Source organism: Salvelinus namaycush, chromosome 23 (assembly GCF_016432855.1).
Source record: "Salvelinus namaycush isolate Seneca chromosome 23, SaNama_1.0, whole genome shotgun sequence".
In the NCBI taxonomy this organism is placed as follows: domain Eukaryota; kingdom Metazoa; phylum Chordata; class Actinopteri; order Salmoniformes; family Salmonidae; genus Salvelinus; species Salvelinus namaycush.
The window spans coordinates 15,855,642-15,927,730 of record NC_052329.1 but is presented as its reverse complement, the minus strand read 5'-3'; the positions used below and the strand labels follow the sequence as shown (position 1 = coordinate 15,927,730).

The window sequence follows — 72,089 nt, the reverse complement described above, 5'->3', positions numbered from 1 at the left end:
TTGTGACAACCTATTTGCAATGTGACGATGTGACAGCGTGATGTGGTAGCAGTTTGCTCCTATCACCAGCAGGGTAGAGGCCCATCATTGTACAAGGTACTACACTCTGTCCTCCATATGTCACTCTGCCCCAGCCTCCTTCCCCTCTTTCCCAGAATGGAGAGCTGCTCCTGGGCTGAGGCTGAAGCTGAGGCCTGGGCCTGGTTCGGCCAAAGTGGAGCAGGATGACCCAAAACTGGACACCAACCCTGAGTCAGAATCTGACACCGCCAGCTCCTCAAACTTCTGGATGACCATCCGTACAGATCGGAAGGGCATGTCTCTGCGCCAGCGACCCCCACCAGCTCCAGTAGGCCCTCTATAGTCGGATGCTCGGCTGAGAAAAACGTGGGGTGGAGGGGGTAGGCCACAGTGGAGCCTCAGCCTGCCCTGGCCCAGCCCCAGAGCGGGACGTACCCCAGCATGGCTGAAGCGAGTGGGTAGGGTGGCCAGGTGCTCCTGGGTCAGAGGGTTGTGGAAGCTCAGCGCCCCTCCACCCATGTTGAGGAACAGCCCTAGGGTCTTGATCTGGGGTGGCACGACACGTAAGGGCTCCCGACGGTTATCATACACAGTGGAGAAGGACAAGCCCCGCCTTTCCAGCCACCAGCCGCAAGCATCGTCCAATGAGCTCACTCCTGTATGGAAAATAGGAAAGGTGGTTGCTTTCTGTGTCACAAAGAAGACATCATGGGAAATTATGTCTTCAAATATTGTGCCAATAAACTTTGCAATGTCACCATGAAATAGGATAGTCTGTATGCCTGACTGTTTTTGCACTCAACAACGCTACTTAGTTGTTGCCTTAGTTGGCCTGAATAAAAACATGTTGATTGGAGTAGAGACAGACTGGCACCCACACACCCACAATGTTTCCCCAATATGTATTTATCAGCGGCGGTGCGTGGCCGCCACAATTCTTTTTTCTTCATATAGTTATATATACGCTACCATTCAAAAAATTTGGGGTTCTTAGAAATGTCCTTGTTTTTGAAAGAAAAACACATTTTTTGTCTATTAAAATAACATTGATCAGAAATACAGTGTAGACATTGTTAATGTTGTAAATGACTATTGTAGCTGGAAACGGCTGATTTTTAATGGAATATCTACATAGGCGTACAGAGGCCCATTATCAGCAACCATCAGTCCTGTGTTCCAATGGCATGTTGTGTTAGCTAATCCAAGTTTATCATTTTAAAAGGCTAATTGATCATTAGAAAACCCTTTTGAAATTATGTTAGCACAGATGAAAACTGTTGTTCTGATTAAAGAAGCAATAAAACTGGCCATCTTTAGACTAGTTGAGTATCTGGAGCATCAGCATTTGTGGGCTCAATTACAGGCTCAAAATGGCTAGAAACAAAGACCTTTCTTCTGAAACTCGTCAGTCTATTATTGTTCTGAGAAATGAAGGCTAGAAATGTCCAAGAAACTGAAGATTTCGTACAACGCTGTGTACTACTCCCTTCACAGAACAGAGCAAACTGGCCCTAACCAGAATAGAAAGAGTAGTAGGAGGCCAAGTACATTAGAGTGTCTAGTTTGAGAAACAGACGCCTCACAAGTCCTCAACTGGCAGCTTCATTAAATAGTACCCGCAAAACACCAGTCTCAACGTCAACAGTGAAGGGGCGACTCCGGGATGCTGGCCTTCTAAGCAGAGTTGCAAAGAAAAAGCCATATCTCAGACTGGCCAATAAAAATAAAATATTAAGATGGGCAAAAGAACACATACACTGGACAGAGGAACTCAGCCTAGAAGGCCAGCATCCCAGAGTCGCCTCTTCACAGTTGACGTTGAGACTGGTGTTTTGCGGGTACTATTTAATGAAGCTGCCAGTACGCCTATGTAGATATTCCATAAAAAATCTGCCGTTTCCAGTTACAATAGTCATTTACAACATTAACAATGTCTACACTGTATTTCTGATCAATTTGATGTTATTTTAATGGACAAAAAATGTGCCTTTATTTCAAAAACAAGGACATTTCTAAGTGACCCCGAACTTTTGAACGGTAGTGTATGTGTATGTTTTATTATAATGTATATAGGGCTCTCTGGTAAAATAGATGTTTCATCTCAATGGGATTCTCTGTTTAAATAAAGGTTAAATAATTACAAAAATATATATATTGTAGTGTTTTTGCAGACAGTATTGTAATAAAAGTCCGTTTTTGGTTTATTATCTTTGACATAGCAGTGGGGGCTTTGTCCTTGAGGAAATCTAAAGGACAAAATACTCAAAGAGCAAATTTTCCATAACCTGTAGGTAGGACTAAGGTCTGAACAGACAGTTCAGGGCTTCTGTAAGGAACACAATACATGGACTATAATTGGCATGTAGGTTTCTCACTTATGGGTGGAACATATTAGGATATGGGGGAGAGGAATGGGCAGGGCAAATTAAATACTGTAGTATATACACTATAGTAATTACTGTAGTGTTTTTGCAGACAGTAGTGTTTTTGCGAACATTACTGTAGTATTTAATGTAGTGTTTGTGGTCTGTAGTACACCGTAGTATTTACTATAGTATTTTACAGTATACTACACCATTCTGTAGTAAGTACTACACATAATAGAGATATACTACAGTGTGTAGTATAGTATTCTACAGTATAGTACAGTTTACTACTGAATTCTATAGAAAGTACTGTAGTATTCTATAGTAAACTGTAGTATTTTTCATGTGAGATAGGCATGAGTGAGCAATAATATGTGAAATACCAATGCGGTTCCCATCCCGTATTACCTCGCTAAGTATCCCTATTCCCTAAGTACAGCTCTGTCCACAGTGCCAGTCATCATGGTCAACAACCACTAATAGGTATTTGGCCTGACTCCCTACAGTTAATGATGAAGCTGCACATTTCTGTCATATTTAATGCAAATCAACAGATTGTTTATGGTTTGTTGCTGGGCTAAATTATTAAAGTTTTCTCTTGTTTACAGAGAGCAGATGTCCATATGCCTTGTAAGCCACAATTAAATTGTTCAATAAAAAATGCAATTGTTTAGTGGTTCAGCCAAGCGCTGGGATATCCCTGCTGACATCCTGTTCACCACTCGGTGGCACCACAGAGCAGAGTTGAAGGATGTGAATAAACTTTATGTAGGACAGAGCCTGTGTCCTGTGTGCGGGTGCATTTGCACAAGACTGCCTGTATGTATTCGTAGGCTACAACCGCCACATGATTGTGTAAGAAATGTAGCCCTTGGAAATTCATATTTATCTCCATCAGTAGGAATTTATCAGCATGCCAGAGGCTAAGAGTACTATTATCAATGCAGGGATTTGTACTTGTTCTGCCACTACCAGTAAATCATGGCCAGGTGAATTAGGGTGCACTTCCTCACCTATCCTGTAGAGGGTGCTGTTGCAGACATCCACCTCCCAGTAGAACTGACCCCTGACGATGACCACGTCCCCACACACCTGAGGGAGGGGCTGGGGGGCAGACTCCTGGGATTCAGTGCTCGTTACTGACCCTGTGACCCTGTTTCCATGATGGCGAGAGGGTAGTGGCGGAGGGCTTGGTCCGTGGAAGGTCACAGTGAGAGAAGAGGTGGAGAGATGGAGGGATGGAGCAGCAGCAGAGGGGTCCAGGGTGAATGTCAGACCTGGGAGGGGAGAGATGAAGACGAAAGAGCAGGTGAAACCTGATTTCCTCTAATCAGGGGCATTGCAATTAATAACGTTTGTATTTTTACTCTTCTTCTACACAGTATATCAAGACATCCTTGGATAAAGAGTCTTGCATTGGACTCACTGACCTGAGACAGACTGTTCCATCTCATCCTCTCGTAGGTCTATAGTACCCTCCAGTGGTGAGCCTGCATCCATGGATACGCAGAGAGAAAAGAGAAACAGACAACACAGTTGGCGCCATTTAAAGCCTTACTCAGTAAAGCATGTAGGGAAGTAAGCCTGCCAGATTCTCCTTAACCCACTTCATTCTCCCTTTCCCATGAGGCCTGCCAGTATTCAGAGGAACTAGAAGCCCAACACCGTGAAGAGTAACAGCAACAACAATAACTGCCTGGCATGTCTCCCAGTTTAAACCTTGAGCTCACAAAATGTGTCTAACCTAGACTAACTGTCAAGGTGCCATTTCACTCACCATATGCAGCAGTGATCTGGTCCGTGACATCCTCTTTGTCTCTGCCGAATGGATTCCTCTGCATGTGGGATTAGTGGAGGTGGGGTGGGAAGGAATGGGAAGGTGTGTTAGGGAGGCTTAAGTCACTGGGTCACTTGGAAGGTGTGACCTGTATGCATCCAAAGATTGAATAGGGCAATGGGAGAAGATTGTGCTTCCATAAGGCTTGTGTGCCTCTCACTTGTCTAAAACAAAGATGAAATAAGCCTACCTATCCAACATGAAAAGAAAAGAACAAGCTTAGTTACCTGTGAGAAGGCCTTCATCCCTCCTTCCGCCTTGTCCCCAGCACTACTGGCTGTCCACCCAGGGGTCAGGGTGGGGTCAGGGGGCAGGCAACAGGTGGCAGAAGCCCACTCCCAGCATGGCAGCTCCACAGGGTAGCGACAGCAAGGGCACAGCACGGCACACACAGGCGTACTGGTAGAGCGGTGGTGGGCAGAACAGGTGCCACCGCGGGAAGCATGGCACACACCGTCCCCTTCCTCATCCAGTACACATCGCCCTGCCCCCTCTACACATCGCCCTGCCCCCTCTACACATCGCCCTGCCCCCTCTACACATCGCCCTGCCCCTTCTCCACCTCCTACACAGCGCCCACACAGGGTATGGGAGCATGGCAGGAGAAGGGCAACGTCAAAACCACGCCTACAGGACGGGCATAGAGAAGATTTAGCCAAATCATGATGACCCTCCTCTTCTCCCTTCTCTTCCTCTTCCGCCTCTTTTTCCTCCTCTTCTTCCTCACCCTGCTGCTTGTCGTTCTTTTGTTGTGTTCCGTCAAGACGGGTTGGTGTCCTACGCATTATTGGCAGATGAAAAGTTGAGTTGAATGCATTTATAGCTCAATATCATATGACATTTGTCATATTTTTTTTGCCTTCGACAAAGCAAAGGTCAGCATAGTGAACCTGTATCTACAGTCGACATGTACTGTCGATAATTCAGTAGTAAGGGGGCCATCCCTGAATCAAGTCTTTAACCATTACAGTATTCCGAGAGCCTTGCCTTGGCCAACACGAAGGACACACGCTCTCCTATCCTCCTTAGAAATACACAATGAGGAGAGATCCCCCACTGTACAAAGATATCCTTTTCTAGTAGATTTCAAAAGAGATTTTTCCTCAACAGGTCACAAAGATATCCAACTCTGGTAAATCAAAGATCCTCTTCTTTGACAGATCAAAGATGTCCCCCAAACAGATGGATGATGGATGACACAGCAGGCTGCATTCACACGGAGTGAGATGTTAGAGCTAGACATATTTCTGTCCTTTTCTTCTGCCTCACTTTTGCTGTTCTATCTATCTCCCTATGCTGATGTTGAGCATGCTGTGCTACGTAGGTTGGCAAGACAGACAGAGGAAAATAAAATAAATAAAACAGAGAAAGAGAAAGGCAAATAGGAGAAAGAGAGAGAGAGAGCAACAGCCATAGAAGAGAGCAGGCTTTTATTAGACACTCATTGCTTGCCGTTGCCATGGTAATGGGCTTCCATAAAGACGTCAGTAAAGCCGGCCCACTGAATGAACACACACACACACACACACACACACACACACACACACACACACACACACACACACACACACACACACACACACACACACACACACACACACACACACACACACACACTAGTGATTCATGTAATGGTCACACGCAGACACTCATAGACACTAATTTGTCATGCAAACCTTTTCCTTTCTGTTTCCCTCTCTCCGTGTCTCCTCCTGTACTACGTGGATTCTCTGAAAGGGGTTTTGCTACATGATGTGAATTTAAAGATCTGACCCAGCTCTATCACCGTGGTTACACTTTCTGTCTGTCTCCATATGGGCTGGTGGGGTCATTGTTCCCCGGGCCACTCCACAACACTAGGACCAGGTTGGGGTCAGCTAAAAGTGGGCTTCTGGGGTGAAAGGGTGCAGGACGGAGGAGGGGTAGGAAGTAGGAGGAGGAAAGAGGGGAAGCAGGAGGATAAAGAGGGAGCTCAGTTGGTAGAGCATGGCGCTTGCAACACCAGTATAGTGGATTTGATTTCCGGGACCACCTGTAAGTAAAAATATATGCCCCTATTTGGGTAAAAGTGTTTACAAAATGGTATATATTATTATATATACTGTATATTATAGGAGGACTACTGCGGCTGGGCAGAGAGATAGGGGGCTTATCTCTCCACTGAACTATTTCTAGTGTCTTTCACTCTAAACGCCAAGCACTGATTCTAATCCAATCTTGATATCAGCATAATTCACAGTGTGTGTGGCAGGAGTTGGAGTAGATAATGTAGGTGGCATGAGAGTGCTCAGTGCTGACCAAACCTGCACGCAGTTGTCACGTTCGTCGTACAGAGCGGACCAAGGCGCAGCGTGAGCTGAGTTCCACATACTTTATTATATAGTGAAACTACCAAAACCATAAACAAACATAAAACGAACTTGAAAGCCGTAGTGCTAAACACACTAACACAAACAATATCCCACAACCCAGGTGGGAACAATGGAGAACTTAAGTATGATCCCCAATTAGAGACAACAAACATCAGCTGCCTCTAATTGGGAACCATACCAAGACCACCAACATAGAAGTGAAAAGACTAGAACACCCCCTAGTCACGCCCTGACCTACAACACCATAGAGAACCAAGGGCTCTCTATGGTCAGGGCGTGACAGCAGTATGCATGTCCAAAGGCCATTTCTTAGCAAGCAAAATCCAGTGTGGTAGATTAGGCTATAGCCTCGATACATTCAGATACATTATCAATATCCTAGGGATTAGATTATCTATTAACCCATGAAAGGGAATTGAGTTTGCCTAGGCCTACTCACAGGCATAATGACAATGTAGGAAATAGATGATCAAACGATAATCATATTATTTTATCTTTTTTGAGCTAAAAGAAAACCGGTTTGTCTTGTTCTATTCAGATTTGTTTTCCTGTGCACGTATCCCGTTTCATACCGCTTTTGGGAGAGTTCTCAGGGGGACATGTTCAATTGTTTCGCTTATGTGTGCACCGTAGACAGGGGGACGGCCAGCCGTGGAATATAAGAGACTTTAATGCCTTTATAACGGTGTCACAAACTCCTATGATTTCCCTCCTGGATTAAATGGAACATGGGGACGAGCACCATGGAATAAAAGGCTGCTATTGAGGGGCGTCATGCGCACAGGAGCGAGTTATGGCTTTAAGCAGTGGGTATCCAACTGCGCTTTGCAATAGGCCTATTATCATAAGATACTAATACACATGCAATGTGAATTATTTATGTTTTTGTTATCAGCGTGGTTTATTAGACCCCTCAAGTGATGATATATTAGTAGAATAAGTATATGCATGGTGAAAATTTGACCTTTACTGAAAATGTGACACACTAACATAACATGTGACATACAAAGGGGAATTGTGTGCATTATTCATTGACATGCATTTCTTTATTGGGATACACTACATTACCAAAAGTATGTGGACACTTGCTGGTCGAACGTCTCATTCCAAAATCATGGGCATTAATATGGAGTTTGCTGCTATAACAGCCTCCACTCTTCTGGGAAGGATTTCCACTAGATGTTGGAACATTGCTGCGGGGACTGGCTTCCATTCAGCCACAAGAGCATTAGTGAGGTCAGCACTGATGTTGGCCAATTAGGCCTGGCTTGCAGTCGGTGTTCCAATTCATCCCAAAGGTGTTCGATGGGGTTGTCAGGGCTCTGTGCAGGCCAGTCAAGTCCTTCCACACCGATCTCGACAAACCATTTCTGTATGGACCTTGCTTTGTGCACGGGGGTATTGTCATGCTGAAACAGGAAAGGGCCTTCCCCCAACTGTTGCCAAAGAATCGTGTAAAATGTCATTGTATGCTGTAGCGTTAAGATTTCCATTCACTGGAACTAAGGAGCTCGAACCATGAAAAACAGCCCCAGACCATTATTCTTCCTCCACCAATCTTTACAGTTGGCACTATGCATTCGGGCAGATAGCATTCTCCTGGCATCCACCAAACTCAGATTCGTGCTTCGGACTGCCAGATGGTGAAGCGTGATTTATCGCTCCATAGAACGTTTCCACTGCTCCAGAGTCCAATGGCGGTAAGCTTTACACCACTCCAGCTGACGCTTGGCATTGCGCATGATGATCTTAGGCTTGTGTGCGGCTGTTCGGCCATGGAAATCCATTTAATAATGCTCCTGATGGGGGATTGGAGGGACGCCATGTGCGACTGACGTGTTTTCCGTTTGCTCCCGTGGTATTTTTAAAGTTTATGTGAATTTTGCAGCAGAACCGTATTTATTTTCATATATTATTTTGGTGATCCCTTCCCGTAAAAACCAAGACTACTTTACTTCCAAATGTCAGCATGTCGACGAAACATAAGGCCAAAAGCATGACTTTGAGAAAACCCGGCCTACAAGACACACTCTCATCACCGCCCTCCCCTGAGCCTGACGGCCCGGGGACTGATACTTTACCCGGGGGGGCGGCTTGGCCTGGCGGCGCTGAAGTGAACATTCTCGAGGCCATCAAACTACTACGCTCTGAGATAGTTGAAATGAAAACGGAGGTGGTTGCTACGATTGAGGCCCGAATAAAGGAGGTTTCTGATACTTTAAAAGCAGATCTAACCATCCTGCGGAACGAGACGGTGCCAGCAATCACATCACTCAAAACAACAATGGCGTCGCACACTACAACGATTGCAGCACTGGAGACCTTCGCTACAAATGTCTCCGACTTAACTACATCCCTGGAGGCTGACGTGAAACGCCTAGCTGCGGATTTGAAAAAGGTGAAGGAGAGCTGTGTAAGTTTAGAGGGATTCTCTCACCGCAATAACCTGAGACTTGTATCAGTCCCAGAGTCAGCGGAAATGCCTCGCGCCACGGATTTCGTTTCTGGGCTGCTGAAGGATGTTCTTGCCTTAGATGAAAAGCCCCTGATTGATCGTGCCCACCGGTCGCTGCGCCCAAAGCCCCGGGATGGGGAGAGGCCCCGTGACATAATTCTTCGAGTGCACTTTTTCCATGAGAAGATGGAGATTCTCCGACGAGCCCGCAATACCACTCTGAGCTTTCAAGGACAGAGCTTCTCCATCTACCAGGACTACTCCCCCACTGTTTCCAGGCAGCGCGCAGCTTTCGGACATGCCAAACGACTACTTCGGGACCATCCAGGTGTGAAGTACGGACTGCGATTCCCGGCCCGTTTATGGCTATCTCATGATGGTAAAGACTACACATTTGAATCTCCGGATGAGGCTCTCTCTCACATTCAACGTCACATCAAGAAGTCTTGAACTTGCTCATAGTTCAGCAACTGTTGCTTGCGAACTGTGGATAGTAAGTAACCCACCTGTGGTACAATTATGTTTAGCTACAACATGCTAATTTTGTATAGTTGGGGAGTTGGCGAACCCATTCAGGCTTATTTGATGTGATCTAATGTTTTGATCATCTAGTGTGCTTGCCTTACAAGCATTCAGTCATTTTAATTTCATTGTATTGAGGTTTTACTATACTCCTGGGTTTTCTAGGCTGTCTTGCTCACCTATTCAGTTTGTTTACATAGTGTCTCAGTGACTCAAAATATTCTTGGTTATTTGCTTACTGCATCCGTTTGCATTGACCCAGTAAACAGTAAATGCTTCCCGAGGCGACACGTTTTTTGGGGTCTTCACTTAAATTTTAAAAGTTCTGAGCGTCATTTATGCCCAGCAAGCGTTCAACGTTGCGCACGCGTAGTTTTTTGGTCTTGGTTGTAAGCTGTCTTACTACGATTTCCTTACTTCAAATTAGGTTTTCGGCTGAGAGCCTTTATACATTTTATTTATTTTCTTTATTTTCTCTCTCAAATGCCTGTTATAAGACTGGGAATATAATTATATACATCTGCAAGTGGTGCTTTTGTAATTTCGTCTGCACAAGGGATTCACTTTTTTTTTTTTTTTTTTTTTAAATGATTATCTCTTTTTGCTGTTTGATCCACTAACAAAACGCGACTTTAAAGAGCGGGACTGTGGGTTTAGGTTTAAGACCGCACTCTCACAGACATACTGTGCGAAGAGAACATGTTCTATTTAGGCTTGTACCTCGTTTGGGGAGGTATTGTCTGGGATGGGGGGAGGGGGTGGGGGGAGGGGTTGAATTGTTCAGTTCTAATGTTGTCATTCTGTCTTTTTTGTTTTTTTTTCTGTACTTTTTCCAAACATCTACCACCGTATATTATTACTCTGAGACAAGTTATTCTGGGGTTTTTGGGCGCTCATTGCTTTTCCATTCTATGCTCTAATGACAGGGTTGTATAATGGGAATGCCCAGAGGGGCCGAAACAATGCGATCAAGTACATTTCGTGGAACACCAAAGGGGTTAATAACCCAGTGAAGCGTAAGAGGGTGTTGACACACTTAAAGGGTTTGAATGCAAATGTTGCATTTCTACAAGAGACTCACTTGAGGACTGGTGAGCACTTTAGGATGCGTAGGGACTGGGTTGGTCAAGTGTTCCACTCTAACTTTCATAGTAAATCAAGAGGGACTGCCATTTTGGTTGATAAAGCCACTCCCTTTGTAGCTTCTGAGGTTATCGCTGATCCTAAGGGACGATACGTCATAGTAACCGGTAAACTGTTTTCTACAGCTCATAGTAAGAACTATTTATGATGATAAATCGTTGTTCTGTTGAAAAATGTTAAACGCATATATCGCCATTTTCTTTTGTGTAGCTTCGCTTTGGCGCACCCTGTATTGCACAGTAAGGATAATTTTAGAAATGTAATTCAGCGATTGCATTAAGAACTAATTTGTCTTTCAATTGCTGTCCAACTTGTATTTTTTTAGTCAAGTTTATGAATAGTTTTCGATAAAAATAGGTGTCTTTCCAAGATGGCGCCGGGCAGATTGCTTGAGTAGTTGGACAGTATTTCCATTGTGTAAGCACGATTTGTGCCGCTAAATATGCACATTTTCGATCAAACTCTATATGGATTGTGTAATATGATGTTACAGGAGTGTCATCGGAAGAATTCTGAGAAGGTTAGTGAAAAAATTAATATATTTTGGTGATGATAACGCTATCGCTCTTTTTGCCTTGAATCAATGCTCGGGTAACGTTTGCACATGTGGTATGCTAATATAACGATTTATTGTGTTTTCGCTGTAAAACACTTAGAAAATCTGAAATATTGTCTGAATTCACAAGATCTGTGTCTTTCCATTGCTGTGCGCTGTGTATTTTTAAGAAATGTTTTATGATGAGTAAATTGGTAATACACGTTGCTCTCTGTATTTATTCTAGTCGAGTTGTCTTCACAACTCGACAGACAACATGAAAAACTACAAGTAATCTAGTAAAAACCATTGAATTCACAAGAGTATAACAATATCAAAAACAGCAAATTAAAAACATTGACAGGTCAGGGAATCAGCCTCAAAATCCTTCATCAGTGATTTAAAAACACCAATCGAGACAAGTTCTTCCAGTTTAAAATGATTTTGTAAGGTGTTCCAAGACGATGGCGCAGAGTACATAAAAGACCTTTTACCAAATTCAGTTCGGACATTTGGAACAGTTAGCAGGATAAAGTCTAGCGAACGAAGAGAGTACCCACCACATTTCTGAACAATAAAAATGCCCAAATAAAAAGGTAGTAAACCCAAAATGGCTTTGTAAATAAAAGTATACCAGTGACTGAGCCTACGAGTGACTAGAGAAGGCCAGCCAACCCTGGTATACAAAGTGCAGTGGTGCGTAAGGGTTTTGCAGTTTAAAATAAATCTCAAAGTGCCATGGTAAAGAGTGTCAATTGATCTCAAACACTGAGCGGAAGCATTCATATATAAAATATCCCCATAGTCTAGTAAAGGCATAAATGTAGCTGATACTAGCCTCCTTCTGGCTTCAAAAGAAAAACAGGCCTTATTCCTAAAATAAAATCCCAATTTCAGCTTCAATTCTTTTGTAAGTTGTTGAATATGCAATTTAAAAGAGAGGCTGTCATCAATTAGAATTCCAAGATATTTATATGAGGTTACAACCTCAATCTCCTTGCCCTGACAGATAGTAATAGGTGAAAGGTTCAGAGGTCTAATTCTTGCATTAGAAAACACCATTAGTTTAGTTTTGTCAGTATTAAGGATAAGCTTCAATTGACACAAGGTATGTTGAACAGTATAAAAAGCAGTTTGCAAGTTCTGGAAAGCTTTTGTAAGAGATGAGGCACAACAGTAAATAACAGTATCATCAGCATAAAAATGAAGTTGTGCATTTTGGACATTTTTGTCTAAATCATTTATATAAATAGTGAATAAGAGAGGACCAAGTACAGAGCCTTGGGGCACACCATTCAGGACAGACAATTTAACAGACATAAGCCCATCAAATTAAGTGCACTGAGTTCTATCAGACAGATAGTTAGCAAACCATGCAACTGCATGCTCCGAAAGACCTACACTCAACAATCTCTGCCTTAGTATAGCATGATCAACTGTATCAAAAGCCTTAGAGAGATCAATAAAAAGTGAGACACAGTGCTGTTTTTTGTCAAGGGCTTCAGTGATATAATTTAAAATCTTCATGGCTGCTGTAATTGTGCTATGCTTCTTCCTGAAGCCCGATTGGTACATTGATAAAATAGAGTTAGTAAATAAAAACTATTTTAGCTGTTCACTTACAAGGGTTTCAAGTATTTTCACCAGGGGTGACAGCTTTGAGATTGGCCTATAATTATTTAAAAGAGTTGGATCTCCCCCTTTTAAAAGTGGTAGGACAAATGCTGATTTCCAGATCTTTGGAATTTCATTACATTCCAGGGTTAGATTGAACAGATATGTAAGTGGTTCAGCTATGAAATCAGCTGCCAGATTTAAAAAGCAGGGATCCAAAAGATCAGGACCTGCAGGCTTTCTTTGATCTAAGGATTTCAGGGCTTTATGTACCACCTGCACTGAGAATGGCAAAAAGCTAAAAGTTTGACCAGTTCTCACTGGTTCATCCACACAGGGTTGTACAGAGACAGAGGACACTGAATCAAACAGCCTACCAGATGATACAAAGTGCTCATTGAAACAATTCAGCATTTCAGTTTTGTCATATATAGCAACAGAGTCCTTCAAAACACATGACGGTAATTCATTAACATTACTGTTACCAGACATAGACTTAATAGCATTCCAAAACTTTCTAGGGTCATTCAGGTTATCAGTGGTAACAGACATAAAATATTCAGACTTGGCCTTCCTGAGAAGAAAAGAACACTTGTTTCTTAACTGCCTAAAAATAAGCCAATCAGCATCAGAACAAGATTTCCTTGCTTTAGCCCAGGCTAGATTACGGTCGTGAATAATACAAGACAGCTCAGAAGAAAACCATGGATTATCCCGCCCTTTAACAGTCAGGAGGTGGGGGCACTCCAGAACAGTAGGTGGCGGTAATCAGTGGTGTAGTGGAGGGTATATACCCACTTTTTTTGTGGGAATTGCATATATTCACTTCTTAATCCTCACGATGCGTATCAAAGTAGTGTAGTGGAGGTATACACTGTGTCAACTAAGGCTGATGGAACAGATAAGAATGTTTAGCTTAAACTATTTCTTCACATTTTCACTGCAGCATTGTGCACATGGCGGTAAGCCTATGCGCAAATGTTCCAATTTGTGGGAAAACACCATTCTAAAATGTGCACCACACGTGAGTGGTTTCATGGACAGATATGGAAATATCTGTTTGAAATTTAGAAAGAGGGGAGATCTAAAGATGCAACAACTCATGGGTTGCAGATTCTATTTAACCTTTACTTTAACAGGGAAGACATATTGAGACCTAGGTCTCTTTTCAAATGTGCCCAGTATGATACAGCATAAATATACACATTATATACTATATATATACAGTGGGGAGAACAAGTATTTGAGACACTGCCGATTTTGCAGGTTTTCCTACTTACAAAGCATGTAGAGGTCTGTACTTTTTATCATAGGTACACTTCAACCGTGAGAGACGGAATCTAAAACAAAAATCCAGAAAATCACATTGTATGATTTTTAAGTAATTAATTTGCATTTTATTGCATGACATAAGTATTTGATACATCAGAAAAGCAGAACTTAATATTTGGTACAGAAACCTTTGTTTGCAATTACAGAGATCATACGTTTCCTGTAGTTCTTGACCAGGTTTGCACACACTGCAGCAGGGATTTTGGCCCACTCCTCCATACAGACCTTCTCCAGATCCTTCAGGTTTCGGGGCTGTCGCTGGGCAATACAGACTTTCAGCTCCCTCCAAAGATTTTCTATTGGGTTCAGGTCTGGAGACTGGCTAGGCCACTTCAGGACCTTGAGATGCTTCTTACGGAGCCACTCCTTAGTTGCCCTGGCTGTGTGTTTCGGGTCGTTGTCATGCTGGAAGACCTAGCCACGACCCATCTTCAATGCTCTTACTGAGGGAAGGAGGTTGTTGGCCAAGATCTCGCGATACATGGCCCCATCCATCCTCCCCTCAATATGGTGCAGTTGTCCTGTCCCCTTTGCAGAAAAGCATCCCCAAAGAATGATGTTTCCACCTCCATGCTTCACGGTTGGGATGGTGTTCTTGGGGTTGTACTCATCCTTCTTCTTCCTCCAAACACGGCGAGTGGAGTTTAGACCAAAAAGCTCTATTTTTGTCTCATTAGACCACATGACCTTCTCCCATTCCTCCTCTGGATCATCCAGATGGTCATTGGCAAACTTCAGACGGGCCTGGACATGCGCTGGCTTGAGCAGGGGGACCTTGCGTGCGCCGCAGGATTTTAATCCATGACGGCGTAGTGTGTTACTAATGGTTTTCTTTGAGACTGTGGTCTCAGCTCTCTTCAGGTCATTGACCAGGTCCTGCCGTGTAGTTCTGGGCTGATCCCTCACCTTCCTCATGATCATTGATGCCCCACGAGGTGAGATCTTACATGGAGCCCCAGACTGAGGGTGATTGACCGTCATCTTGAACTTCTTCCATTTTCTAATAATTGCGCCAACAGTTGTTGCCTTCTCACCAAGCTGCTTGCCTATTGTCCTGTAGCCCATCCCAGCCTTGTGCAGGTCTACAATTTTATCCCTGATGTCCTTACACAGCTCTCTGGTCTTGGCCATTGTGGAGAGGTTGGAGTCTGTTTGATTGAGTGTGTGGACAGGTGTCTTTTATACAGGTAACGAGTTCAAACAGGTGCAGTTAATACAGGTAATGAGTGGAGAACAGGAGGGCTTCTTAAAGAAAAACTAACAGGTCTGTGAGAGACGGAATTCTTACTGGTTGGTAGGTGATCAAATACTTATGTCATGCAATAAAATGCAAATTAATTACTTAAAAATCATACAATGTGATTTTCTGGATTTTTGGATTTTTGTTTTGTTTTAGATTCCACAGTTGAAGTGTACCTATGATAAAAATTACAGACCTCTACATGCTTTGTAAGTAGGAAAACCTGCAAAATCGGCAGTGTATCAAATACTCTCCCCACTGTATATAAACTCAGCAAAAAAAGAAACATCACTTTTTCAGGAACCTGTCTCAAAGATAATTCGTAAAAAGCCAAATAGCTTCACAGATCTTCATTGTAAAGGGTTTAAACACTGTTTCCGATGCTTGTTCAATGAACCATGAACAATTAATGAACATGCACCTGTGGAATGGTCGTTAAGACACTAACAGATTACAGTCGGTAGGCAATTAAGGTCACAGTTATGAAAACGTAGGACACTAAAGAGGCCTTTCTACTGACTCTGAAAAACACCAAAAGAAAGATGTCCAGGGTCCCTGCTCATCTGCGTGAACGTGCCTTAGGCCTGCTGCAAGGAGGCACGAGGACTGCAGATGTGGCTAGGGCAATAAATTGCAATGTCCGTACTGTGAGACGTCTAAAACAGTGCTACAGGGAGACAGGATGGACAGCTGATCGTCCTCGCAGTGGCAGACCACATGTAACAAATACAGGATGGCAACAACAACCTCCTGAGTTACTCCAGGAACGCACAATCCCTCCATCAGTGCTCAGACTGTCCGCAATAGGCTGAGAGAGGCTGGACTGAGGGCTTGTAGGCCTGTTGTAAGGCAGGTCCTCACCAGACATCACCGGCAAAAACGACGCCTATGGGCACAAACCAACCGTCGCTGGACCAGTCAGGACAGGCAAAAAGTGCTCTTCACTGACAAGTTGAGGTTTTGTCTCACCAGGGGTGATGGTCGGATTTGCGTTTATCGTCGAAGGAATGAGCGTTACATCGAGGCCTGTACTCTGGAGCGTGATCGATTTGGAGGTGGAGGGTCCGTCATGGTCTGGGGCGGTGTGTCACAGCATCATCGGCCTGAGCTTGTTGTTATTGCAGGCAATCTCAACGCTGTGCGTTACAGGGAAGACATCCTCCTCCCTCATGTGGTGCCCTTCCTGCAGGCTCATCCTGACATGACCCTCCAGCATGACAATGCCACCAGCCATACCGCTCGTGAATTCCTGCAAGTCAGGAATGTCAGTGTTCTGCCATGGCCAGCGAAGAGCCCGGATCTCAATCCCATTGAGCACGTCTGGGACCTGTTGGATCGGAGGGTGAGGGCTAGGGCCATTCCCCCCAGAAATGTCTGGGAACTTGCAGGTGCCTTGGTGGAAGAGTGGGGTAACATCTCACAGCAAGAACTGGCAAATCTGGTGCAGTCCATGAGGAGATGCGCTGCAGTACTTAATGCAGCTGGTGGCCACAGCAGATACTGACTGTTACTTTTGATTTTGACCCCCCGTTTGTTCAGGGACACATTATTCAATTTCTGTTCGTCACATGTCTGTGGAACTTGTTCAGTTCATGTCTCAGTTGTGGAATCTTGGTCTTACAAATATTTACACATGAAAATAAAAGCAGTTGACAGTGAGAGGACATTTCTTTTTTTGCTGAGTTTATATATATATATATATATATATATATATATATATATATATATATATATATATATATATATATATATATAATATATATATAATATATATACAGTACCGTTCAAAAGTTTGGGGTCACTTAGAAATGTCCTTGTTTTTGAAAGAAAATCACTTTTTTTGTGCATTAAAATAACATCAAATTGATCAGAAATACAGTGTCGACATTGTTCATTTTGTAAACGACTATTGTAGCTGGAAAAGGCTGATTTTTAATGGAATATCTACATAGGTGTACAGAGGCCCATTATCAGCAACCATCACTCCTGTGTTCCAATGGCACGTTGTGTTAGCTAATCCAAGTTTATAATTTTAAAAGGCTAATTGATCATTAGAAAACCCTTTTAAAGTTATGTTAGCACAGCTGAAAACTGTTGTTCTGATTATTATTATTATATATTTTTTTAATTTCACCTTTATTTAACCAGGTAAGCCAGTTAAGAACTAGTTCTCATTTACTACTGCGAACTGACCAAGATAAAGCAAAGCAGTGCGACAAAAACAACAACACAGAGTTACACATATACAAACGTACAGTCAATAACACAAAAGAAAAGGAAAATAGAAAAATCTATGTACAGTGTGTGCAAATGTAGAAGAGTAAGGAGGTAGGCAATAAATAGGCCATAGATGCGAAAATAATTACAATTTAGCATTAATACTGGAGTGATAGATGTGCAGATGATGATCTGCAAGTAGAGATACTGGGGTGCAAAAGAGCAAGAGGGTAAGTAATAATATGGGGATGAGGTAGTCGGGTGTGCTATTTACAGATTGGCTGTGTACAGGTACAGTGATCGGTAAGCTGCTCTGACAGCTGATGCTTAAAGTTAGAGAGGGAGATATAAGACTCCAGCTTCAGAGATTTTTGCAATTCGTTCCAGTCATTGGCAGCAAAGAACTGGAAGGAAAGGCGGCCAAAGGAAGTGTTGGCTTTGGGGATGACCAGTGCAATATACCTGCTGGAGCGCGTGCTATGGGTGGGTGTTGCTATGGTGACCAGTGAGCTGAGATAAGGCGGGGCTTTACCTAGCAAAGAATTATAGATGACCTGGAGCCAGTGGGTTTGGCGACGGATATGTAGTGAGGGCCAGCCAACGAGAGCATACAGGTTGCAGTGGTGGGAAGTATATGGGGCTTTGGTGAGAAAACGGATGGCACTGTGATAGACTACATCCAGTTTTCTGAGTAGAGTGTTGGGGGCTATTTTGTGAATGACATCGCTGAAGTCAAGGATCGGTAGGATAGTCAGTTATACAAGGGTATGTTTGGCGGCATGAGTGAAGTGGCGAAGTAGGAAGCCAATTCTAGATTTATTTTTGGATTGGAGATGCTTAATGTGAGTCTGGAAGGAGAGTTTACAGTCTAACCAGACACCTAGAAGCAATAAGAAGAAATAAGAAGCAATACAACTAGCCTTCTTTAGACAGTATCTGGAGCATCAGCATTTGTGTGTTCGAGTACAGGCTCAAAATGGCCCGAAACAAAGATCTTTCTTCTGAAACTCGTCAGTCTATTATTTTTCTGAGCAATGAAGGCTATTCCATGTGAGAAATTGCCAAGAATCTAACTAGAATAGAAAGAGGAGTGGGAGGCCCTGGTGCACAACTGAGCAAGAGAACAAGTACATTAGAGTGTCTAGTTTGAGAAACAGACGCCTCACAAGTCTGGCAGCTGGCAGCTAAACTGGCAGCTTCATTAAATAGTACCCGCAAAACACCAGCCTCAATGTCAACAGTGAAGAAGTGACTCCGGGATGCTGGCCTTCTAGGCAGAGTTGCAAAGAAAAAGTAATATCTCAGACTGGCCAATAAAAAGAAAAGATTAACCTCTCTAGGGTATGTGGTATGCGTCTCACTTCGTCAACAGCCATTGAAACTGCAGGGCGCCAAATTCAAAACAACAGAAATCCCATAATTAAAATTCCTCAAACATACAAGTATTTTACACCATTTTAAAGCTACACTTGTTGTAAATCCAGCCAAAGTGTCCGATTTCAAAAAGGTTTTACGACGAAAGCACACCAAACGATTATGTTAGGTCAGAGCCAAGTCACAGAAAAACACAGCCATTTTTCCAGCCAAAGAGAGGAGTCACAAAAAGCACAAAAAGAGATAAAATGAATCACTAACCTTTGATGATCTTCATCAGATGACACTCATAGGACTTCATGTTACACAATACATGTATGTTTTGTTCGGTAAAGTTCATATTTATATACAAAAATCTGAGTTTACATTGGCGCGTTATGTTCAGTAGTTCCAAAACATCCGGTGATTTTGCAGAGAGCCACATCAATTTACAGAAATACTCATAATAAACATTGCTAAAAGATACAACTGTTATGCATGGAATTTTAGATCCACTTCTCCTTAATGCAACCGCTGTGTCAGATTTTTTTTTTTAAATACGGAAAAAGCACACCATGCAATAATCTGAGTAATCTAAGGAAGTTTCTAGATTTTGCTCGCCTGAAGTAGAGTATATTGTGATAAATCGCAGGCCACACTACTTGTCTAGAGAATTTTCAGCTATACTTTTCGTGGCTATTTATTTACCACCACAGACAGATGCCAGAAGCCAGAAATAGCATTATAAATATCCACTTACCTTTGATGATCTTCATTAGAATGCACTCCCAGGAATCCCAGTCCCACAATAAATGTTTGTTTTGTTTGATGAAGTCCATCATTTATGTCCAAATAACTCCTTTTTGTTAGCGCGTTTAGCCCAGTAATCAAAATTCATGACGCGCGATCACTAGGTGCAGATGAAAAGTCAAAATGTTCCGTTACAGTCCGTAGAAACATGTCAAACGATGTATAGAATCAATCATTAGGATGTTTTTAACATAAATCTTCAATAATGTTCCAACCGGAGAATTCCTTTGTCTTCAGAAATGCAATGGAACGCAAGCTAACTCTCTCATGTGAACGCGCCTGGTCAGCTCGTGGCTCTCTGGCAGACCTCTGACTCATTCCCCTCTCATTCGCCCCCACTTCACAGTAGAAGCCTCAAACAAGGTTCTAAAAACTGTTGACATCTAGTGGAAGCCTTAGGAAGTGCAATAAGACCCCATTTCCACTGTATCTTGGATAAGCAAAGAGTTGAAAAACTACAAACCTCAGATTTCCCACTTCCTAGTTGGATTATTTCTCAGGTTTTTGCCTGCCATATGAGTTCTGTTATACGCACAGACATCATTCAAACAGTTTTAGAAACTTCAGGGTGTTTTCTATCCAAATCTACTAATAATATGCATATCCTAGCATCTGGGCCTGAGTAGCAGGCAGTTTACTCTGGGCACGCTTTTCATCCGGACGTGAAAATACTGCCCCCTACCCCAAAGAAGTTAAGATGGGCTAAAGAATACAGACACTGGACAGAGGACCTCTGCCTAGAAGGCTAGCATCCTGAAGTCGCCTCTTCTCTGTTGATGTTTAGACTGGTGTAATGTAGTGTTAAATGGCGCCGGAAGAAATGGCAGCAGTTTTACGGGCGCCTAACCAATTGTGCTATTATGTGGGGTTTTTTGCGTTATTTGTAACTTATTTTGTACATAATGTTTCTGCAACCGTATCTTACGGCAGAAAAGAGCTTCTGGATATCAGGACAGCGATCACTCACCTCGGATTAGACAAAGATTTTTCTACAACAAGCAAGACGCACAGGACATTTTCCAAACACCCAGCAGGGCCGACATCCCCGTTATTTGCAAGAGGAAGCGATGCAGGTACAGAGGACAAAGACCCGGATGCCTCGTCAGGACCCGCAGAAGGCGAGTGGGAAAGCTGCCGTTACCGTCAATACTGCTCACCAACGTGCAATCATTGGACAATAAATTAGACAAGGTACAATCACGAATATCCTACCAACGGGACATCAAAAACTGTAATATCCTATGTTTCACGGAATTGTGGCTGAATGACGACATGGATATTCAGCTAGCAGGATAAACGCTGCACCGGCAGGATAGAACAGCACACTCCGGTAAGACGAGGGGGGGCGGTCTGTGCATATTTGTAAACAACAGCTGGTGCATGAAATCTAAGGAAGTTTCTAGATTTTGCTCGCCTGAAGTAGAGTATATTGTGATAAATCGCAGGCCACACTACTTGCCGAGAGAATTTTCAGCTATACTTTTCGTGGCTATTTATTTACCACCACAGACAGATGCTGGCACTAAGACCGCACTCAGTCAGCTGGCCGGAGACTTTAATGCAGGGAAACTTAAATCAGTTCTACCAAATTTTATCAACATGTTAAATGTGCAACCAGAGGGAAAGAAATTCTAGATCACCTGTACTCCACACACAGAGACACGTACAAAGCTCTCCCTCGCCCTCCATTTGGTAAATCCGTACATGGAATTATATTTGTTTTTTTAAACAATTTAAAAAATAATCTTTCAAGAAAATGCCACGGGCACTGTCTGATGTGTGGAGACATTTCACTGCAGCTAATGTAGAAGGAAAAGCTGTGTACATTTGCAAATACTGTGCCATGATATGTGAAGAACACAACAAACATGCAGAATCATCTGGCCAAGTGCATAAAGTTCACTCAGCGCTCACAATAAGCAACCTCTACTTCTATTCGAGGTGAAAATTATGAATCAGATACCTTATCGATAGCAACATCTCATTGTCCTCCTGGAATCAGAATTTGTTTTGACTCATTGGAGGAACGTAGTCAGAGAAATGCTGATGAATGTCTTGCTTGAGCTGTGTATCCAACTGGTTCACCTCTGATACTCACAGGCAATGTGTGTTGAAAGAGATTTCTGAATGTTCTTCATCCAGCATACACCCCTCCAACCAGACATGCTTTATCTACTCATTTGCTGGATGCAGAGTTCAACAGAGTTCAAGTGACGGTCAAGCAAATCATAGAGAAAGCAGACTTCATTGCAATCATCTCTGATGGGTGGTCGAATGTTCGTGGGCAAGGAATAATTAACTACATCATCTCCACCCCTCAACCAGTATTCTACAAGAGCACAGACACAAGGGACAACATACACATCGGTCTCTACATTGCAGATGAGCTGAAGGCAGTCATCAATGACCTTGGACCACAGAAGGTATTTGCACTTGTGACAGAAAATGCTGCAAACATGAAGGCTGCTTGGTCTAAAGTGGAGGAGTCCTACCCTCACATCACACCCATTGGCTGTGCTGCTCATGCATTGAATCTGCTCCTCAAGGACATCATGACACTGAAAACAATGGATGCACTCTACAAGAGAGCCAAGGAAATGGGAGAGAGTGGTAAGCAGCCTGAAACTCCTGAAACCTATTGCAGTAGCCATTGCACGGATTGAGGGAGACGATGCCATCCTGTCTGATGTTCAGACTCTGCTTGTAGATGTAAGAGAAGAAATTCGTACTGCCCTGCCCACTTCACTGTTGCTCCAAGCAGAGGAAACTGCAGTTCTGAAATACATCAAAAAGCGTGAAGACTTCTGCCCGAAGTCCATAAACGCCGCAGCATACATGTTGGACCCCAAGTATGCTGGCAAGAGCATCCTGTCTGGTGCAGAGATCAACAAGGCCTATGGTGTCATCACTACAGTGTCTCGCCACCTTGGCCTGGATGAGGGCAAGGTTCTTGGTAGTCTGGCGAAGTACACTTCCAAGCAAGTGCTTTGGGATGGAGATGCAATATGGCAGTCGTGCCAACATATCTCATCAGCCACCTGGTGGAATGGACTTTGTGGATCTGAGGCTCTTTCCCCTATTACCTCCATCATCCTCCAAATCCCACCAACATCAACCGCCTCAGAGCGCAACTGGTCCTTGTTTGGGAACACACACATCAAAGAACACAACAGGCTGACCAATACTAGGGTTGAAAAATTGGTGGCCATACAGGCAAATTTGAGGCTTTTTGAGTCTGACAATGAGCCTTTCTCAACAAGGTTGGAAGTGACAGTGAAGATGAGGCCTCAGAGTCTGATGTTCAAGAGGTGGACATTGAGGAGGTCCAGGGACAAGACATGGAAGCCTGAGAGGAAGACAACTAAAGCTTTAGTTTCTAGACTATGATTTTACAGATCTATGTTGAAAACATTTTTGGGACCTGCGATGGATCATTGGGAATCATTCAATATTCCTTTTCTTTTGTTGTTCAGTAAAATCATCCCATGTGAAGAGTCAACTCATTTAATTAGTTCAATTCGTAACTAAATAGTTTTTTTTTCTATTGGAAGGATTTAATCATTTGCAATTTGTCTAATTATGATACAGTAAAAGGTTTATGTTTCTGTCTCCATATGATATGGTAAATATTTCCAATGCAAAAAAAATCTACATTTAAATGGTATTAATATTAATTTGCATATATTTCCGTTAATTCCCATATATTCCCGTTAATTCCCATGGAAAGTTTCCACCTCTGAATATTCCCCAAAATGTGCAACTCTAGCAATAACACAAGAATAACCCTGATAAAAATGTTTCAAGACAAAGTTTCATACTTCTAAATGTCTTGAAGGATGAAACTACATGAGTTTTCATAGCCTACTGTTAAATTACACAAAGACAAACCCAGTTTGTCAGATGATCATCATTTTTCTCTGGATGATGCAAAGCACACATTGAGCAGTCTTGCTTCGCATTGAAGACTGGAAAAAAAAGAGGACCACATTTTTATGCATTGTTGACACATTTAAAGACGCTTTCTGGAACCCATAATTCTAAAGGTTGTGCTTCAAAGATAAAATCTGTCCCTCACAGTTGCATACTACATTGTTCTCTCACTGTCTGTGCTTTACCCCCTTCCCACACCCTGTAGCAAAGGGTTCCCCAAAGCTCGTCTTTCTGCTTTACACGACCCATTGGAGACAAAAGTTTACCTCAAAAACACAGTCAACCTTGTTGTAAGCTACTGTAAGTCTGAGAATTTCCCAAATTCTTTCTGTATTTCCTGTTAGCCTAAAGCAGAATACAAATAACACCTCCCCCTAATGGCTAAGACATAAAAACAGCAAGGTTCCATGAGATCACCACGTGGGATTTAGAAATATATGTAACATGAATTACAAGAACTACAGTAGGTACATCAAACCGACATCAAAGTACATTAAACCTCCCAAAATGTATTTTCCAGTATCAGTATTTCCTTTTTCATGCTTTTTTCCTGAGGTAATAGATTCAACTGTTCAACACTTACAGCCAAATGTTTAATACCCCTGTTATTCCCAGAGCACATTCTGGAAAGTCTATAGATACAGTGGTCAGTTTATTAGGTACAACCCCCCTTGCATCTGGAACAGCGTGAATTCAAAAAAGTTGATGAAACTGGGAAAGGAGATGGACTGTTCAAGTTTTTAAGTCTAGTTGGAGTTTATTACAGTCAGTACAAGCTGAGTGTTGGAATGATTAAAAAAAACAGTTTTGGAATTTTTCTGAGTTACAAAAGACCATCACAGACTGTGCTGTCATTTTGCACATTCTAAATTTCAAACAAACAGTAACAGAATACCTGAATACTTCTCAGCATTCTTTAGTTTCTAGCAAGCCAAGACCACAGGACTTGGTGTATGTAGGAGCAATTTATTTTAGTGAATAAGGTGGTGAACCTAATAAAGTGGCAACTGAGTGTAGATATCACAAACAACTCCTTTTGAGCAGTGTCTGTCTGTTATACGTTTGATCAATGGGTATAATGGTAAATCTGATCCCCAAGATCCTCATAGGCTCACTTGGATATATTTATATATGAAATTAGGACATTAAAACACTGGAAGAATTCTTTCATCCACATCCATTCACATAAAATATGTATTTTAAAGTATAAATACCCTTCTAAGACCACTGTCTTTCTGGACGTTTTAAAAGGTTTGCAAATAGTTCTTTCTGCAAGGAATGTGAATTGAAAGGGATTTGGTAATACCTATGTACTGTAGGTGACGTAGTTTCAACACTGGTATAATGTGTGGTAGTTGCACACCTCCCTGCTGAATAATGTAGAGCTGATTTTGGCCAGTTGATATTTGTTTTCATGATCTTTTGTGAAACACATTTTCACATAGGCTTTGTGCTACCAGTTTAAGAGAGAAAAATAGCAAATAGCATAGGGACAGCCTTGTTGAAGTGTATTTCTATAAAATCTAAACTGAAATTTGGCCTCAAAACAAAGGTTGTAAAAGTATGCTAGCCATTTATAGAATAAATCATATCTAGTTTGATGATTCTGTGACAAACGATGAATTAGTTATTGATTTTTATATGGCTTTTGGTGAATGTCTGTTGAATGTCTGATGAATGTCTGTTGAATGTCCGAATGTGTGAATATAAAACCAACGTTTACCTCGGTCTGGTACCTTAACAGGGAGCCTTTCATCAGGCCACCTGTATTGCTGGCCTTCCCTGCTTGTTGGAAAGTCTGAGCCTTGGTCGAAAGGTGGGTACAGTGACATGAAGAACATCAATCGTTTAGCTAAACAGCAAAACAAAAGCAGGGAGCATATTAATGCCCACATCAGATTCAAGCTTCTGGGAAAAAGCTGCATCGATAGAGGACAGGACGAGAGGGAAAGTTCCCGCCAACAAGGGCATGCAGAGGTAATTGCACGTTACGGCGCTTTACTTGCTGAACATATCGAACTTTTCGGCCTCAGATCAAGTTAGACACCCCATTCCACCTCTCACTGCCTGTTGACATCTAGTGGAAGGCGTATGCAGTGCATGTAGATCCATAGATTTCAGGCAAATTAATAGGAAGGCCCTGGAACAGAGCCTCGATTTCAGATTTTTCACTTCCTGACAGGAAGTTTGCTGCAAAATGAGTTCTGTTTTACTCACAGATATAATTCAAACGGTTTTAGAAACTATCCAATAGTATCCAATAGTGTTTTCTATCCAATAGTAATATGCATATTGTAAGAGCAAGAATTGAGTACGAGGCAGTTTAATTTGGGCACGATTTTTTACAAAGTGAAAATAGCACCCCCCTATTGAGAAAATGTATTGGAGTGAGATCATTTCTTTCTTTTGGGATATGTATACCGAGTATGTCCACATCCCCGTCAGACCTTTTTATTGGTCAACTACAGAGTAATGTAAAAGTTGCATTTTTTAGTGATCCAATACATAATATAGTACACTTATCATAATTTGGTTTTAATCCAGAGAGGTTAGCAAAAGTATCTAGATCTTCTATGAGGCTGTGGAGGGATTCTAATTGTGGTTTTAAAAGAAAACATGAATCAGTGGAAACCCTGAATATCAAGTGTCGAAGATGGCGTGCTCGAGGGGAGGTGGGGGTGGTTTAAGAGGGTTTCTGTTTATGCTGGTATCAAACCTTGGGTTGAACTGGCCTATTGCAACTTTCTGCCCTGTTTCTATATTGTACATCCGACCGGTCTGGAGAGGGTGGGAGAACATGAAAGGCTGAGGGCTCTGAAAGGTCACCCACAGCAGTTCAACAACAGGAGGAAGATAATTTAGTACTGAGGGTAAAAATGTTTAACTTTAAAACATATGTTATATATTAAAATCATAATAAAACATCAAACTAGATCAATTAAATAAGTACATAATTACGAGGGGGGGGGGGGGGGGGGGGGGTGTTCATGCAGAAACCAATGGGATGCGTTCCTTCAGTTGCAGGAGTGCCCTGAATTGAGAGCCGCAGTCACAATATTGGCAGGTTTGCATGGGCGGGAGTTTCGGCGGTCCATGGTGACATCACCATGCTGCAAATTGGTTAATACACCAATAACAAAGAGAGTTCCAAACCACTGCCAATAACAGCTAGTTTTCCCTTCCCACTCAGACAGTTCAAGCAAAATTCTTGCTGTAAGTAAAAAAAAAAAGCTATTTTACACAATTTAATGGAACTATATTAAAGTAAAGTACTTAATTGTTACCTATGTTGGGTTCTGAGAATATGAAATATACTTATTCATGTCACTGAGGGAGAGAGGGTAATGTATAACATTTACATTATGTCAGGGATCCTATTGAAAGATTGAGTGCTTCGGGTTAGAGGGTCTACACCAGAAGTTAATGCTTATCTGTAGGAGGAAGGTATATAGTGTGTGCAATTAAGCTTGTAAGGTGCTGAGTGCAGGGAAGCGATCACATGAAGCAGGCATTGATAAGGGGAGAGCTAGGGATTAGTGATGAAGGGGGTCAAGGTCAGGTCACGTTAAGGGAGAAAGAAAAGTTTATGGCTGTATTACTTAGTTTCCTGTCTAGCAGTAAAGATACAATGTTTGTTCAGATGTGTAGGAGGAGACTCAGCCTAGGAGGAAGGGTTAAATATCAGTGCTTGTGTAAAAATGTTTTTGTCTGAATGCAGCTGTATTGATCCTCTGGGAGAATTATAAACTTGGTTAAGCTTTCATAGTGTCTGTCAAGTTTTTACTCTGAAAGTTAGAACCAAACACCTAGAAATGATTTGATATAAAAACACCTGCATTGGGCCTTTAATACAGTGTATGTGCATAATTCAACATACAGATGTTCTGTACACCTAGCCTGAATTTCTATTTATAGACTACATCAGATTGAAGAACACATTGGGAAGGATCTGAAGCCTTGTTCACACTGCAGGCCTTAATGCTCAAATCAGTTGTGTTTTTCAAATCCATTTTGCAATACTGACTGTCCAAACAGCAAGTTACAAGCACCCAAATTTGATTTGTGCGTGTTCAGATAGTCATTTTCTGATATGGCTATGCTAGTTGTCATAGTAACGACAGGTGTGTTCCCAGTGGTTTAGGGTGATTGGTGATGGTGCATCCTATCACTCAGAAGCTATGTAGCAAGCTAAGGTGACATCAATGCCTGCTATGGACATTTCCCAGTTGCTTTGAATGTTAAAAATCAGTTGAACGCTAAGCCTAAAATGATCCAACTTTCAAAACAAGTTTTTTGCTGGATAGCCACAGCAGTCAACTAGCTAGATGTTTAGCACATTCACTAATTTGTTTGCACAATTAACAAGCTAGTTAGCTTGACAAGTGTTAGCCGTTAGAGTAGCTAGCAAACAAGATATGCCAAATAAGTCCAGAAACTTCTGCCCTTATGGAATGCCTTAAATTCAAACCATAGGTTTTCAAGGGTATTCAAGTCTGGAGACGGCCATTGCAAAATGGTTGTCAATTAAACATTTGTGCATTTTGATTTGTGCTTACTGTCTTGCTGGAAGAGTCACTTGCAGCCATGTTTCAGCGTCCTGGCAGATGCAACCAGATTTTTGGCTAAAATGTCCTGGTACTGGGTAAAGATCATGATACCATTTACCTTAAGGGCCCCAGGACCAGTGGAAGCAAGACAGCCCCATAAAGATCCACCATATTTTACAGTAGGTATGGGGTTATTTTCTGTTTATGCATCCTTATTGCGACACTAAACCCTCCACTGGTTTGCGTGGCCAAAGAGCACCATTTCCATGTGATCTGATAGCATGGGTTTCAATCCAAGTGCGGTTTATCAAACTCCAGGTGTTTACATTTGTTGGATGACATGAAAATAGAGCTCTTCGGCCACTCCCACACAAGTGGTGGGGTTGGCATCGAAGTAAGGATGCATAAGCGTCGCTGCCGTACCCCTAATAATAAATGACAACATATACAATCGGGTTTCACCCAGCGTCACTGCTTGAACCCCTAATGATAAATTAATTCCAGAATTGTTTTACATTCCTTTTTATTACAATTTTGATAGTAGCTCAAATCACAGTACAGATGGTACATCAGAAACAGAGCTTATTAAGTCTGTTTCAGGTTTTTAAATAAACAGTGAGTGACACTTGAGTAAAATCATATCAGGATGGTCTTCAGAAAACAACAAACATGCTAAGTGTGAGTCCCATATACACACTACATAGTGCACTTCTTTTGACCAGGGCCCATAAGCACTATATAAAGGGAATAGGGTGCAACCTAATTCAGCATTCTGATTCCCAGACTTTCTAGGCCAGTTTGAGTAGCTCTGTAACCATTACACCCACCCCATCAAACACCTCGTGTACGGGAGCGTTACACATGAAGCCGGAGGTGGTGACCAGCTTGTTCTTGACGTCAATGTGGACCTCCCCCACGTTCTTATTCACGTGTTTACAGCCCAGCTCAGTCATGGCGGTCGCCGTCTGGGCATAGGGCCATCTAGTTGTGGAAGGGAGAAGAGCAGCACGAGTTATGTTCCATCAGGGGCACACACACACACCACTGTAACCCACCTCTCACACTCTTTGTCCTGTCCCACGGTGATCTCACACCCCGGCAGGACCTTAGCAGCTAGGATAGGGGAGATGCAACACATAGCCAGGGGCTTGCCTACTCCATGGAACCCCTTAATCAGCTTCTCTACCTGGGGCTGAACCGTGTACTCCTTCCCCTTCACAGCCCAGTCAGACAGGTTCTTAGCCACACCAAAACCACCTGCAGGACACAACAGTTGGGTTGAGCACAGTGTAGAGCAGTGGAAACCAGGCCTGGTCCTGGAGAGGTAAAGAGTAAGGATTGTGGTTGTATGCTGATGATAATGAAAGAATGATAGTGACGGAGGTATATAATGGAGTGATAGTGATGGAGGTACATAATGATGAAGGATTAACGCTTACCTGGGATGACGAGGGCGTCGAAAGTGGTGATGTCCAGTTCGGCAAGGTCCGACACGTCACCGCGGGCAATGCGTGCGCTCTCCTGCAGGACGTTGCGTTTCTCCGCCGTGGGTTTCCCCTCGCAGTGGTTCACCACATGCATCTGATCCACGTTGGGGGCAAACATCTGGACCTGGAGCGATGAGGGGTTAGACAGTCAATACTGTACATCTGCAGTACAGGAGGAGCTTGTCATAGTAGTGTCCATGCTAATGAGATTGGAACCTGCATTCCCAACAACAAGCACTCTGAACACTCAGGGAGAGACTATGATTAGAAGCAGTCATATCGACAACATGTAAATCAATGCAAACTGTGCACCATCTCCTAGACTAGAGGAAGTCTGAAGTTGTCACAGAGTTGGCTTATACAGTGAGAAGGTTAGTGTGTGAAGCGAGTTTGAACTACCCATGTAACGTTAAAGTCTTACCTTAGCTCCAGCCCTGCTGAGGTGGACCAGCACAGCAGATGCCTCGTGGAGCTCTGTCCCATCGTAGACCCCACACCCGGACAGAACTACGGCTATACACTTCACCATGGCTTCTGCAACAGACAGACAAGAATTACAGTATGGAGTCAGTGATGCACAACAAGCAGTTTGATTAAACTGAATTCTAGACTGTACCCATCATAAAGCACCTATTGTTTTCTCATCAATACACATCACATGGCATGTCAGTTAGTGCATCAGGTAGTGTCAGGTACACTACATTGTGTTCCAAATTGAACCCTATTCCCAATATAGTGCACTACTTTTGATCAGAGCCCTGGTTTAATAGAAGTGCACTACATAGGAAATAGGGAGCCATTTGGGACAATCCAGACAGGTGAGCATGACTTGCCAGCAGCAGAACCTATTAAACATTTAAAGGCCCTGGGCCTCATTTATCAACTGTGCGTAAATTGCTTACTAAATTCTGGCCTACGTGAAGATTCTACAAAAAAGGTTTATCAAACTGGCGCACGCAATATATACACACATGCATGTCCATATTGCAAGCACTACAACTGTGCCTGGAAAATGCCCTACAGGCGGAGTTGTAGCCGTAGGTAGGATTTAGAGCTATTGGAACTGGGCCATGATAGTTTCTTAAAGAAAGCGCAATTGATACAATGTCTGTAGGGGTGTAGGCAGAATGTTAACCTATAGCGTGTGCCAAACACTGGCCTCCTGAGTCTCTAAAGGACTGTGTCCATGTAACAACAATGCCCCCCTCTCCCTATGCCTCTAGTCAACACCTGGTATAGGTAGAGAGAGATGTGATAAGCATCACTGATCATTCTAAAGCCTGGTTCAGATGTCCCCATGTAGCTCAGTTGGTAGAGTATGGCACTTGCAACGCCAGAGTTGTGGGTTTGATTCCGATGGGGGACCAGTACTACGAAAGTATGATTGTATGCACTCACTACTGTTAGTCGCTCTGGATAGGGGAGCGTCTGCTAAATGACTACATGTAAATAGGCATACAACAGGTTAGAATAATTTACGCAGCAGATTTGGAAAGGGTTAGCTAAGTATCTGGCTGATATGACTCAAACCTAACCAGGTCTGTCCTGACAACAGTCTTGGTTTCCACTAATAGAAACGGAACCCACAGAAAGCAGAATTTTTGGGGGCAAAACGTGTCCGTCACGTCGCAAGTCTTTAGCTAATTGACATGTTGAATTTTGGAATCTCCAACAGCAGAGATTCTAAAACTGCATAAAACTGACTCGGCTGTTTGACGTGACCTGGCCATAAAACTAACGTTAGTCTTCACCTGGCATCATATCCACAACTAAATACACAGCTATTGAATTGCATTACCAACTGTAAATACAACATTACTGCTAAACTGTTTGCGTAGGCTACATACATGCAGTATTAATTGTCAGACAACGTTAATCTCACCGTGTAACAGTACAGTAATAGCGAGATGTTCTGTGTCCTTCTTCCTGTTCACTCCAGATTAATTTAACTATAACGCTACTCAATTTATATCCTCCTGCTGTGGCCCCTCCCATGGAAGTGGAGTCTGGAGGCCGTAGTGAGCTCATGGAGGCAGCATTGAGTAATGCTGGGAGGGAAGAGGGAAACTTGCCTTTCTGCCCCTCTGTGTTTGCTCTGTTCAAAATCTGCTAAATCACTCGACATCTCTCATAATCAGACTCTGGGTGGATGGTGTCAGTATTGATGGAGATAATGTATTCTGAACAAAAATACAAACGCAACATGTAAAGTGTTGGTCTCATGTTTCATGAACTGAAATAAAAGATCCAGACATTTTCCATATGCACAAAAAGCTTATTAAATTTTGTGCACACATTTGTTTACATCCCTTTTAGTGTGCATTTACCCTTTGCCAAGATATTCCATCTACTTGACAGATATGGCATATCAAGAAGCTGATTAAACTGTATGATCGTTACACAGGTGCACCTTGCTGGGGACAAATAAAGGCCACTCTAAAATGTGCAGTTTTGTCACACAACACAATTGACCTTACGTCATTTCCGGTCACAACTTGTAGACTTGTTCACGTCCTGCTGTGCGGTTTGTTGCTAACCTTACTTTGCTACCTGCCAACTTTACGGTTTTTATTTTTTAAATTACTGTTTATATTTCAATTTTTTCCCTCGCTCGACTTTTTTCATAATTTGTTTTTCACACCGGACACTTTATCTGGAGTGGTTAGTCAGGGCCCCCACCAGCCGAACATAAGTAGTAACATTAACATGATGCCTTCTAATTGCAGTTGCTGTACTCATAATATACATGAGAACGATCGCCTTATGGCGAGGATAGCTGTACTGCAAGCCCAGCTTCAGACGCAATCGTTAGGCAAGGTAATTTAAGTGTAGGAAAAGATGAAACAGCGTCTGTGCCACCAGTAAGTACAGATAGTAGTATAAATCCCCTCGCACAGTCCCCGCAGCCGGACAAATTTCTCATGGCTTCTGGAAGGAAATGCTGTAGGAATGCTCAACCGGTGTCGCTCATTCATCGGACAGAAACTTTCAACCGGCTCTCCCCATTAAGCAGCGAGTAGGAGTCAGAAGCCGAGCCTTCTCTGGTCTCTACTCCTTCCGTTACGGGGTCTGAGACGCCGAAGCCTCCCACCATTAGCTCGGACAAATTGAAAACCCTAGTCATTGGCGACTCCATTACCCACAGTATTAGACTTAAAACAAATCATCCAGCGATCATACACTGTTTACCAGGGGGCAGGGCTACCGACGTTAAGGCTAATCTGAAGATGGTGCTGGCTAAAGCTAAAACTGGCGAGTGTAGAGAGTATAGTGATATTGTTATCCACATTGGTACCAACAATGTTAGGATGAAACAGTCAGAGGTCACCAAGCGCAACATAGCTTCAGCGTGTAAATCAGCTAGACAGATGTGTCGGCATCGAGTAATTGTCTCTGGCCCCCTCCCAGTTAGGGGGAGTGATGAGCTCGACAGCAGTCTCATAACTCAATCGCTGGTTGAAAACTGTTTTCTGCCCCTCCCAAAGATAGAATTTGTAGACAATTGGCCCTCTTTCTGGGACTCACCCACAAACAGGAACAAGCCTGGCATGTTGAGGAATGACGGACTCCATCCTAGCTGGAGGGGTGCTCTCATCTTATCTACGAACATAGACAGGGCTCTAACTCCCCTAGCTCCACAATGAGATAGGGTGCAGGCCAGGCAGCAGGCTGTTAGCCAGCCTGTCAGCTTAGTGGAGTCTGCCACTAGCACAGTCAGTGTAGTCAGCTCAGCTATCCCCATTGAGACCGTGTCTGTGCCTCGACCTAGGTTGTGCAAAACTAAACATGGCGGTGTTCGCCTTAGCAATCTCACTGGAATAAAGACCTCCTCCATTCCTGCCATTATTGAAAGAGATTGTGATACTTCACATCTCAAAATAGGGCTGCTTAATGTTAGATCCCTCACTTCCAAGGCAGTTATAGTCAATGAACAAATCACTGATCATAATCTTGATGTGATTGGCCTGACTGAAACATGGCTTAAGCCTGATGAATTTACTGTGTTAAATGAGGCCTCACCTCCTGGTTACACTAGTGACCATATCCCCCCCCGCATCCCGCAAAGGCGTAGGTGTTGCTAACATTTACGGTAGCAAATTTCAATTTACAAAAAAAATCTGACGTTTTCGTCTTTTGAGCTTCTAGTCATGAAATCTATGCAGCCTACTCAATCACTTTTTATAGCTACTGTTTACTGGCCTCCTGGGCCATATACAGCGTTCCTCACTGAGTTCCCTGAATTCCTATCGGACCTTGTAGTCATGGCAGATAATATTCACATTTTTGGTGACTTTAATATTCACATGGAAAAGTCCACAGACCCACTCCAAAGGGCTTTCAGAGCCATCATCGACTCAGTGGGTTTTGTCTAACATGTCTCCGGACCTACTCACTGCCACAGTCATACTCTGGACCTAGTTTTGTCCCGTGGAATAAATGTTGTGGATCCTTATAATCCTGGACTATTGGCCACCATTTTATACGCTTGCAATCGCAAGAAATAATCTGCTCAGACCCCATCCAAGGATCCTCAAAAGTCATGCTATAAATTCTCAGACAACCCAAAGATTCCTAGATGCCCTTCCAGACTCCCTCCACCTACCCAAGGACGTCAGAGTACAAAAATCAGTTAACCACCTTACTGAGTAACTCAATTTAACCTTGTGCAATACCCTAGATGCGGTCACACCCCAAAAACAAAAAACATTTGTCATAAGAAACTAGCTCCCTGGTATACAGAAAATACCCGAGCTCTGAAGCAAGCTCCCAGAAAATAGGGAAAAGAAATGGCGCTACACCAAACTGGAAGTCTTCCGACTAGCTTGGAAAGACAGTACCGTGCAGTATCGAAGAGCCCTCACTGCTGCTCGATCATCCTATTTTTCCAACTTAATTGAGGAAAATAAGAACAATCCAAAATGTATTTTTGATACTGTCACAAAGCTAACTAAAAAGCAACATTCCCCTAGAGAGGATGGCTTTCACTTCAGCAGTGATAAATTCATGAACTTCTTTGAGGAAAAGATCATGATCATTAGAAAGCAAATTCTGGACTCCTCTTTAAATCTGCATATTCCTCCAAAGCTCAGTTGTCCTGAGTCTGCACAACTCTGCCAGGACCTAGGATCAAGGGAGACACTCAAGTTTTTTAGTACTAAATCTCTTGACACATTGATGAAAATAATCATGGCCTCTAAACCTTCAAGCTGCATACTGGACCCTATTCCCACTAAACTACTGAAAGAGCTGCTTCCTGTGCTTGGCCAACCTATGTTGAACATAATAAAACGGCTCTCTATCCACCGGATGTGTACCAAACTCACTAAAAGTGGCAGTAATAAAGCCTCTCTTGAAAAAGCCAAACCTTGACCCAGAAAATATTAAAAACTATCGGCCTATATCGAATCTCCCATTCCTCTCAAACATTTTTGAAAAAGCTGTTGCGCAGCAACTCACTGCCTTCCTGAAGACAAACAATGTATACGAAACGCTTCAGTCTGGTTTTAGACCCCATCATAGCACTGAGACTGCACTTGTGAAGGTGGTAAATGACCTTTTAATGGCGTCAGACCGAGGCTCTGCATCTGTCCTCGTGCTCCTAGACCTTAGTGCTGCTTTTGATACCATTGATCACCACATTATTTTGGAGAGATTGGAAACCCAAATTGGTCTACACAGACAAGTTCTGGCCTGGTTTAGATCTTATCTGTCGAAAGGTATACGTTTGTCTCTGTGGATGGTTTGTACTCTGACAAATCAACTGTAAATTTCGGAGTTCCTCAAGGCTCCGTTTTAGGACCACTATTGTTTTCACTATATATTTTACCTCTTGGTGATGTCATTCGGAAACATAATGTTAACTCTCACTGCTATGTGGATGACACACAGCTGTACATTTAGATGAAATGCCCTTCTTGGAAGCCTGTGTTTCAGACATAAGGAAGTGGATGGTGGCAAATGTTCTACTTTTAAACTCGGACAAAACAGAGATGCTTGTTCTAGGTCCCAAGAAACAAAGAGCTCTTCTGTTGAATCTGACAATTAATCTTGATGGTTGTACTGTCGTCTCAAAGAAAACTGTGAAGGACCTCAGCGTTACTCTGGACCCTGATCTCTCTTTTGACGAACATATCAAGACTGTTTCAAGGACAGCTTTTTTCCATCTACGTAACATTGAAAAAATCAGACTCTTTCTGTCCGAAAATTATGCAGAAAAATGTATCCATGCTTTTGTCACTTCTAGGTTAGACTACTGCAATGCTCTACTTTCCTGCTACCCGGATAAAGCACTAAATAAACTTCAGTTAGTGCTAAACACGGCTGCTTGAATCTTGACTAGAACCCAAAAATGTGATCATATTACTCCAGTGCTAGCCTCTCTACACTGGCTTCCTGTCACGACTTCCGCCGAAGTCGGCTCCTCTCCTTGTTCGGGCGGCGGTCGACGTCACCGGCTTTCTAGCCATCGCCGCTCCATTTTTCATGTATCCATTTGTTTTGTCTTGTTCTCTGCACACCTGGTTTTCATTCCCCAATCACACTACATGTATTTATTCCTCTGTTCCCCCTCATGTCTTTGTGTAAGATTGTTTGTGTTACGTGTTTTTGTACGCACTAGGCTTGCGTGCGTTTTTCCCGTGTTATTTCACGAAGCCTGTTTGTATACATTTTGATGTGTTGTGACTGTTTTTGCGCGTTTTACACTTTGCCTTGTTGGCTGGAGGTTTTTTGGAAGCAGCTGCGTCCGTCTGTCACGCCCTGGCCTTAGTATTCTTTGTTTTCTTTATGTTTTTTAGTTAGGTCAGGGTGTGACATGGGGAATGTATGTGTTTTTGTAGTGTCTATGTCTATGTTGCATGTTTGCACTTAGTCTTTGATAGCTTCACGTTCGTCTGTTTGTTGTTTTGTTTCGTTGTTCTTCTTCTAATAAAGAGAAGATGTATTTTTCACACGCTGCGCCTTGGTCCTCTCTCTCTCCCATAGAAGTTCGTGACACCGTCTGTATATCTCTCCTGCCGAAATAAAGTGTGCGCCTGTTCACAATTCCCTGCTCTCCTGCACCTGACTTCAGCACATGTAAGCACACGCCTGACACTTCCTGTTAAGGCAAGGGCTGATTTCAAGGTTTTACTGCTAACCTACAAAGCATTACATGGGCTTGATCCTACCTATCTTTCCGATTTGGTCCTGCCATACATACCTACACGTACGCTACAGTCACAAGACGCAGGCCTCCTTACTGTCCCTAGAATTTCTAAGCAAACAGCTGGAGGCAAGGCTTTCTCTTATAGAGCTCCATTTTTATGGAATGGTCTGCCTATCCATGTGAGAGACGCAGACTCGGTCTCAACCTTTAAGTCTTTATTGAAGACTCATCTCTTCAGTAGGTCCTATGATTGAGTGTAGTCTGGCCCAGGAGTGTGAAGGTGAATGGAAAGGCACTGGAGCAACGAACCGCCCTTGCTGTCTCTGCCTGGTCGGTTCCCCTCTCTCCACTGGGATTCTCTGCCTCTGACCCTATTACGGGGGCTGAGTCACTGGCTTACTGGTGCTCTTTCATGCCGTCACTAGGAGGGGTGCATCAGTTGAATGGGTTGAGTCACTGACGTGATCTTCCTATCTGGGTTGGCGCCCCCCCTGGGTTGTGCCGTGGCGGAGATATTTGTGGGCTATACTCGGCCTCGTCTCAGGATGGTAAGTTGGTGGTTGAAGATATCCCTCTAGTGGTGTGGGGGCTGTACTTTGGCAAAGTGGGTGGGGTTATATCCTGCCTGTTTGGCCCTGTCCGGGGGTATTGTCAGACGGGGCCACAGTGTCTCCTGACCCCTCCTGTCTCAGCCTCCAGTATTTATGCTGCAGTAGTTTATGTGTCGGGGGCTAGGGTCAGTCTGTTATTTCTGGAGTATTTCTCCTGTCTTATCCGGTGTCCTGTGTGAATTTAAGTATGCTCTCTCTAATTCTCTCTCCCTTTTTCTTTCTTTCTTTCTCTCTTTCTCTCTCTCGGAGGACCTGAGCTCTAGAACCATGCCTCAGGACTACCTGGCCTGATGACTCCTTGCTGTCCCCAGTCCACCTGGCTGTGCTGCTGCTCCAGTTTCAACTGTTCTGCCTGCGGCTGTGGAACCCTGACCTGTGCACTAGACGTGCTACCTGTCCCAGACCTGCTGTTTTCAACTCTCTAGAGACAGCAGGAGTGGTAGAGATACTCTGAATGATCGGCTATGAAAAGCCAACTGACATTTACTTCTGAGGTGCTGACCTGCTGCACCCTGAACAACCATTGTGATTATTATTATTTGACCCTGCTGGTCATCTATGAACATTAGAACATCTTGGCAATGTTCTGTTATAATCTCCACCCGGCACAGCCAGAAGAGGACTGGCCACCCCTCATAGCCTGGTTCCTCTCTAGGTTTCTTCCTAGGTTCTGGCCTTTCTAGGGAGTTTTTCCTAGCCACTGTGGATCTACACCTGCATTGATTGCTGTTTGGGGTTTTAGGCTGGGTTTCTGTACAGCACTTTGAGATATCAGCTGATGTAAGAAGGGCTATATAAATACATTTGATTGAATGCTACAGATGTCTCAAGTTTTGAGGGAGCGTGCAATTGGCATGCTGACTGCAGGAATGTCCACCAGAGCTGTTGCCAGAGAATTTAATGTTAATTTCTCTAACATAAGCCACCAGATACTGACTGGTTTTCTGATCCATGCCCATACCTTTTTTTCTAAAGGTATCTGTGACCAAAACATGCATAGCTGCATTTCCAGTCATGTGAAATCCATAGATTAGGGCTGAGTTAATTTATTTCAATCGACTGATTTCCTTATATGAACTGTAAAATTGGAAATTGTTACATGTTGTAATTATATTTTTGTTCAGTGTTAGAGAAATAAGCTTTTTGTGCGTGTTTGGACAATTTCTGGGATCTTTTATTTCAGCTCATGAAAAATGGGACCAACACTTTACATGTTGTTTATATTTTTGTTCAGTATACATTGGGGAGTCGCAAAATCAGTAATTTGTCTTACCTGCTACAATGGAAGCGGAACTTTTGGTGAGGGCGAACAGTATGCAAACCACGCCCAGGTTTCTTTGAATAACTTGGGTCTCACACTTGTCTCACACAAGTTATGCATACAAGATAGCAGGCGAGTAAATGTTTCCTCTCTGTTGTTTAATTAAGTGACGGACAAGTTATGATGCCATTTCTGCATGTAAACAACTAGTTTCACATATTTGGGCAAGTGAACCTAATCTTTGGGCAATCAAAAAATACTGTTGACTCGCCCTATGGGCCAGTGCCTTTCAGGCCTTAATATCAAAGTGTGTGTGAGTTTCTCACAGGTGAATTTCTAATTGTAACAACATCATCAGCCCCACAGAGTCAATGCCAGGCTTCCTTCTGTGCAGCCTACCATACTGTATGTTATGTGGTAGTATCTGTCTCATGTTGGACTACCTTTCCATGACCATAAAGTGGAACTGTGATACAGAAATTACAAAGACAAGGTGCATGATGAGTTTCTTCTCTCTGTTAAAAGGGGAGATCTGTACAATAGCAAAGCGATCACCCTGCTGCTGTTGTGGTAAACGGCTGTGGGATGTGGCTGGATCACTCTCAAGTGTATAGACAGAGCTATTGATGCAAGGACTGACCATCCATGATATAAAATGTGTAGTTTTGACCATGTTTTGAGGCTTTAGACTGCAGTGTTGATTTCCAAAAAGCTATATCCACCCATTTTTCACATTTTATTTTTTTCATCAGAAATGATTGCTTATGGGTACCTTCATGTGTGTGTAAAATATTGCTATTTTCAGATTTATTATTCATAGATTTTAGATGTGTATGATTTTTTTTAAACATTTTTGCAAAACGTTAAATATCCATTGTTTAGATGGAATGGAATGTTCATGTCCTGTGATATGTGGTTTTCTCACCTAGCTATCTTAAGATGAATGCACTGACTGTTAGTCGCTCTGCATCTGCTAAATGACTAAAATGTGGAATGTAAATATTTTACATAAAGATGTATTGAATTTTTTTTTTTTTTACCCACTAACTTCTATCTTGTCTCATTGCTGCAACTCCCCAACGGGCTCGGGAGGTGAAGATCAAGTCATGCGTCCTCTGAAACATGACACACCTAACCGCGCTTCTTAACACCCGCCCGCTTAACCCAGAAGCCAGCTGCTCCAATATGTCGGAGGAAACAATTGACAACTGAGGTCAGCCTGCAGGTGCCCGACCCACCACAAGGAGTCACTAGAGTGCAATGAGCCAAGTAAAGCCCCCCCGGCCAAACCCTCCCCTAACCCGGGCGATGCTGGGCCAATTGTGCGCCACCCTATGGGACTCACAGACGGTTGTGATACAGCCTGGATACGAACCAGGGACTGCAGTGACGCCTTTTGCAATTTTGCAAATAACATGATTATTTGTCTCTCTGAAATGAAACCATCAAGTGATATATTTTAAACAAATACAGTATATGCCTGTCATTGAACAACCCCATGCCATGATTAGATAGTGAAAAAATACACCAATCTCTTTCATAATTTCTTCAAACAATAAAAGCTCATTTATCAACATTTCTGAAAATGTATAAATAGAGTTTTGGAATGAACTCTTCAATTAGATTGTTTACAAACAATAGAGAAAAACAAGCATTGATTCTTGGTTTTGATGGGGTTACAGCTGAATTAAAACGTATAAAACATGTATAAGTTAGCCTATATTCCTGAAGAATCAATGGCTATATGGCTATCATTAATTTAAAAGTCCAAAAATGGATGTAGTAATCGCAGATTGCCCCTTTAAAAGACCATATTAAAAAAAGGTGTCATGGGGAAATTTCTGCAATTTCAGATGTTCATAATTTTCATAGATAAGAAGGATGTGACTAGCTTTGAAATGTCGGTTTATTTAATGCATGTCCAACATCAGGCTACAAGATAGGCGTGCACCGATGTGCATATCCATGAGTGTACGACATTGGAAAATACAACTCATTTCACGAGGCAGAAGTTCTGACAAAAGGCTCTGTTGTTGTCCCGGTGTTGTTGTTTATGATGTAACTTTCCCGACTATCCTCCGGTAGTGTCCTGTAATAGGTAGAGAGTGACGTAAGAAAACCGGAAATGTATTTATAACCTCAGCGCTCCGTGGCGCGTGCATCAGATGCTCTGGTGATGGCTGAGCTGGAGTCGCTGCATTTCTCCGTGGGCATCCTCGGGATCTCCGGCGGTAAGTCTAGATGAAGATTCTGAATTCTGACTGATCATTTCTATTTGTTTTTATATAGCCTTAAACCGTCTAAAGAAGTAGTCCTGTTTTGTGATACATTATTGAATTTATTGAGCTATGAGACGTTTATCATAAAACAATACCTAGCATGGATAACCGACTATTGACGACTTCATAATAGTTCATTGATCGATAATCGAATCATATTCGTTAAGAAAAGGAGTGGGAACTTTTATTTGTTGTTATTTTTCGTTTTATTTGGATTATCCTAATATGTCTCATATTGTGATCACACATTGTTTTGTGAAGGTTTATATAGTCGCTGTCTGATGAACTCCATTTTTGCAATTCAAATTTTTGTACATTTATTTGAAGAAGTAACTCTGAACATTTCATGACTCTAGGACCAAGAACATTTATTCAAAATAGTTTCTTGAAGTAAAAAAATTACTTGTTTGTTATTAATGGGAAAATCCAAAAAAGTTTCTGTTTTGGAAATACGAGGTTTTCATCAGACAGCGACGATAGTATATGTATTATAGTATACATGAATGTAGATGATTCATTAATTCGCTTATTATTTTATTTGGTTTTCTCAAAATGGCTTAATGAGAGACATGAACAGAGGTGGCACCACAGGTCCCAGAGTGGGCGATTTTTTTTCTTCTGATGGTAAACAGGTAAAACTACTGAGCCTAGTTGTTTCAGGGACTTTAAGAGTTGTCCTATTGCCTGGGGCAAGTAAACTGGGCATTTGGAAAGTTGAGCTTGCTCTAAAGTTGCCCCAGGTGATTTTTTTATTACTGAAAACAATACAACTAAAGAATTCCAGTAAACATAAAACGGAGCTTTCTGGTTAAACCGCATTGTTAAGTAAGTGATGGACAATTTCTGGCATTTCTGGCAGCCGGGCAAGTTGAGCCTGCTCTGGGGGATGCCGCATTGGGCAGGTGATTAAAAAAATAAAAGAAATAACTGATCAGCAAACAATTCCAGTAGACTAACATAGGACTTGGAGCTATACTCTCCTTACCTGCTACGCTGGAGTGCAAACCACGCCCAGGTTTCGCTGAAATAAATAGGAGCAGAGGCGTAGTCGGCTCATCCCACTAGATTGTATTTTTAGCATTTAAAATTAATCTCCTGAATTTCAAAGGCCCAATGCAGCTGTATAAAAATAATTTATCTCAATATCAAATAATCTCTGGGCAACAATTAAGTACCTTACTGTAATAGTTTTCCATTAAAGGGATAAAAAAAAACTATTCTCATGCAAAAATGTTGAGTGGGGAGTGGAAGGGCAACAAAGCGGTGCATTAACCACAGTGTGATCAATCCACCAGAGAAGAAGAGCCTAATGGGAGGGAAATGTAGATTAACCTGAAAACTAGCTGTTATTAGCAGAGAGGTTGGGAACTGGTTTATTAACGTATACTAAACCCGCTGATTAAGACATCCTGTGTTGATTGTATTTTCAACCAGCAGCTATCAGGAAATAACAGTTTGATATGATACTGAATTTTGACTGCCATTACTTATGGCCTCTCTGGAAGGTTTGTAGAAAACATACACTGAACCAAAAATATAAATGCAACATGCAACAATTTCAAAGATTTTACTGATATAAATGCAACATGCAACAATTTCAAAGATTTTACTGAGTTACAGTTCATATAAGGAAATCAGTCAATTTAAAAAGTTAGTTAGGCCCTAATTTATGGATTTCACATGACTGGGAATACAGATACACTACATGACCAAAAGTACAGTATGTGGACACTGCTCGTTGAACATCTCATTCCAAAATCATGGGCATTAATATGGAGTTGGTCCCGCCTTAGCTGATATAACAGCCTCCACTCTTCAGGGAAGGCTTTCCACTAGATGTTGGAACATTGCTACTGAGACTTGCTTCCATTCAGCCACAAGAGCATTAGTGAGGTTGGGCACTGATGTTGAGCGATTAGGCCTGGCTCGCAATCTGTGTTTCAATTCATCCCAAAGGTGTTCGATGGAGTTGAGGTCAGGGCTCTGTGCAGGCCAGTCAAGTTCTTCCACACCGATCTCGACAAACCATTTCTGTATAGACCTCGCTTTGTGCACGGGGGATTGTCATGCCGAAACAGGAAAGGGCCTTCACCAAACTGTTGCCACAAAGTTGAAAGCACAGAATTGTGTAGAATGTCATTGTAAGCTGTAACGTTAAGATTTCCCTTCACTGGAACTAAGGAGCCTGAACCATGAACAACAGCCCCAGACCATTATTCATCATCCACCAAACTTTACAGTTGGCACTATGCATTCGGACAGGTGGTGTTTTCCTGGCATTTGCCAAACCCAGATTCATCCGTCGGCCTGCTAGATGGTGTAGCGTGATTCATCACTCCGTAGAACGCGTTTCCACTGTTCCAGAGTTCAATGGTGACAAGCTTTACACCACTACAGCCGACACTTGGCATTGCGCATGGTGATCTTAGGCTTGTGTGTGGCTGCTCGGCCATGGAAACCCATTTCATGAAGCTCCCGATGAACAATTATTGTGCTGACATTGCTTCCAGAGGCAGTTTGGAACTCGGTAGTGAGTGTTGCAACCGAGGACAGACAATTTTTATGCACTACGCGCTTCAGCACTTGGCTGTCCCGTTCTGTGAGCTTGTGTGGCCTACCACTTTACGGCTGAGCTGTTGTTGCTCCTAGACGTTTCCACTTCACAATAACAACACTTACAGTTGACCGGGGCAGTTCTAGCAGGGCAGACATTTTATAAACTGACTTGTTGGAAAGGTGGCATCCTATGACTGCGCCACGTTGAAAGTCACTGAGCTCTTCAGTAAGGCCATTCTACTGCCAATGTTTGTCTATGGAGATTGCATGGCTGTGTGCTCGATTTTAGACACCTGTCAGCAACAGGTGTGGCTGAAATAGCCGAATCCACTAATTTGAAGGGGTGTTCACATAGTTTTATATATATATAGTGTATGTATCTTTTGGTCACAGATACCTTAACAAAAAGGTAGAGCGGATCAGAAAACCAGTCATTATTTATTTGACCACCATTTGCCTCATGCAGCGCGACACATCTCCTTTGCATACTGTGGAGTTGATGAGGCTGTCAATTGTGGCCTGTGGAATGTTGTCTCACTCCTCTTCAATGTCTGTGCCAAGTTTCTGGATATTGTCGGGAACTGGAGCACGCTGTTGTAGATGTCGATGCAGAGCATCCCAAACATGCTCAATGGGCGAAATGTATGGTGAGTATGCAGGCCATGGAAGATCTAGTTAATTTTCAGCTTCCAGGAATTGTGTACAGGTTCTTACAACAGGGGTCTGTGCAGTATAATGCTGAAACATACATATTTTTTTCATTTAACCTTTATTTAACTAGGCAAGTCAGTTAAGAACAAATTCTTATTTACAATGAAAGCACAGAATCGTGTAGAATGTCATTGCATGCTGCCTACACCGGCCAAACTCGGACGACGCTGGGCCAATTGTGCGCCTCCCTATGGGACTCCCAATCACGGCTGGTTATGATACAGCCTGGATTCGAACCAGGGTGTCTGTAGTGATGCCTCTAGCACTGAGATGCAGTGCCTTAGACTGCTGCGCCACTCGAGAGTCTGAGTGGCGTTAGGTGAGGTGATGTGATGGCGGCGGATGAATGGCACGACAATGGGCCTCAGGATCTCGTTACGGTATCTCTGTGCATAAAAATTGCCATCGATAAAATGCAATTGTGTTTGTTGTCCGTAACTTATGCCTGCCCATACCATAACCCCACCACCACCATGGGGCACTCTGTTCACAACGTTGACATCAGCAAACCGCTCGCCCACACAATGCCATACACACTGTCTGAAATTCTTTGGTTGTGCAAACCCCCAGTTTCATCAGCTGCCGGGTGGCTGGTTACAGACGATCCCGCTGGTGAAGAGGCCGGATGTGGAGGTCCTGGAGTGGTGTGGTTACACGTGGTCTGTGGTTGTGAGGCTTGTTGGACGTACTGCCAAATTCTCTAAAACAACGTTGGAGGCAGCTTATGGTAGAGAAATGAACATTACATTCTCTGGTAACAGCTCTGGTGGAAATTCCTGCAGTCAGCATGCCAATTGCAGGCTCCCTCAAAACTTGAGACATCTGTGGCATTGTGTTGTGTGACAATCCCTGTGTAGGGTATGACATAGTGAGTAATCAGTTGTAAAAGGGTTTATTTTGGAAATTATAGGGCCAGAGTTTTTCTAACCAGGTCACATAGTAATAAAACAACTCCTGGAAAAACTCCTGGCCCTGGGAGAGTGAAAACTCTGTCTGAAGTACTTGATGTACTCGTTCATATGTATAACATTTTAAAACAAGACTAACAGGGGTTAACATTACACAGACACAGAGACAACTGCGATTAGACAATAGAACTAACAGGGCTGCATCATAGACTTATATAAATCTGTAATTAAAAGATTACAGGTGCATTAACACAGTTTAACCTACAGTACCAGTCAAAAGTTTGGACACACCTACTCATTCCAGGGTTTTTCTTTATTCTTACTATTTTCTGAATTGTAGAACAATAGTGAAGACATCAAAACTATGAAATAACACACATGGAATCATGTAGTAACCAAAAAAGTGTTAACCAAATCAAAATATATTTTATATTTGAGATTCTTCAAAGTTTGCCTTGATAACAGATTTGCACACGCTTGGCATTCTCTCAAGCAGCTTCATGAGGTAGTCACCTGGAATGCATTTCAACAAGGTGTACCTTGTTAAAAGTTAATTTGCGGAATTTCTTTCCTTCTTAATGCGTTTGAGCCAATCAGATGTGTTGTGATAGGGTAGGGTTGGTAAACAGAAGATAGCCCTATTTGGTAAAATACCAAGTCCATATTATGGCAAGAACAGCTCAAATAAGCAAAGAGAAACGACAGTCCATCATTACTTTAAGACATGAAGGTCAGTCAATCCGGGAACATTTCAAGAACTTTGAAAGTTTCTTGAAGTGCAGTTGCAAAAACCATCAAGCGCTATGATGAAACTGGCTCTCATGAGGACCGCCACAGGAAAGGAAGACCCAGAGTTACCTCTGCTGCAGAGGATAAGTTCATTAGAGTTAACAGCCTCAGAAATTGCAGCCCAAATAAATGCTTCACAGAGTTCTAGTAACAGACACATCTCAACATCAACTGTTAAGAGGAGACTGAATGAATCAGGCCTTCGTGGTCGAATTGCTGCAAAGAAACCACTACTAAAGGACACCAATAATAAGAAGAGACTTGCTTGGGCCAAGAAACACGAACAAAGGCCATTAGACATCTGTCATTTGGTCTGATGAGTCCAAATGTAAGATTTTTTGGTTCCAAACGCCGTGTCTTTGTGAGATGCAGAGTAGGTGAACGGATGATCTCTGCGTGTGTGGTTCCCACCATGAAACATGGGGGAAGAGGTGTGATGGTGTGGGGTGCTTTGCTGGTGACACTGTCGGTGATTCATTTAGAATTCAAGACACACTTAACCAGCATGGCTACCACAGCATTCTGCAGCGATACGCCATTCCATCTGGTTTGCGCTTAGTGGGACTATCATTTATTTTTCAACAGGACAATGACCCAACACACCTCCAGGCTGTGTAAGGGCTATTTTACCAAGAAGGAGAGTGATGGAGTGCTGCATCAGATGACCTTAACCCAATTAATAAGATGGTTTGGGATGAGTTGGACTGCAGAGTGAAGGAAAGCAGCCAACAAGTGCTCAGCATATGTGGGAACTCATTCAAGATTGTTGGAAAAGCACTCCTCAAGAAGCTGGTTGAGAGAATGCCAAGAGTGTGCAAGCTGTCATGAAGGCAAAGGTGGCTACTTTGAAGAATCTCAAATATAAAATATGTTTTGAATTGTTTAACACTTTTTTGTTACTACATGATTCCATTTCATAGTTTTGATGTCTTCACTATTATTCTACAATGTAGAAAATAGTAAAATAAAGAAAAACTTTTTGACTGGTACTGTATGTCATCACTTCTAGTTGATTTAATTATTCCTGTCAATAATTTTTGATTGAAAAGGCCTAGGTAGCCTAGCCAACCGAAGTTTGAATGCAATACAATGCCTGCGCATGTAGTCGGTCAGGAACTCGACCATAGGCTACTAATTGTGTGCACGTTGACCAATCATGAGGCAACATGTTTGCTCCAACATCGTGGATTTGAGTGAAAGTGGTCAGGTACGTCAGTCAAGTTGCGGTACAGAAACTTGGAGCTGTGTTCATGGGTTCTTGTCAAACAATTGGCTTTTTTTCTGAGTTGGTCTGGTCTAAAGCCAGCTGTGCATTTACCTTGTGTTTTTTCTGTTGGTTTCTCCTACAGGTTCTCTGCTGCTGTTGGTGAATAACTATGGCAGCTCTCCTGACAAAGACTTCATCCCCCATACTGCACTGGGGGTGCTGCTGCTGATCATCGCTGCCCTCTTGGCCTACTCTGGTAGCCTACCTACTGTTTATTACTCATATAAATCCTAACCATACTCTGTTACCCTTTCTATGTGCACTATTTCTATGCTTCCATTTCTTAAGTTTCGTTGTTGCGTCTTTTTCTTTCGGGTTTTGTTCACCAGTTTCAAACAGCTTTAAATGCAATATATTGAACATATATTTCACAGCGGTTTAGATGGTACAATGATTCTCTACACTATACATTTCTTGTTTTGTCATATAAACAAATATTAGGCGAACAATTAGAATTTTAGCATCCAGGAAATGGCGGAGCACCATTAACTATGCTAACGTGGACTATGGCATGCATTCATGATTTCATTGTATTTGAACGTGATATCAGCACGAGATAAACAAATGTTTTTCCCTTCCTCCCTCCCTGCCTCCCTCCCGCTAGGGGTGCGTCGCAGCCTGTCCCAGTCCCAGTTGTTCTCCAGTGTGTGTCTGACCGTGTCAGCCCTGTGGTGTGGGTCTGGACTGGTCTACCTGCTCGTTGGGGAGGGGTTGGTGGGGACTACAGAGCTGAGGTCCTCTTTGGTCCCTGGCCTAGCAGCCTTCACCCTGGCCTTCCTCATACTGGCTACAGTATCTGTCCTCCAGAGAGAGGTGTGTGTAATTATCTACAGTATCTATCGTATCTATCTACATATCTATCTACAGATGTACACTCTTAATTTGACCAGTTTTGTTGCAGGGAAATAATACTGCAGCATCAGGATTTTAACATTTAGTCCATTCACACTGTTCCGCCGATGTAGTGTTCCTTTATCAGTGGTTAGGCTATTAGCTGGCCAACATTAGGCTGCATGAAAAGTGCAGTATTGTTTGTTTTCCTCAATCGCTTTGGCTCATTTTTTGAAACCGTCTTAACATTCTCTGAACTGTAAGTGCAATTGTCACAACTGTTTTATGGGACATCACAACTCTATTGCATGTCTGAAAAATGTAGTAACTCACCCAAGACATTTAACTCATGCTTCAAAACCTAGTTATTGTGTCGGTAAACTGGCCCATGCCACCAAAATGAAATGTTTTGTCATTCTGTGTGCCGTACTGCTCAAAATGTTTCAATGTTTTTTCACCATGGCAGTCAACCCTGGAAACGTTTGTTATATACAAATTTCAGTTTTGTTAAACTTTTTGGTTGACACTGACTGCTTACTGTACTATACCAGAAAGTCAGTTTCATCTAGCTGAATGCTATTGTGTCTCACACTGAGCTTTTTAGTTATTCATTTCAACAGCAGGGAAAAGTTTACTGGGAAAAGTCAATACTGTACAATACTGTAGTACACAGAAAAAGGATATACAAAAATGTACTGTTTTCATACAAATGTGTAACAGAAAATTCACATTTGCATGTCCATTTTTACATATTTCTTACATGTAAAGTCATATATAGTGAACAGAAAATTAGCCACAAAATGATACCCCCCTCCCAAAAACCTGCAACAATGAAAAAACATGCGGTTTTTGTACCTCCTCACAGTACGTAACACTACAAGTTCCCATCTTCTTGGTGGACATCCTGTCGCTCTTGTTGGTCTGGCAAGAGATTTTCGTCAACATCACATCTGATGTTTTCCCTTGCAATGCAAGATCTCCTTGCGTGGCGCAACCGTCCCCTGCAGTGATCGCCTGTGATCACTGCAGGGGCGCCTCTGGGCGCCTCTGGACTGAGGGGCAGCTCCGGACTGAGGGGCAGCTCCGGACTGAGGGGCAGCTCCGGACTAAGGAGCAATTCCGGCATCGCCGGCGTGACAGGCAGCTCTGGCAGCTCCTGGCTGACTGACGACTCTGGCAGGTCCTGGCTGACTGACGGCTCTGGCAGGTCCTGGCTGACTGACGGCTCTGGCAGGTCCTGGCTGGCTGGCGGCTCTGGCAGGTCCTGGCTGACTGACGGCTCTGGCAGGTCCTGGCTGGCTGACGGCTCTGGCAGGTCCTGGCTGACTGACGGCTCTGGCAGCTCCTGGCTGGCTGACGGCTCTGGCAGCTCCTGGCTGGCTGACGGCTCTGGCAGATCCTGGCTGGCTGACGGCTCTGGCAGCTCCTGGCTGGGCTCTGGCAGCTCCTGGCTGGCTGACGGCTCTGGCAGGTCCTGGCTGACTGACGGCTCTGGCAGCTCCTGTCTGGCGGGCGGCTCTGGCAGCTCCTGTCTGGCGGGCGGCTCTGGCGGCTCCTGACTGGCGGGCGGCTCTGGCGGCTCCTGACTGACGGACGGCTCTAGCGGCTGCTGACTGACGGACGGCTCTGAAGGCTCAGGACAGACGGGCGGCTCTGAAGGCTCAGGACAGACGGGCGGCTTTGAAGGCTCAGGACAGACGGGCAGCTCAGATGGCGCTGGGCAGACGGGCCATATCAGGTCAATAAGACACCTAAACCAATGAAACACAAAACATAGAATATACCCACCCAGCTCACGTCCTGACCAACTAAACAAAGACTAAACAAAGGAAATAAGGTCAGGAACGTGACAGTACCCCCCCCCCCCCCCCCCCCCCCCCAAGGTGCGGACTCCGGCCGCAAAACCTGAACCTATAGGGGAGGGTCTGGGTGGGCATCTGTCCACGGTGGTGGCTCTGGCGCTGGACGTGGCCCCCACTCCACCATAGTTAATCCCCGCTTCCGTGGCCTCCTCCTAATGACGACCCACCAAAATAACCCCACTGTACTGATGGGCGCCTCTGGACTGAGGGGCAGCTCTGGACTGAGGGGCAGCTCCGGACTGAGGGGCAGCTCCGGACTGAGGGGCAGCTCCGGACTAAGGAGCAATTCCGGCATCGCTGGCGTGACAGGCAGCTCTGGCAGCTCCTGGCTGACTGACGACTCTGGCAGGTCCTGGCTGACTGACGGCTCTGGCAGGTCCTGGCTGACTGACGGCTCTGGCAGGTCCTGGCTGACTGACGGCTCTCGCAGGTCCTGGCTGACTGACGGCTCTGGCAGGTCCTGGCTGACTGACGGCTCTGGCAGGTCCTGGTTGGCTGGCGGCTCTGGCAGGTCCTGGCTGACTGACGGCTCTGGCAGGTCCTGGCTGGCTGACGGCTCTGGCAGCTCCTGGCTGACTGACGGCCCTGGCAGCTCCTGTCTGGCGGGCGGCTCTGGCAGCTCCTGTTTGGCGGGCGGCTCTGGCGGCTCCTGACAGACGGCTCTAGCGGCTGCTGACTGACGGACGGCTCTAGCGGCTCCTGACTGACGGACTGCTCTGAAGGCTCAGGACAGACTGGCGGCTTTGAAGGCTCAGGACAGACGGGCGGCTTTGAAGGCTCAGGACAGACGGGCAGCTCAGATGGCACTGGGCAGACGGGCAGCGCAGGCGGTGCTGGGCAGACGGACAGCTCAGACGGCGCTGGGCAGACGGGCAGTGCAGGCGGCGCTGGGCAGACGGGCAGCGCAGGCGACGCTGGGCAGACAGGCAGCGCAGGTGGCGCTGGGCAGACAGCAGACTCTGGCCTCTGGAGACGCACAGGAGGCTTGGTGCGTGGTGCCGGAACTGGTGGTACTGGGCTGGGGCGAGGAGGTGGCGCCGGATATACCGGACCGTGAAGGCGTACAGGAGCTCTTAAGCACCGAGCCTGCCCAACCTTACCTGGTTGAATGCTCCCCGTAGCCAGGCCAGTGCGGCGAGGTGGAATAGCCCGTACTGGGCTGTGCTGGCGAACCGGGGACACCATGCGTAAGCCTGGTGCCATGAACACCGGCCCGAGGAGACGCACTGGAGACCAGATACGTTGAGCCGGCTTCATGGCACCTGGCTCGATGCCCACTCTAGCCCGGCCGATACTTGGAGCTGGAATGTACCGCACCGGGCTAAGCACACGTACAGGAGACACCGTGCGCTTTTCCGCATAACACGGTGTCTGCCCGTACTCTCGCTCTCCACGGTAAGCACGGGGAGTTGGCGCAGGTCTCCTACCTGACTTCGCCACACTCCCCTTTAGCCACCCCCCAAGAAATTTTTGGGGCTGACTCTCAGGCTTCCAGCCTCGCTTCCGTGCTGCCTCCTCATACCACCGCCTCTCGGCTTTAGCTGCCTCCAGCTCTTCACGAGGGCGGCGATACTCTCCAGCTTGAACCCAGGGTCCCTTACCGTCCAGTTCGTCTTCCCAAGTCCATTCCTCCTGACATCGCTGCTCCTGCTGCTGCTGCTGCTGCTGCCACTTACCACGCTGCTTGGTCCGAGTTTGGCGGGTGATTCTGTAACGATCGTCGTAATGTGGAAGAGAGGAGGACCAAATCGCAGCGTGGTATGTATCCATATTTATTTGAATACTCTTCAATACGAACAAAACAATAAACAGAACGAAACCAACGACGCTACAATCCTGAACTAGTGAACATAGAAAAAATAATGAACGCACGAACAGGAACAATCACCCACAAACAAACAGTGAAAACAGCCTACCTTAATATGGTTCCCAATCAGAGACAACGTAAAACACCTGCCTCTGATTGAGAACCAAATCAGGCCAATAAGACACACCTAAACCAATGAAACACAAAACATAGAATATACCCACCCAGCTCACGTCCTGACCAACTAACCAAAGACTAAACAAAGGAAATAAGGTCAGGAACGTGACAGATCAGCCATGTGCATGTAGTTATTGTGCAAATTGTAGACAATTGTACTTACTCTTTTGCACACGTGCCAAAACACCGGCAATTTGCTTAAATGAATGCAAAATTAAAATCTGGTGTGAGCAAGAAACTAATTGTTCAGAGATTTGAACTTATTGTTTTGAAAAAAATTGTCATTCGAGAACTGAGCCAAAGCGATTGAGAAAAACTGATATATAACCAAGTGTTGATGCAGGTTTTCAGTGAAGTTAGGTGAATCCTGTTGTGCAGAAAAATTCGCAGCAACAACAGAGTGATTAAATTAGGATCATACATCTGTATCTTTCTATCTATATAGCTAGCTAGCTAGCTGTCTATCAATTTGAATGGGGTTTGGAATTGAATAGAAGACACATTTTACATTGTTTGCTGTAACGTATGGAAAATAAAGTTGTTTTGTTGTATTGTAGGTGGTCCTGTTAATCATCTCCCTGTCTATCAGCCTGGCCTGTGGGCACCAGATCGCCGGCCTCTCCTCCCCGGGGTTTGGCCAGTCTGCCACCGCCGCCTGCTACCTGCTGGTCACTCTGGTGGGGGCGTACTTCGGCTGTGGCCGCCTGCTCTCCTTTATCACCCAGGGAAGGGTGGAGGCTCCTGGTACGGGGCTGAGAAGAAGGGCAGGGTGTCAGGGTTCAGGGGTCAGAGCTCCAGAGGACTGTAACGACGTGGTGCCTGTAGGCCTGGTGATGAATCTGCTGTCTGCTAGTGTAATAGCCTGCCCCCTACTGGCTGTGGTTCCTCAGCTCACCCCTGGTCACGTCCCCTGGCTTTGGACGGCTGCTGTATTCCAGCTAGTTGTGTGTGTCCTCTCCTACAGATCCATGGACTCCCTGACCGCCACCTTCTACGGCTTCACCTCCATCCTGCGCTTTGCTGAGGGCTACAGTGCTCTCCTAACAGCCTACTCCATCCACCCCTCCTCCCCCATCCCCTTTCCCGTCGTCTTTGCTGTTCTATTCTTCATCCTGGCTCTGTTCAGCTGTCAGAAGAGTCTAGCTGAGGGTCTCTACCAGCTGTTCTACGTGGCGTATACTATCGCCCTCGCAGCCCAGCCCTCCCTCTCCTTCCAGTCTGGGGCGCAGGGCGTCCAGGCGGCCATCTTTGTTGTGTCAGCCGTAATGTTACTAGTTACCTCCTACAACAACGTCTCGGCCAAAAGGATTCCTACGGGGGAGGGCGTGTTCAAGGCCCTGGTGACGCGTGTCAGCGGCCTGACTCTCCGCCCCCACGACAGACACAGTCAAGCTCCCTACCTGGGCTACTCCAGGTATGCTGACGCAGAGGTGTTAGGTCACGCCTGCTCTGTCCTCGCTGTCTTCTCCATCACGGCGTCCATGGGGGACCGGGCCCCGCTGGGCGTGCTGGTCCTGCCCTGGGCTGTGGTGGCAGGCGGCGTCCTCCAGCTGCTGGTCGGCTCCGTGGCCTTCTCCCGTGGTAAGACCTTAACCATGGAGGTTTCACACAAGATGAACACATTCCATTTGCAATTCTAATGTTGTATTTAGGAATTAGTAAAAATGCACTCTATCCAAACTAGCTTTTCAGGTGTTTGTGAAAGCGAAGATGAGGTCGTAGAATGCATTTTTTACGTGTTACAATTTGTAATTATTGTATATCCAACATTTAATGTGTAAGACCATCTCAGTTAATCTCTACCGTTGTGACAATGAGTCGTCACAATGTTTCATCAAATGTACATGATCTTAGGGGCGTTGGCAAACACAATGTAAGTAATTTAATTTATGTACCCCTAATTGCACCGAGTACATCTGTTTATCCTACAGCTATTGTAAGCAGTAATCATGAGCCTATAAACCAGAGTTACACTGTTAGCACTGAGGCGATGTGCAAAAGTAGGAAGACCACTTTATGCAGCTCACCTTGCACTATCAGCTCCAATGTAAATGACATGAGTAAGTCTACCTCTGATAAACTTCCCAGTAAAGCATTAAAAACAATCAAGCAACCCAGAAAAGTGCTCAAAATAGCCCATATGAACATATATATCCTAAGAAACAAGGTCCATGAAGTCAGTGGTAGAAATACATGGTTATAACATCTACCGAAAATAGATAAATGCCAACGGAGGCGGTGTTGCGGTCTATTTTCAGAACCACATTCCTGTAAAGCTTAGAGACGATCTAATGTTAAATACTGTTGAAGTAATATGGCTACAGGTTCATCTGCCTCACCTGAAGCCCATTCTGGTGGGAAGCTGCTATAGACCACCAAGTGTTAACAGTCAGTATCTGGATAATATGTGTGAAATGCTTGATAATGTATGTGATATCAACAGAGAAGTAGATTTTCTGGGTGATTTAAATATTTACTGGCTATCATCAAGCTGCCCACTCAGGAAAAAACTTCAAACTGTAACCAGTTCCTGCAACCTGGATCAGGTTGTCAGTCAACCTACCAGGGTAGTTACAAACAGCACAGGAATTAAATCAACATGTATTGATCACATTTTTACTAAGGCTGCAGATATTTGCTTTAAAGCAGTATCAAAATCCATAGGATGTAGTGATCACAATATAATAGCCATATCTAGGAAACCAAAGTTCCAAAGGCTGGGCCTAATATAGTGTATAAGAGGTCATACAAGAAGTTTTGTAGTGATTCATATGTTGATGATGTAAAGAATAGCTGCTGGTCTGTGGTGTGTCATGAGGAGCAACCAGATGCTGCACTTGACGCATTTTTGAAACTACTTATTCCAGTTACTAATAAGCACACACCCATTAAGAAAATGACTGGAAAAACAGTTAAATCCCCTTGGATTGATGAGGATTTTAAAATTGTGTGGTTGAGAGGGATGAGAGAGGGGTATGGCAATTAAGTCTGGCAGCCCAACTGATTGGCAAACGTACTGCAAATTGAGAAATCATGTGACTAAACAAAAGAAAAGAAACTACACAATGAAACAAATATACATTATATAAAGAATGATAGTAAAAAGCTTTGGGGCACCTTTAAATATTTACTGGCTATCATCAAGCTGCCCACTCAGGAAAAAACTTCAAACTGTAACCAGTTCCTGCAACCTGGATCAGGTTGTCAGTCAACCTACCAGGGTAGTTACAAACAGCACAGGAATTAAATCAACATGTATTGATCACATTTTTACTAAGGCTGCAGATATTTGCTTTAAAGCAGTATCAAAATCCATAGGATGTAGTGATCACAATATAATAGCCATATCTAGGAAACCAAAGTTCCAAAGGCTGGGCCTAATATAGTGTATAAGAGGTCATACAAGAAGTTTTGTAGTGATTCATATGTTGATGATGTAAAGAATAGCTGCTGGTCTGTGGTGTGTCATGAGGAGCAACCAGATGCTGCACTTGACGCATTTTTGAAACTACTTATTCCAGTTACTAATAAGCACACACCCATTAAGAAAATGACTGGAAAAACAGTTAAATCCCCTTGGATTGATGAGGATTTTAAAATTGTGTGGTTGAGAGGGATGAGAGAGGGGTATGGCAATTAAGTCTGGCAGCCCAACTGATTGGCAAACGTACTGCAAATTGAGAAATCATGTGACTAAACAAAAGAAAAGAAACTACACAATGAAACAAATATACATTATATAAAGAATGATAGTAAAAAGCTTTGGGGCACCTTAAATAAAATTTTGGGGGGAAAAGCCAGCTCGCCTTCTTCATTCATTGAATCAGATGGCTCATTCATCACAAAGCCCACTGATATTGCAAACTACTTTAATTACTTTTTCATTGGCAAGATAAGCAAACTTAGGGATGACATGTCAGCAACAAACGCTGACACTACACATCCAAGTATATCGGACCAAATTATGAAAGACAAGAATTGTACTTTTGAATTCCATAAAATCAATGTGGAAGAGGTGAAATAATTGTTGTCTATCAACAATGACAAGCCACCAGGGTCTGACAATCTAGATGGAAAATTACTGAGGATAATAGCGGACAATATTGCCTCTCCTATTTGCCACATCTTCAATTTAAGCCTACTTGAAAGCGTGTGCCCTCAGGCCTGGAGGGTAAGCAAAAGCCATTCCGCTACCCAAGAATAGTAAAGCCCCCTTTACTGGCTCAAATAGCCGACCAATCAGCCTGTTACCAACCCTTAGTAAACTTCTGGGGAAAAATATGTTTCACCAGATACAATGCTATTTCACAATAAACAAATTGAGAACAGAATTTCAGCATGCTTATAGGGAAGGACACTCAACAAGCACAGCACTTACACAAATGACTGATGATGGGCTGAGAGAAATTGATAATAAAATGGTTGTGGGTGCTGTCTTGTTAGACTTCAGTGCAGCTTTTGACATTATTGATCATAGTCTGCTTCTGGAAAAACTTATGTGTTATGGCTTTACACCCCCTGCTATAATGTGGATAAAGAGTTACTTGTCTAACAAACACAGAGGGTGTTCTTTAATGGAAGCCTCTGAAACATAATCCAGTTAGAATCAGGAATTCCACAGGGTAGCTGTTTAGGCCCCTTGATTTTTTCAGAAATGACTGCAACACTCAACAAAGAGCTGCAGTTAGTTTCAGAGTGGGTGGCAAGGAATAAGTTAGCCCTCAATTTTTCTAAAACTAAAAGCATTGTATTTGGAACAAAACACTCACTAAACCCTAAACCTCAACTAAATCTTGAAATAAATAATGTGGAAATTGAGCAAGTTGAGATGACTAAACTGCTTGGAGTAATACTAGATTGTAAACTGTCATGGTCAAAACATATTGATGCAGTAGTAGCTAAGATGGGAAGAAATCTGTCTATAAAGCGCTACTCTACCTTCTTAACAGCACTATCAACAAAGCAGATCGTACAGGTCCTAGTTTTGTCGCACCTTGACTACTGTTCAGTCGTGTGGTCAGGTGCCACAAAAAAGGACTTAGGAAAATTACAATTGGCTCAGTACAGGGCAGCACGGCTGGCCCTTGGATGTACACAGACAGCTAATATTAATAATATGCATGTCAATCTCTCCTGGCTGAAAGTGGAGGAGAGATTAACTTCATCACTACTTTTATTTTTGAGAGGTATTGACATGTTGAATGCACCGAGCTGTCTGTCTAAACTACTGGCACACAGTTTGGACACCCTTGCATACCCCACAAGACATGCCACAAGAGATCTCTTCACAGTCCCCTAGTCCAGAATAGACTATGACCATTACTACATAGAGCCATGACTACATGGAACTCTATTCCACATCAAGTAACTGACGCAAGCAGTAAAATTAGATTTAAATAACAGATAAAGAAACACCTTATGGAACAGCGGAGACTGTGAAGTAACACAAACATTGGCACAGACACATGCATACTGTACACACACACACACACGCGATAACATACGCGCTATATGTAACAGTATACCTTCCGTCCCTCTCCACGCCCCTAACATCCACCCTCGAATCATCGTTACCCATCGCTCCACAAAAGCCGCGGCCCTTGCAGAGCAAGGGGAACAACTACTTCAAGGTCTCAGAGCGAGTGACTTCACCGATTGAAACGCTATTAGTGCGCACCCCGCTAACTAGCTAGCCATTTCACATCGGTTACATATACATACATACACATGGATTTAGTACTGTAGATATGTGGTTGTGGTGGAGTAGCGGCCTGAGGGCACACAGTGTTTTGTGAAATCTGTGAATGTATTGTAATGTTTTAAAATTGTATAAACTGCTTTAATTTTGCTGGACCCCAGGAAAGCAGCAGCTAATGGGGATCCATAATAAATACAAATACAAATGTGTACATTTCCGGTAGGTAAGACCCTTGAGAGCATGGCGTTTGTCCTGTACGGTGTCATGTGGTCCATCTGGGGGCTGACGCGGTACGGCGGTCTCTACGGTGACACCCGAGGCTTCAGCGTAGCGGTCGGCATCATCAGCTTCCTGTTGTTCAACAGTCTGGTGACGGTAGGAGCGCTGTTCCTGAGCGTAGCCTGGGTTGTCTATGCCGCGACCTTTCACCTCATTATCATCTCCTTCCTCCTGGACGCCATGGGAGCACTGCCTTATGGGTATGACATCGGGGTGTCGATCGTGTTTGGCCTGATGTCATTCTACTGTTTCCTGTCTGGTCTGTTCAGCCTGACCTTCCTGACCCCCCAGTTGCCCCTGGGACGGGCGTTAGTCAGGCTGAGTGGGACGGGAGGAGGAGGGAAGGACATCTGTCTTCATGTCCCCGCACGCAAAGCCACGGCCGTCCACCAGATAGCAGGTGAAACATAAGGGGGTACCTATCCTGGGCTCAGTCCCAAAGGGCACCCTTTTCTCTATCTAGTGCACTAATTTAAAGTAGTGCTTTATGTTAAAGGGCATAGGGTGCAATCTGAGACAAAGAACTGGTCACCAACTCTGCTCCTGGTGAAATACTGTGGGTGCAGGGTTTTGCTTCATTCCAGTACTAACACACCTGATTCAAAGTCCTGGTGAGCAGAATGCAGGGTCTCAGTGCTGGGCTGAAACAGCAAATCTGCACACCCAGTAGCTCTTCAGAACCATGACAACCATTGGTCTAGTCTAGTGCATCATTCTCATGAAAACACTATGAATAACAGGCTGTGTGTGTATATTTGTGTGTGTGTGTTGAGGCTGACAGGATCACTTCATTGCAAGTTCTTTAGGTCTTTATTTAGTTGGGTTATTGATGTGTCTCAACCCAACTCTCCCTATCCCTCTGTGTCTCCAGAGATCATGAAGAGTGGAGGTATATGTGGGATGCCCACTGACACGGTCTATGTGCTGGTGGCAGCTTGTAACAGACCGGACGCTGTGGAAAAGGCCTACAAGTGAGTTTCAATTACACTGCATACTAGGTCGTTATACGTACATTGTAAAAGATAATTTCATTAGATTAAATGAATAAACTTTGTACTCACAATGCTTCATAGTGGTAGACTGGTCCCAGATCTATTTTAGTTGTCTCGCCAACTCCTCTGTCACGACCAAGACAGTTCAAACAGATCAAGGACCAGGCTATCATACTGCATTTAAACTAACTATTCTCCTTGTCTCTCCCTGTGCTGAAGGTGTAAGCAACATGTTGTGGATGACCCTCAACTACTTTTCTCCTTCCCCCCTTCTGACACCCAGGTGGCGACACGCATCTCTGCGTGCCTGGCAGATATCTCAACTTGCATGTCGGCCCACCACCTCAAGCTCAACCTTGACAAGGTGGACCTGCTCTTCCTCCCTCCCTTGAGACACATCCCGCTCAAAGACCTCTTCATCACGGTTGACAACTCCACGGTGTCGCCCTCCCATAGCGCAAAGAACCTTGGCGTGACCCTGGACAACGCCCTGTCGTTCACTGCAAACATCAACGCATTGACCCGCTCCTGCAGGTTTATGCTCTACAACATCCTTAGAGTACGACCTTACCTCAGGAAGTGGCGCAGGTCCTAATCCAGGCTCTTGTCCTCTCCCGTCTGGACTACTGCAACTCACTGTTGGCTGGGCTCCCTGCTTGTGCCATCAAACCCCTGCAACTTATCCAGAACACTGCAGCCTGCCTGGTTTTCAAGTTCTCTCATTTCACCCCGCTCCTCCGCACACTCCACTGGCTTCCAGTTGAAGCTTGCATCCCCTACAAGACCATGGTGCTTACCTACGGAACAGCAAGAGGATATGCCCCTCCCTACCTTCACACTGAAACCCTACACTCCAACCTGAGCACTCCGTTCTGCCACCTCAGGTCCGTTGGCCCCCCCACCCCCCAGCTCCCGCACAGCCCAGGCCAAGCTCTTCTCTGTCCTCCCCCCAACACCCATCTTCCGAAAACATCTGAAATCCTACCTCTTCAAACAGTATCCTAAATAATCCTCCTCCCCACCTCGACCACTTAACTAGCACTTGCACTTGGGCTCATTGATTTGAAAAATAAATGCTGTGCTCTTGGAAGGGCATGCTTTGAGCACTACTGAAAATATTATTTACATGTGAAAAATGAATACCATATTACATTCTTTTTAAACACATTTTTATTTAACCTTTATTTAACTAGGCAAGTCAGTATATACTGCATTTGCAATAGGCCTATTGTTTACCTTTTTGTTGGTGACACTTTGATAACTTGATCACATGCAACTGTTTAAAGGACAAGTCCACAGATGAAACGATAACAATATGGCCGCCAGCCTCTGTTTTGGTAAAAAGCAGAGGGATGGGCCTGGAGAAATGTAACCACTCTCAGATTAATAGACAGCTATGGATGCAAGGACTGATCATCCATCATATCAAAATTATTGTTTTAACCATGTTATGAGGCTATACAGGGTTTGTTTACGTTTACAATGTTTACAAACATTGGAGAAAAACAAGCTAATATTTTAGGTTCTCATGGAGTGTGACAGTTGAGCTAAGATCAAGAGTTATAAGTTATATTATTTAAGAATCAATGGATATACAGTACAAGTCAAAAGTTTGGACACACCAACTCATTCCAGGGTTTTTGATATTTTTACTAGGAAATAACACATTTGGAATCATGTAGTAACCAAAAAAGTGTTAAACCAATCAAAATATGTTTTATATTGAGATTCTTTAAAGTGGCCACTCTTTGCCTTGATGACAGCTTTGCACACTCTTGGCATTCTCTCATGCTTCATGCTGGGAAAAGACCTTAACCAACAATGCAGTTAATAAAATATTTATGTAATAAACTGAAGTAAAAATAATTAAATCAATCAAACAAAAAGTAACACAGGAAATGTACATAACAATAACGAGGCTATATACAGGGGGTACCGGTACCGAGTCAATGTGCGGGGGTACAGGTTAGTTGAGGTAATTTGTAAAGTGACTATGTATAGATAATAAACACACAAGTAGCAGCAGTGTAAAAACAAAAGGCGGGAGGGGGGGTCAATGTAAATAGTCCGGGTGGCCATTTGATCAGTTGTTCAGTAGTCTTATGGCTTGGGGGTAGAAGCTGTTAAGGAGCCTTTTGGTACCGCTTGCTGTGCGGTAGCAGAGAGAACAGTCTATGACTTGGGTGACTGGAATCTTTGACAATTTTTGGGGCTTTCCTCTGACACTGCCTAGTATATAGGTCTTGGATGTCAGGAAGCTTGGCCCCAGTTAGGTACTGGGCCGCCCAAAAAAGAATGTAGCAACAACAGATTGTCCCTTTAAGTCTATCAAAAGTGTGCGAGTTTGAGCATGTGTCCATTAGGCCTATGGATTAGCCATCCACAACAACCACAATCTGTAAAATGCAAATAGCTAAATGAGAGAGCAGCAGTGTGATTCACATCAATGCGTTATGTAGATATCAATAATAAGTGATCTCCGTAGACTACAACACTGCTGTCATCTTCTCCTCCAAGCGTTTATTCAAGTTGGATAATCTTTGGATGTCGACAGCAGTCGCACCATTGGAAGACATAGCTTGGACTGTAGCCTACAAAAGCCTGTTCCTGCTCTTTTCCAGCGATCCAAACCCATTTGGTGTGTCATCATAGTGGTCTCTGACTTGTGGTCAGACTCACTCCGGTGGAACAAACTTAAACTTGCGCCTTTTTTCAATGCTGATTTGAATGTCATTGAGAAAACAGAAGTGTCAAAGATTTTTTTCCGCAAACATAATGTCTGAATTTAAATGTAATCCTCAAAGTAATCATTTCGTTTTTCAAAAGTATCTGTAATCTGATTACAATATTTTTGCTGGTAATGTAACGGATTACAGTAACTTTTTTTTGTAATCCCTTACATGTAACGGATTATATGTAAACCGTTACTCCCCAACCCTGTTAATAACATATTCTACCTGTCTCTCCCTGTGTGCTGCAGGTGTAAGCAGCATGTTAATAACATATTCTACCTGTCTCTCCCTGTGTGCTGCAGGTGTAAGCAGCATGTTAATAACATATTCTACTCGTCTCTCCCTGTGTGCTGCAGGTGTAAGCAGCATGTTAATAACATATTCTACCTGTCTCTCCCTGTGTGCTGCAGGTGTAAGCAGCATGTTAATAACATATTCTACCTGTCTCTCCCTGTGTGCTGCAGGTGTAAGCAGCATGTTAATAACATATTCTACCTGTCTCTCCCTGTGTGCTGCAGGTGTAAGCAGCATGTTAATAACATATTCTACCTGTCTCTCCCTGTGTGCTGCAGGTGTAAGCAGCATGTTAATAACATATTCTACCTGTCTCTCCCTGTGTGCTGCAGGTGTAAGCAGCATGTTAATAACTTATTCTACCTGTCTCTCCCTGTGTGCTGCAGGTGTAAGCAGCATGTTAATAACATATTCTACTCGTCTCTCCCTGTGTGCTGCAGGTGTAAGCAGCATGTTAATAACATATTCTACTCGTCTCTCCCTGTGTGCTGCAGGTGTAAGCAGCATGTTAATAACTTATTCTACCTGTCTCTCCCTGTGTGCTGCAGGTGTAAGCAGCATGTTAATAACATATTCTACTCGTCTCTCCCTGTGTGCTGCAGGTGTAAGCAGCATGTTAATAACATATTATACTTGTCTCTCCCTGTGCAGGTGTAAGCAGCAGGCTCAGGACCGGCCCATGTCTCTATGGGTGTCCTCTATAAACCAGTTAGAACCGGTCAGATCCCTCCTGTCTGCCCTGCTCTGGGACTTCATGAGCGCAGCATGGCCCTCCTCTATCAGCATGGTCATAGCCAGGGGTGGGTTATTAACACTGTGTGAGTGTGTATATAGGGAAGGAGGGGTTGTGTGTGTGTGTGTGTGCATGTGTATGTAGTGTTGTGTAGTGTATGTTAGTTATTATGATGAGTATCTCCTGTCTTCCCTCATCAGGTCCATGGATGGAGATGTTTGGTCTGGGGGAATCAGCTAAACACATCGGAACCCCTCGGAGCATCGCTATCAGGAACCCAGACTGTGCAGTAGCTACTCATCTTATCAACCTGGTACGAACCCTAACCATGACCACTGACCTCTATCCCTGACCCTGATTGTGCTGTAGCAGCACACCTCATTAACCTGGTACGATCACGGCTTAATTACAAAAGCCTCCACACCCTGTAGCTTTCTAGGACCAGGGTTGTAGTACATAGATACTACATTACATTTATTTATATTTTTTATTTAACCTTTATATTATCTAGGCAAGTCAGTTAAGAACAAATTATTATTTACAATGACGGCCTACCCCGGCCAAACCCGGACAACGCTGGGCCAATTGTGCGCCACCCTATGGAACTCCCAATCACGGCCGGATGTGATGCAGCCTGGAAACGAACCAGGGACTGCAGTGACGCCTCTTGCACTGAGATGCAGTGGCTTAGACCTCTGCGCCACTCGGGAGTCCCTACATACATTATACAGTATCTAAATGGATGCTTGCCATTGTTGCCAGATAATATTATGTTCTGTTCTGTAGGTGGGTCCTATTGCTGTGACATCAGCCAACCCCACAGGAGAAGCAGACACCACACACCACAACCAGGTGTATGCCAAGCTGGGAGACAAGGTGAAATAGATACACAGACATATCATAGTTCAATTGAGTCAAAACCACATTTGGAAATGTAAAAAAAGATTGTGATTTTCTCACTCACTGTCTGTCTGTCTGTCTGTCTGTCTGTCTGTCTGTCTGTCTGTCTGTCTGTCTGTCTGTCTGTCTGTCTGTCTGTCTGTCTGTCTGTCTGTCTGTCTGTCTGTCTGTCTGTCTGTCTGTCTGTCCATCCGTCCGTCCGTCTGTCTAGGTGGATGGTGTGTTGTGTGACGGCCCGTCCCCAGAGAACATCGCCTCCACTGTAGTTGACTGCACCAAGATAGACAGCGGCCATATTGGATTCTTCCGAGTGGGCCTCATTCCCAAGTCTCAGGTAAAAACAAGGCGGCTAACATGACAAGAACCTCAAAACTGACACCAACCTGAAGCACCGACCGTTAACATGACATGACAGTAACACCACCTCATGTCCTGTATGTAATGGTTGTTGTGTTGTGTGTGGGTGTGTGTGTGTATGGGCGTGCATGCTGGGCCGGCTCTTGGTTGGGGGCCCCCGCAAAACCCTCGCGTGCAAAACATTTTAGTGGGCCCCGCCTTCTTGTCGTCGGAGAGAAAACATTTAAGTTTTAAAGTTAATTTCCTGCAATTCTACACATTTTGCCATGGGGCGAAGAGAAAATGTTTCAGTTTTAAAGCAAGTTTTCTGCAATTCTACACATTTTGCCATGGGGCGAAGAGACAAATTTGAAGTTTTACAGCTATTTTCCTGCAATTCTACACATTTTGCCATGGGGCGAAGAGACAAATGTTTCAGTTTTAAAGCAAGTTTTCTGCAATTCTACACATTTTGCCATGGGGCGAAGAGACAAATTTGAAGTTTTACAGCTATTTTCCTGCAATTGTACACATTTTGCCATGACTTACGCCATGTTAATATGAAATCTGAGTGAGAGTGACTAACAAAATCAATGGGGGCCCTCTGGAGGTCAGGGCCCCTGGGAACGTGCACTTTGTGCTCTGTCTGTAATTGGGACATGATTACTACAAGTTTAGATGGTTGGCTAGACTAACTTACCAATCTAAAAATTGTTTGCTGACATGTGTTAACTGAGTGACTGTCAGTGACTGACATAACAAGAGGAAAACTGCTGATGCACAACCACATTTTGAAATTGCACCTTGTTTTCTACTATTCTAATTTGAGACCCCCCATTTTTTTGAGGGGGGGGGTCGTGTGTCTGCCTGTGTCGCTTATGTGTGTGTCTGTCTGTATAATGTCTGTAATGTTCTGTGTGTCTGTCTGTATAATGTCTGTAATATTCTGTGTGTTTGTCTCTGCCAGGTGCTCCAGATCTTTGAGGAGGTCCAGAAGAGGCATTCTCACGGTCAGATTAACCCAGGGTTTGAAGCAGACCTCACAGAGCCTGACCCTAACCCTAACATCACAGACCCTCAGAGGAACACAGAAGAAGACAACACAGAGTCTACAGAGTCCTCAACTGTTCCACCACCTACCCAGTCTCCTGCCAACATAGACACCTCTACACTAGCAACACAACCATGAGACTGCCCAAGCTACAGCTAGTCTGGCTAACACCTAACTCTCAAAATCCTCCAGACGTCATAGTCTGGAAAGGTTCTTTTGATGTTGTTTGCACGATGTGTTGATAATGAAGGGGATGTGCCCTCAGACTTCAAGGCAGCATCCTACGCTGGTTGGATATCCCATTTTTGAAATGGAATAAATCATGATCCATGTTTTACATAAGCGCACAGCCTCACGAAACCACACTATCATGTGTCGCTCACCTGCTTCCTGTTTACATACAGTAGCTAAAGCAGGGGAGCAGGCACGGGTGGGCCTGAGTGGACAACTAAGACTAAGCCCCCCCACAATTTGTTTTGAGTTTGATATTTGATATGCTCTCTACTTGTCAGTGTTCCAAAATGAACATTATTTGTATTTTTCCTAAAGATGCAAACACCATCAGATTGAATTAATAGCAGTCAGTGCACTGGGTTAGTCAGATTTTATGAAATATAACAGATCTAATTATGTATGTAAACCCTGGATTGCTGATGCTACAGTATGTATTGGCCATTGAGAGGCTTTGATGCCACCGGTTGGTCATATTGCCACTCCCCAGTAGGAGCAGTCCTCCATAGGAATGAATGGAATTCTACAGTATTTATATTAAATGTTTCAAGGACATTTTTGTTGTAGTTGTATATATGTGAGATTTTTTCGTTTTTATTTTTAGCTCACATAATATAATTTAAATGTATGCATGAATGTGTCTGTAATAGAATAAATGTGGCTAAAACTAATGTAGACATTAATAAATGCATTTCTATAACTTCCAAAATATTTTTTACAATGGTGGGGAGTGCCAAGATGGAGGCACAGTGGCTTCAACACAGCACCCTCTATAAATCATCTAGTGTATATGTAAATCATTGAACAGAACAGATTACCAGATTACCTGTCTCGTGCTCTTCTTATTTCTTGTTTTTTATTTCTTGTGTGTTTTTGTTCCACCTTATGTTATTTTTAGTGCTGTGTTGATATTGATTACTGCATTGTTGGGTTTGGAGCTTGCAAGAAAGGCATTTCACTGTACTTGTGGACTTGACATTGAAAGTTTAAACTTGAAACTTGAATGACAGTCACTCTCACGGGATGGTTTTCAAAAATAACTAACTGAAAGCCACACTCCCAATATGCCACAAATATGACTGCATTGAGGCACATGTCACTGTGCTTCTATGGCTATATGCACCATGCCACTGCGTATTTAATTTGTTAACATCGCAAACAAGACCTTTGTAACAGTCAACACACGTACAGCGCATTCGGAAAATATTCAGACATCTTCCCATTTTCCACATTTTGTTCCGTTACATCCTTATTCTAAATTGGATTAAACCAAAAAAATCTCATCAATCTAAACACAATACCCCATAATGACAAAGCGAAAACAGGTTCTTAGACATTTTAGAAAATGTATACAAATAATAACAGAAAAAATACCTTATTTACATAAGTATTCAGACCCTTTGCTATGAGACTCGAAACTGAGTTCAGGTGCATCCTGTTTCTATTGGTCATCCTTGAGATGTTTCTACAACTTGATTGGAGTGCACCTGTGGTAAATTCAATTGATTGGACATGATTTGGAAAGGCACACACCTGTCTATATAATGTCCCACAGTTGACAGTGCATGTTATTGCCTGATCTGAAATAATAATAATAAAGTTGGTCACAAAAATTCATTATCAAAGATATTAAAGCACATTTGATTGCTATGATAGATATTGCAGAAGCAAATGTTATTGTGTGGGGTTCCCATAGTTTAATCCAATAAAAGTACTTTCTATAGTGTCATTTAATGTGCCTCTTTCAGTTTTCAGTTATATTACTTTATTTACTCAATATCTTACAGGCCTATCATTCAAACATATCATTCAAACAAACACTTCTTACTCATTATGTTTATACAAATACACAACCTTCAATCAATCATTCACTGGTGTGTCATCCCTATACATTCCATTCATTCATCGCTATTGCCACCCGTGCCATTATATACCGTCGCAGTACAATTCTAGGTCATTGTACATACCATTTGTAGGTCATATGGCAGGATTTCACAAACTAGGGGTCGCGACGATGGCGCCGGAGGAAAGGGCTGCCATCTTATCGGCTCTTGACCGCCCATGCTATTTTGTTTGTTTTTTCGTGTTGTTCGTAACTTGTTTTGTACATAATGTTGCTGCTACCATCTCTTATGACCGAAAAGAGCTTCTGGACATCAGAACTGCGATTGCTCACACAGGACAAAGAGTTCTTCTTTAATGAGTCGGACGGGAGGGACATACTACTACAGACACCCGACCAGGCCCAGATCCCCGTGATTTGCTGGAGAAGGCAACTGAGGTTTCTTGGAAAAAGATCAGGGTGCCTTGCGAGGATCAGGCAACGAGTGGCTAATCTGCCCTTGCCTTTCATCCTGCTAGCTAATGTTCAATCACTGGAAAATAAATGGGATGAGCTGAAAGCACGTATATCCTACCAACGGGACATTAAAAACTGTAATATCTTATGTTTCACCGAGTCGTGGCTGAATGACGACATTAAGAACATACAGCTGATGGGTTATACACAAAATCGGCAGGACAGAACAGCAGTCTCTGGTAAGACATGGGGCGGGGGCCTATGCATATATGTGAACAACAGCTGGTGCACGATATCTAAGGAAATCTCAAGGTTTTGCTCGCTTGAGGTAGAGAATCTCATGATAAACGGCAAGCCACACTATCTACCTAAAGAGTTTAAATGTATTTTTCGTAGCTGTCTATATACCACCACAGACCGATGCTGGCACTAAAACCGCGCTCAATGAGCTGTATGCCGCCATAAGCAAACAGGAAAACTCTCATCCATAGGCGGCGCTCCTAGTGGCCGGGGACTTTAATGCAAAGAAACTTAAATCAGTTCTACCTAATTTCTATCAGTATGTTAAATGTGCAACCAGATGAAAACAAATTCTAGACCACCATTACTCCACACACAGAGACGAGTGCAAATCTCTTCCTCGCCCTCCATTTGGCAAATCTGACAATAATTCTATCCTCCTGATTCTTGCTTACAAGCTCAAATTAAAGCGGGAAGCACCAGTGACTCGGTCTATAAAAAAGTGGTCAGATGAAGCAGATGCTATACTACAGGACTTTTTTGCTAGCGCAGACTGGAATATGTTCCGGGATTCTTCCGATGGCATTGAGGAATACACCACATCAGTAACTGGCTTTATCAATATCGAGGACGGCATCAAGGACGTTGTCCTCACAGTGACTGTACGTACATACCCCAACCAGAAGCCATGGATTACAGGCAACATTCGTGCTGAGCTAAAGGGTAGAGCTGCCGCTTTCAAGGAGCGGGACTCTAACCTGGAAGCTTATAAGAAATCCCGCTGTGCCCTCCTAAGAACCATCAAACAGGCAAAGCATCAATACAGGACTAAAATCGAATCATACTACACCGGCTCCGACACTCGTCGGATGTGGCAGGGCTTGCAAACTATCACAGACTACAAAGGGAAGCACAGCCGAGAACTGCCCAGTGACACGAGCCTACCAGAGGAGCTAAATAACTTCTATCCTAGCTTTGAGGCAAGTAACACTGAAACATGCATGAGAGCATCAGCTGTTCCAGAGGACTGTGTGATCACGCTCTCCGCGGCCAATGTGAGTAAGACCTTCAAACAGGTCAACATTCACAAGGCCGCAGGGCCAGACGGATTACCAGGACGTGTACTCCGAGCTTGCGCTAACCAACTGGCAAGTGTCACTGACATTTTCAACCTCTCCCTGTATGAGTCTGCAATACCAACATATTGCAAGCAGACCACCATAGTCCCTGTGCCCAAAAACACTAACGTAATCTGCCTAAATGACTACTGACCCGTAGCACTCACGTCTGTAGCCATGAAATGCTTTGAAAGGCTGGTCATGGCTCACATCAACACCATTATCCCAGAAACCCTAGACCCTAGAATTTGCATACCGCACCAACAGATCCACAGATGATGCAACCTCTATTGCACTCCACACTGCCCTTTCACACCTGGATAAAAGGATCACCTATGTGAGAATTCTATTCATTGACTACAGCTCAGCGTTCAACACCATAGTGCTCTCAAAGCTCATCACTTAGCTAAGGACCCTGGGACTAAACCCCTCCCTCTGCAACTGGATCCTGCACTTCCTGACGGGCCGCCCCCAGGTGGTAAGGGTAGGTAACAACACTTCCACGACACTGATCCTCAACACGGGGGCCCCTCAGGGGTGCGTGCTGAGCCCCCTCTTGCACTCCCTGTTCACTCATGACTGCATGGCCAGGCACGATTCCAACATCATCATTAAGTTTGCTGATGACATAACAGTAGTAGGACTGATCACCGACAACGACAAGACAGCCTATAGGGAGGAGGTCAGAGACCTGAACGTGTGGTGCCAGGACAACAACCTCTCCCTCAACGTGATCAAGACAAAGGAGATGATTGTGGACTCCAGGAAAAGGAGGACCAAGCACTCCCCCATTCTCATTGACGGGGCTGTAGTGGAGAAGGTTGAGAGCTTCAAGTCCCTTGGTGTCCACATCACCAACAAACTAGAATGGTCCAAACACACCAAGACAGTCGTGAAGAGGGCACAACAAAACCTATTCCCCCTCATGAGACTGAAAGGATTTGGCATGAGTCCTCAGATCCTCAAAAGGTTTTACAGCTGCACCATCGAGAGCATCCTGACGGTTTGCATCACTGCACGGTATGGCAACTGCTCGGCCTCTGACTGCAAGGCACTACAGAGGGTAGTGCGTATGGCCCAGTACATAACCGGGGCCAAGCTTTCTGCCATCCAGGACCTCTATACCAGGCGGTGTCAAAGGAAGGCCCTCAAAATTGTCAAAGACTCCAGCTACTGCACGGCAAGCGGTACCGAAGCGCTAGGTCCAAGAGCCTCCTATATAGCTTCTACCCCCAAGCCATAGGACTCCTGAACAGCTAATCAAATGGCTACCCAGACTATTTGCATTGCCCCCCTCCCTCCCCCTCTTGAACGCTGCTGCTACTCTCTGTTATCATCTATGCATAGTCACTTTAATAACTCTACCTACATGTACATATTACCTCAATTACATCGACACTGGTGCCCCCGCACATTGACATTGACTCTGTACTGGTACCCCCTGTATATAGCCTAGCTATTGTTGTTTACTGCTGCTCTTTAATTATTTGTCATTCTTATCTCTTATTTTTTGGGTGGGGCATTTTCTTAAAACTACATTGTTGGTTAAGGGCTTGTAAGTAAGCATTTCACTGTAAGGTCTACCTACACCTGTTGTATTCGACACGTGACAAATACAATTTGATTTGATTCGATTTGGGTCATCTGATTTGAAAATGGGTTTGCGAGAGAAACGGAAATAAAATAAATAAAATCGCGCTTAGTTCATAGAATGTCAGTATCATCTGGTAGAATGGGGGGGAAAGTAAATTACCAATGATGATGTTCTTTTCTACCTAGAAGATCATGCAAAATGATTGCCTGATGATTTTCTGAACTTCCCAATACCATTCTGATGCATTTCAATCACTTCAAACCACTTCTTTCTGATTGAAATACTGTCAAACGTACTGTCAGAGTCAAAGTCAGACTGATTTGTAGTAGACCGTCATACCCCAAATTTAAAAAACAAAATATTGACCGTTGATTGCATCACTTTTATTCATCACTTCTTTTAATTTGTTATTAATGGCAGTACCGTCTCTATCTCCTTTTCAGAAAGCTCCATCACAGAGTCCCCCCCCACAGTTTGAATCTATAGCTAGGCTTTTTGACTTCGTAACGGAACTAGCTAGCCTAACTTCACCCCAGCTGGTGAAGGTAGGCAACAACACCTGATCCTCAACATTACGCTGATCCCCAACACGGGTGCTCCACTGGCGTGTGTTGTCACTCCCCTCCCGTGCTCCCTGTTCACCCATGACTGCATGGCCACGCACGTCTCCAACTTAATCCTCAAATTTGCTGACGATGCAACAGAGGTAGGCCTGATTACCAACAATGACGAGACCGCCTACATAGAGGAGGTGAATGCCTTGGCAGAGTGCTGCCAGGAAAATAACCTCTCCCTCAACGTCAACAAAACGAAGGAGCGGATTGTGGACTAACGGAGCCAGCAGTGAGAGCACGCCCCCCATCCATGTCGACGGGCCGCAGTGGAGAGGGTCAAAAGCTTCATTTTCCTCGGTATTCACATCACTGAGGACCTAAAATGGTCCGTTAACACCAACAGTGGGGTGAAGAAAGGCTTTTTTCAACCACTCCACACATTTCTTGTTAACCATCTATAGTTTTGGCAAGTCGGTTAGGACATCTACTTTGTGCATGACACAAGTCATTTTTCTAACAATTGTTTACAAACAGATTATTTCACTTATAATTCACTGTATCACAATTCCAGTGGGTCAGAAGTTTACATACACTAAGTTGACTGTGCCTTTAAACAGCTTGGAAAATTCCAGAAAATGATATCATGGCTTTAGAAGCTTCTGATAGGCTAATTGACATCATTTGAGTCAATTGGAGGTGTACCTGTGGATGTATTTCAAGGCCTACTTTCAAGCACAGTGCCTCTTTGCTTGACATCATGGGAAAATCAAAAGAAATCAGAAAAAAATTGTAGACCTCCACATGTCTGGTTCATCCTTGGGAGCGATTTCCAAACGCCTGAAGGTACCACGTTCAATAGTACGCAAGTATTAACACCATGGGACCACGCAGCCCTCATACCGCTTAGGAAGGAGACACATTCTGTCTCCTAGAGATGAACGTACTTTGGTGCGAAAAGTGCAAATCATTCCCAGAACAACAGCAAAGGACCTTGTGAAGATTCTGGAGGAAACGGATACAAAATAATCTATATCCACAGTAAAACGAGTCC

General features: G+C 43.7%; 2 protein-coding genes across 2 annotated transcripts; one reads left to right on the top strand and one right to left on the bottom strand.

The window, feature by feature from the left end:
• Positions 1-28,968: 28,968 nt before the first annotated feature.
• Positions 28,969-30,310, bottom strand: LOC120018883 (glutamine amidotransferase-like class 1 domain-containing protein 3A, mitochondrial). The gene is made up of 4 exons (XM_038962104.1): positions 30,203-30,310; positions 29,734-29,905; positions 29,331-29,551; positions 28,969-29,259 (listed from the first exon to the last, which is right to left on the bottom strand). Exons 1-4 carry the CDS (start codon positions 30,308-30,310, stop codon positions 29,083-29,085), a joined length of 678 nt encoding a protein of 225 aa, XP_038818032.1. The 3' UTR covers positions 28,969-29,082.
• Positions 30,311-40,976: 10,666 nt separating this feature from the next.
• On the top strand, positions 40,977-65,140 carry si:ch211-153b23.4 (uncharacterized protein LOC335392 homolog). The gene is made up of 11 exons (XM_038961729.1): positions 40,977-41,031; positions 47,393-47,506; positions 47,915-48,123; positions 52,545-53,568; positions 57,909-58,364; positions 58,836-58,935; positions 62,634-62,782; positions 62,916-63,028; positions 63,502-63,591; positions 63,827-63,949; positions 64,919-65,140. The coding sequence occupies exons 1-11, from the start codon at positions 40,977-40,979 to the stop codon at positions 65,138-65,140; spliced, it is 2,655 nt and encodes an 884-aa protein (XP_038817657.1).
• The last annotated feature ends 6,949 nt before the right edge of the window (positions 65,141-72,089 follow it).

Bases quoted from the DNA above. Each gene is read 5' to 3' on its own strand.
- LOC120018883 (XM_038962104.1), bottom strand. From the start codon at position 30,310: ATGGTGAAGTGTATAGCCGTAGTTCTGTCCGGGTGTGGGGTCTACGAT. The intron at 29,906-30,202 runs GTAAGACTTTAA...TCATCGCTCCAG, and splicing joins TCAGCAGGGCTGGAGCTAAG to GTCCAGATGTTTGCCCCCAA. The intron at 29,260-29,330 runs GTGTGTGCCCCT...CCCTATGCCCAG, and splicing joins GGTGGGTTACAGTGGTGTGT to ACGGCGACCGCCATGACTGA.
- si:ch211-153b23.4 (XM_038961729.1), top strand. From the start codon at position 40,977: ATGGCTGAGCTGGAGTCGCTGCATTTCTCCGTGGGCATCCTCGGGATC. The intron at 63,592-63,826 runs GTGAAATAGATA...CCGTCTGTCTAG, and splicing joins ATGCCAAGCTGGGAGACAAG to GTGGATGGTGTGTTGTGTGA. The intron at 63,950-64,918 runs GTAAAAACAAGG...TGTCTCTGCCAG, and splicing joins GCCTCATTCCCAAGTCTCAG to GTGCTCCAGATCTTTGAGGA.